The sequence below is a fragment of the Carica papaya genome, chromosome 2, assembly GCF_054855325.1.
Source record: "Carica papaya isolate Zhongbai chromosome 2, ASM5485532v1, whole genome shotgun sequence".
In the NCBI taxonomy this organism is placed as follows: domain Eukaryota; kingdom Viridiplantae; phylum Streptophyta; class Magnoliopsida; order Brassicales; family Caricaceae; genus Carica; species Carica papaya.
This window is the reverse complement of record NC_142310.1, coordinates 25,217,851-25,289,939: the sequence shown is the minus strand read 5'-3', so window position 1 is coordinate 25,289,939 and position 72,089 is coordinate 25,217,851. Positions and strand designations below refer to the sequence as shown.

The 72,089-nt window shown below is 31.4% G+C and overlaps 2 non-coding genes and 2 pseudogenes across 2 annotated transcripts; 3 read left to right on the top strand and 1 right to left on the bottom strand.

Annotated features, from left to right (window-relative positions):
- Window positions 1-24,436: 24,436 nt before the first annotated feature.
- Window positions 24,437-24,510, top strand: TRNAA-UGC (transfer RNA alanine (anticodon UGC)). Its single transcript has one exon. It is a non-coding gene; the product is annotated as a tRNA-Ala (tRNA).
- Window positions 24,511-24,703: 193 nt separating this feature from the next.
- On the top strand, window positions 24,704-24,777 carry TRNAW-CCA (transfer RNA tryptophan (anticodon CCA)). Its single transcript has one exon. It is a non-coding gene; the product is annotated as a tRNA-Trp (tRNA).
- Window positions 24,778-43,617: 18,840 nt separating this feature from the next.
- Window positions 43,618-44,357, top strand: LOC148268902 (agamous-like MADS-box protein AGL80 pseudogene; annotated as a pseudogene).
- Window positions 44,358-61,013: 16,656 nt separating this feature from the next.
- On the bottom strand, window positions 61,014-61,556 carry LOC148268901 (agamous-like MADS-box protein AGL80 pseudogene; annotated as a pseudogene).
- Between the last annotated feature and the right edge of the window lie 10,533 nt (window positions 61,557-72,089).

Sequence of the window (72,089 nt, the reverse complement as noted above, 5' to 3'; positions counted from 1 at the left end):
TGTAAAGGGACTCATCAAAGTGCGAGACAAGTCATGTACTTATAAAATTTTATAGATCCACAGGATCCTCAAAGACTTTGAGGGGTAGGTCAGTGATCGGTTCCTCATTATCTTCCTGTGACATCCCAAGTGCTAATTAAGGCAAATAAGTGTCAGATACAGATTTAGAATGACAAGTGCATGATAAAATTTATACAACTGAACAAAATTATTACTAATCCCTTACAAATACACATGAGTTCCAATACATACATATACTGAGGCCAGAAGTGGTTGTAAAATATAAAACAAAACATAAGAGCCACTTCTTTCACTAGGTTATTGTACTCACCAGAGTGAGGGAACAATCATGCACTCAGACTTGTGTTTGCGAATCCATGGGTATTTGAACCTGAGTATCTGGGAAAAAGCAAAATATTTGATGGAAGAATGGGAGATCCTTTGAACAACCTATTATAATAGGGAAGCCTTATATCATAAAATTAATTCATCAAGTTGATGATAAAATACATAGGCGTTCTAGTGGACATTATGCACTTGTTGCACAATAACCCCTTAGAGGCAGGTCCAAGCAGGGGGGTCAGCGAGTAGGAGAAATGGAGGTTTGGGCTTTATAGGGATTTGGTGTTGCTCATATTTTACAAGAGATGCTTATAAATTTGATCATATTAGAGCTCCCCAAGAAGTACTTGGTACTACGATCATTGCGGAAACAATACCTAAATCCACGTGATCCTCATAGACTTCCAAGGGTAGGTCAGCCTGCAGTTTCTCACTTTCTTCCTTGTCTAGGGGGGGCATGCAAAGAGTGAGTTCCATATGCTTAGTAAGAAAAACAGTATTAAATTAACATCGTAAGATTTCAAAAGTTAATTATTTTGACTTAAGAGCTTGTCATTTAACGTCCTTGTTTACTTATCTCACATTATGAAAAATCATTTGTTTGTTAAGAAGATGGTACGTTAATACAGACAATCAAACATACATCATGCTAGATAATAGAGAAAATTAAATAAATCATGAAATACTCAAATTTTCTTGTCATGCTTCACGAAGTCCTTACAACTTCTATTTTTGAGGGCAGATACAGATTTCCAACTATCCAAGTGGAATGACCAAATTAAATACAAATATGACAATTTGCTCAGGCCTATTTCAAGCTAGCCAAACCATGGTAAGATATATGACCACGGTTGTACCAGCCATAGTTGCCCTAACAGATATCTACAATAATGACATTACTTAGCCACAGGTGACCCCTATAGATAGTGAGATATAACTCTCACCAGAGGGTATGCCATCATCCACTAGGAGTGGTCCTCTTATGTCTTTCTAGACCAGATAGGGGAGAGGCAAATAGATACCCCAAAGGGCAAAGGGAACAGATACCCCTCAGAGATAAAAAGCCTAACAAGACATTTAATGCAATATGCATGTCAATATAGATACACTTCATATCATACAGGCTTCATGTCATTTTTCTCTTTTTCTTTCTTCTTTTTTATACTTTTTTACTTTTATCGATTATATATTATATTTATTACATGCAAATTCATCAAGTGTCTGCAATTCACATAACATGCTTGAAAACAAAAAAATTTGACTCATTTAAATACAGAGACATACAAAACAGGCAAAATAACAATCATATTAAATTAGTATATCTTAAAACACTTCTTAAGACATCAAAAAAATACTAGATTCCTTACTAAAACCTTGATGTTTTCTCCTTCACCATTCTCCTTTCTTTCTCTTTTTCTCTCACTAGACTACTATCTATTTCTCTCTCTCACTAAATCTTTGAAAAATGGAATAATGGAAGTGTACGGAGGAAGGGAAGGGGAAGGCAAGTTTATAGAGTTTTGGAATCATCGGATTTATGCCAAGTGGCAAAATTCAATGAAGAGAGAGGACAAAAATATGCTCGACATAATAAATGAGGGAGGAGGGCCTCCTCAACTGGCGGAGCGGTGCACCGCCTGAGGCAGTAGTGGCGCACTGCCCGAGGTGATAGTTCCCCGGTCGACACGCTGCAAGCTAGCCTACAAGCGCATAAGCCTCCTACCGTGCACAGGGCCTTGGTGCGCTGAACGCCGCGCGGGTGGGCCTACTATGCACAAGCCCTAGGGGCAGAGGGCCTATCCATGCAGGCCCGCTGTGCGGACGGCGCAAGCACAGTGTGCGACGCCTGTCGACACATGAGGTGACCCGCGAATGGCCCGCTTGCGCGCGACAAGACGCATATAGGTCCTAATCCCGCGCCGTGTGCTCTGTGCATATGTCCCGTGCGTGTGTGTGCGGATGGGACATGCGCGCTTTTCGTAGGTCCTGTAGCTACTGTGCACGGATGCGCACACACACAATGCCCAACACCCGTGTAGGCAACCTGTCTCCCCACAGGATTTTTCCTGCGAGATTTTTTTCCCGATTCACCATTTTTTCAATATTTCTAAATATTTTTATAATAAAATTGGGTTAAACTTAAAATTAAATAAAATAACTTAAAATTAAATAAAATTAAATTAAAGCTATATAAATAAAAATCAACAAAAATTGCAAAATATAATGATTATTAAGCAGCATAAATTAATTAAGTTTAACAAAGCCAAAGGCCTGAATAAATAGGATTTCTAAATCATTTTAGCATAGTGATGCGCAGGGTGTTACACTTCCTCATCTGGATGGGGTCATGGAAAGAGGTGAGTTCCATATACTGAGTAAGAAAAATAGTATTTAAATAACATTATAAGATTTTAAAGATAATTAAAGGTATCATCATTTCTTACCATCAAGAGTCATGTCAGGATTCTTTATTAAATTATGAAAATAATTTATTTTATTTAAAGAAAACATCATATCATGCTAAAAATAGAGAAAATTAAATAAATCATGATATGCACTATTTTTCGTGTCATTCTTTGTGAAGTCATTCCGACTTCCATCTATTGAGGGTGATACGATTTCCCGACTACCCATGTGGAATGACAAATTCATTTCATTTGTAATAGCAATTTGCCTCTTATTAAACTAACAACACATTTGCAGCTTGCTAAACCAACAACACATTTATGGCTTGCCAAACTATGACACAATCTACGACCACGGCCGTGCCAAGCACAGTGGTCCTATATGTTAACTATGGCTACGACCATACTTCACCCAAGATGACCCGTACAATCATATTGCGTCACCGCTCTAATTAGAGGGTACACTATCATCCACAAGGAGCGGTCCTCTCATGTCTTTTCAGACCAGATGGGTAAAAAAACATAAACTTCTTAGAGATAAAAAGCCTAATAAAACACTTTATGTAATTTGTATGCCAATATCAATACATGTTTCTCATGTCTACAAATCATTCCATGCTTAATCCTTTTTCTACCGTTTAATTGCATCACATATCAATATTTATTTCATCTAAATTACACATGCAAATTAAATAGTTTATACACGATTATAGAACATGTGTTAACATGTGAAGTTACTTAGTTTAGGCATAAAACTTAACCACGAAATCACTAATTTAAACTTTATTATTTTTACTTTAGAAAAGCTCCTTAGGATTTTTAAAAGTAAATATTGAATTCCTTATCGAAACCTCAATGTTTTCTACGCCTTTTCTTCTTCTTCTCCTCTCCTTCTCTCTTTAGATAACTCCCTCTCTCTCTAAAGATCTTGGAGGATGGAAGAATGGAAATGGAAGTGATGGAAAAATTGTGAAGGGAGGGTCACTACTTATAGAAAATGGGGACCGTCAGATTTGTGCAAAGTGGTAAAATTAGGTGAAGAGAGGAAAGTAAATGGGAAAGGTGTGATGTGATAATTGATAGATGTGACCAGCAAATGGACGATACGACGTGACGGCGGTGCAAAAATTAGAGGCATGCCATGCAAACAATGATGGTACATTGCCCAAATGAGGGCGGTACGCCGCCCAAGTTGGTGGTGCTAACTGTCAAAAGGTGGCGCACGACACTCAACGGGGTGGCACGCCCTTCTGGAGGCAGTGCGCACAGCCCAAGCCAGCCATGCACTATAGACCTAGCCTCCCACGCACAAGCCTAGCCTGTCTTGTGTGCAGGCTTTATAGCATGCCAGGCACTACATGTAGGCCTACCGTGCAGAAGGCGCACGCAGACCGCACCTCACACAATACGCAAATAGGACATGCGCACAGTACGCACATCCTGTGCTGGGCACGCGCGTGGTGTGAAGAGCCCGCGCAGGCAAGATCCTTCCCGTGGGATTTTTTGACTTTTTCTCCATTTTTCAATAAATTTATTTAAATAACAAATAAAATAAAAATTTTCAAACAATAAAATAAAATAATTAATTTTAAGAATTATTAAATCAAATAAATTATGAAACTTAAAATAACAAATACGATATTCATCCAAAAAATTAAAAATAAGAAATATTAAGGGTTTTTAAATGGCATTAAGTCCTGAATAAATAGGGGTTCTTATTATAAATTAGGCGCAAAAGTTTTCAGGGTGTTACATTCCCTCCACCTTAAAAAATTTTCTCCCCCAAATTTGTTATAAATAGATATGGAAACTTCTCTCTCATCTCATTCTCTGACTCCCATGTCATCTCTTCCACAGTGTGGTGTTGCCAATGCACCTTCACCATGGGGATCCTATTGTTGTGCAAAACTTTTTCAGTCCAATCATGGATTTTCGTAGGGAGCTCCTCATATGTCATATCAGCTTGAACCTGCATCTCTTGGTGAGAAATGATGTGAGAAGGGTCAGGGTGGTACCTTTTGAGCATGGAGACATGGAAAACATCGTGTAGACCCATAAACTCTCAGGGTAGACCAAGGCAGTACGCCATGGGTCCAACACATTCGACAATCTGAAAAGATCCCACATAAAAAGGGCTCAACTTTCCCTTCTTACCGAATCATATTTTTTCGTTGTAAGGGAAGATCTTAAGGAAGACTTGATCACCAACTGTAAATTCTAAAGATCCTCTACAGTTGTTAGCATAGCTTTTCTGGATACTCTGGGTAATGGCTAAGTTCCTTTGAATGATAGCAACTTTTTTTATATTCTCCTGGATGAAATCAAGTCCCAAATGATGCTGGTTCCCGACTTCGTTCAAACAAGTGGGATAACAACAGGGCCTACTGTATAGAGCTTCATACAGAGTCATGTCGATGCTAGAATGATAACTATTATTATAAGTAAATTCACACAAGAGAAGATATTCATACCAGTTATCACCAAAGTCAAGGATGTAAGCGTGCAACATGTCCTCAAATGTTTGGATAGTACATTTAGACTGACCATCAATCTTGGGATTACAAGCAGTGCTGAAGTATAATCCATAATCGAGTGCTTCTTAGATACTGTCCCAAAAATGAAAGGTAAACCAAGGATCACAGTCAAACACAATGGATGGAGGGATGCCGTGGAGTCGAATAATTTCATCGACGTACAGGCAGGCTAATCTGCTAGTGGAATCTGTGGTTCTGATGGGTAAGAAGTGAACAGTCTTGGTCAACTTGTCAAGAATGACCCATATGGCATTGCAACAAGAATAGGTTTTGGGTATATCGATGATAACTTCAATGGTTACATGCTCCCACTTCAATTCCAGAATAGGGAGGCCCTGCAACAAACAACCGGGCCTCTTATATTTTGCCTTAACCTATTTCCAAGTAAGGTATCAAGAGACATAGTCGACAATGTCTTCTTTCATTCTAGGCCACTAATATTGTTGCTTCAGGCCCTGATACATCTTGGTACTCCCATGGTAGATGGACAGTTTAAAGGCATGGTCAGCCTTGAGAACATCTATCCTAACAGTGACAAGGACTCAAATACAGTCCAAAAATTTGCACCATCCATCATCTGTGAGCCTGAAATTGAGAAACTCGTCAGAAGTATGCTTACTTAAATTTTTTATGATTTTTAGGTCTGTGGACTGAGCTTTCTAAATCTTAATGATCATAGAATTACAATTTGGGATAATAGCATTGAGGAATAATATTTTCCTCAAAGAAAATCTCAATATAATCCGAATATCTAAAACAATTAATATTTTGATTAATATGAAATTTAAATATAATTCTAAAAATTTTATTTTAGTCAAAACATGCAATATTTTAAACAACTCAAATATATTGGAGAATCCCTTACGATCATAAATAGAATTTTGTGATGCAGTTATTATGTTCAGAATATAGAAAATAACTGAAATAAATAATTTTTGAACACAACAATCTGTGAATAGCTAATTAATATTTTATGCAAGAAGAAATGTACAATATATACATATAAATATACATATTTAAATATATACAATCACATAGAATACTAAATACAGAAAAATATTTTTGACGGCTAACTTCAAACACTTTCAGCGATTAGTATTTTGAATTTCTTTTACACATATAAATACTCAAAAATCAATGATATAAAGTCTCTTGCTATTTAAAAAAATGTTACTCATATAAAACAAGACCATATTTAACTCCAATTACATAAATTACTACTTTAAATTTTTTTTAATATTATAGTATGTTACTGTAGTATCTGTAGTACGATGTTGCAATTGATTCTAAAGATAATGACCAGTATTTAACCTTTATTAGAGGGATCACTTATTCAAAACCAATTTATACTTTTGCGATAACAGTTTCAAAAATTCATAAGACACAATATAAGTACTTTTTAAAAATAAAGATAGATGTAATAATACAATGAAACCACTTATACACTACTGTCAAAGTGTATAACACCAACATCCACGTGAAAAGTCTAGTATTCAAATTTTAATTGTTCATCTGGTTATATTATAATTAATTTTAACATATGATAGAGTTTTTAAGATTTATTTTTATTAATTTTTACGTACAATAAATTATATATCTATTTTTGTGTTACATAAGAGTCGAATCTTCTATTCTTATTTTTGTAGAGGTAGAGAATTACCACTTGCAAGTATTATCATGCCTTAATTATATTTAACTTTTAGGAGGATTGATTTCTATTAAGGCAGTTGGTAATGAAGTAAAGATCCTAGAATTGGAACTATTGGGCCTTTGGCCCGATCATTACGGGATGGCATTAGTTCCCATTAATGAAGAACATGTCTACTCACAATTTTATATAAAAAATTAATAAATCAGCCGAATTATCACCTATATACCTTTTTATACAATCTGTTAACTTCTGATGTCAACCATTTTATATTAAAAATGTATTGAATGTATTTATTTATTTATTTTTTGAATATGTCAATTTAGTGATATATAAAAGTACTTAACTTCAGTTGCTTTGTTTAAAATTAAATTTGTAGCCGGTTTTATTTATGGATTGTGGAATTAATTATATTGATATTAATTGTAACATTTCATTTTCTCACATAATTGTTTAGGTAAGATGTGAATACATGCTGGGGATAATGCAAGAGAGAGTAGGTATATAAATGCATTACAGTGAATCAATAACTTGTTATGAAAAGGGATGGTCAGGATTGGATGATTTTAGATATGTGCAGCCTTTTAACATTTTACTAATTGGTTGTGCGTGAATTTTATATTGTATGTATAGAAGCTCCAAGGATCATGCCTATATGAGTTAATGGATACCTAATAGATTCTGAGAATTGGAACAAGCGTTCCTCTAGCTATATGTGCACTTAAAAGAAAAAAGAAACCACAAAAAGCACACATATCACCCCCACCAACCAAAGATCTCCAAGCTTTTACCAATATCCTCTTAAACCCATTCGTTCCTCTCTTCCACCCAGCTTTGTTGCTTCCTCTCACTCATTCACAGACACTTGAAAATAGTGCATATATGCTAGACCTTTACAACTTTATAAAGTCCTATTCACTTTTCCAATTACCACCTCACCCCACACCACAACGACTAGTCAGCTTGTTTTCCTGCTATCGCCAACATCACCATCTCAACACAACCTCCCATACATCTTTCGTATTACACCTCTTACAATTTGGTTAATGATACATGAAGCTATGTATTAGCTAAAAACTCATTAGTGATATATGAAGCTACTCATAATTTAATTATTTTTATGAAAATGCTTGAAATATTATTAACTACAACTAGCAAATATGATCCACTAATACAACAATTTATTGAGCATAATATACTATTGCCAACAATATAAATTCTTATCTCATCTATTATTCCAGAATTTTTAGTGCATTTATAGTGTAAATGTGTATTTAATTTTCATTTAATTGTTTCTTTGTAAAAATATATACATAATATGCCTATAAAAAATGGTATCCCAATAATAAAACACAATTTTCAATTCTCACAAGATAACATGGTATTAGAGCTGTTAATATATCTAGAAGAATTTAGATAGCTAATATATGAATAAATTGTGTTTTGCATACCAAAATAATGAATAGGGGTGAGTTTGATAGAAATAAATAATGATAGATGGTTACGAAGAACATTGTCGAGCAAGAGGAAATGGGAAACATGGTTGGATTGATTTGTGAAAAGGATGAGGGAGAAGTTGTATCAAAATATGGCTCTGATAGCTATAACTATATTAAAAATATAGATTGCACAATAAAATTCTCCTTTTATCCTCCTTTTTGAAAAAAAAAATGGTTGTTTTTCTTGCACGAGATTGTTATTTTTTAATCAATTAATTTAATACAAATATACTTTATCTTAGGGCAAAAAAAAAATTGTTATATATACAAGAAAATGAAAAAAGTGATATCAGAAGTCCTAGGGGCATACTTTTAAATGTTGGATTGCCTGTAGGGTTATTTTACATGTGAAGCTCCGTCATGCATACATATTGATCATTAATTTTTATTCATCTTATTATGTTACTCTATTAGTTTATTTTATATAAGACGCTGTTAATTAATTCCAAATAATTAGCTCTTTGTTCGCAAAGTAACCTACAATTTTCTTTGGGGATAAATCTTTTTAAGTGTTTGGTTGTAGGTTAAGTATGGTATATTTTTCATTAATTAAAAGATAATTTTATTAATGAAATGGCAGTCGCATGTCCTTTTTCTTTTTGAATAATAAAAAGTAATTTTGTTAATAAGGATAGTTCCATCTTTTTTAAAGAGAGAATTACAGGAAAACACAAAATCGCCACCCTTTGGAAAATGAAAAGCACAATTTAAGAATAAAATTATATGATAATATAGGCGATTTGAAATAGAAGCTAAACGTGAAAAGTGCATATTCTTAAAACATCTATTATATGATCCCCCTTCATAGCCTCAAACAGATACATCAACAGGTATCTTAGAATTAAAACTTGGGATAGCGGCATTAACAGGTAATGTTTTCCCCCCGTATAATCCCCCGGTATTATATATTTATTTTCGTATTACAAAAGAGTCGAATCTTCAATTCTTATTTTTGTAGAGGTAGAGAAGTACCACTTGATTTAAAATTCAAGTATTATCGTGCCATAATTATATTTAACTTGTAGGAGGATTGATTTCTATTAAGGTGGTTGGTCATGAAGTAAAGATCCTAGAATTGAAACTATTGGGCCTTTGGCCCGATCATTAAGGGATGAAATCAGTTCCCATTAATGAAGAGCATGTGAACTCGCAATTTTATATAAGAAGTTAACAAATTAGCAAAATTATCTTCTACATACCATTTTATATAATCTATTAACTTCTGATATCAATCATTTTCTATTAAAAATGTATTGAACGTATTTATTTTTTTTTGTCAATACGTCAATTTAGTGATATATAACAGTACTTAAGTTCAGTTACTTTGTTTAAAATTAAATCTGTAGCCCGTTTTGTGTATGGATTATAGAATTAATTATATGATATTTAATTGTAACATTTCATTTTCTCAAATAATTGTTTACATTAATATTTAATTTTAATTGTAGTTAATTAAATAGCTAGCATAATATTTAATTTAAAAAAAATTCAATTACACAATTAACACAAGTACAATATATTAATAAAGTGCCATCGTTATTAAATAAAGTGAAGTAAACATGATTAGTGTTATTCGATGAATCACTCTTTTATCATTCTAAGTATATATATATAATCTCTCTAAATAAGACACACACAACGAAGTTCTAATATTTAAGAATACAAAAAGAAATAAAAAAATAAAAAAATCATAATACATTATATCAAAAAATCATAACACAATACATCCTTTATAGATAAGCCAAATTCAAAGTTAATAAGTGAAATACAAAGTAAACCTTTATAAATCATATAGAAGTTCCCTTGTTTTAATGTGTTGAAAACTCATACCTAAGTTCACCTATATACCATTTTATATGAATGCTTGAACTTTTGAACATTTAATAGAAGATTTAAAATGTATGAGTTTTTATATGGTTTGTTAACTCTTTATATAAAAGCTAACATTAATGAAGAACATGTATATCTAAGAGATCATTAAGTAATATTTCGGCATTCCACTTGTTGTAGAATGCACCATATCTTACCTTAGATGGTATATTCTACTATATTATAATGCTCCATTTCCCATTCCTTACTAATAACTCTCCAACCCTTGTCTCATTCGATATATAGCCCCTCTCGCTCCTTGTCCAGACACGACAAAACATCATGACTAGAAACAAGGTTAGGCTTACCTATATCACTAGCGACTTTGCAAGAAAAACCACATTTAAGAAAAGGAAGAAGGGGCTGATGAAGAAAGTGAATCAACTTAGCACTCTCTGCAATGTCAAAACATGTGCAATCATTTAAAATCCATATGACTCGTAACCAGAGGTTTGGCATTCCCCTCTCGGAGCCCAATACCTGTTGGCCAACTTCAAGAGGATCTCTGAGATGGAACAGAACAAGAAGATGATGAATTAAAAGAGCTTCCTATGATAGATGATCACCAAGGCAACCGACCAACTGAAGAAGAAACATAAAGACAATCAGGAGAAGTAAATAATGCATATCATGTTTCAAAGCCTTGTTGGGAAGCCCCTCCACTAACTCAACCTCATTGATCTAAATGATCTAGGTTGGCTAATTGAATAAAACCTCAAAGAAATCCTAAAAAAATGATAAAAACACTCTGTAAATCACCTCAGCCTCAGGGGGCCACAAATGGAGGAGTGATGAAGGGTCTGTGGGAGACATCCTCTTAGATCAACAAGGATTCAATATCGCATAAGCTTCAGCAGTTGTAGTGATGGTTCATTGATGGTATTAACTCGCAAGCACAACAACAGCTCATTTAGTGTTTGGTAACGGGGACCAAGTGGAGATGATGGTGTTTTCTGATCAGCACAACTAGAATAATATACAGATGTGCTCTAGAGGTTTAATTATTCTTAAGAATGGAATGATAAGATGTTTGATTTTGAATTTTTTGGATTGCTGTCGGGATGTACTTAAATAACCAATTACAATCCACTACAAATATATATCTTCAATTTCTTAATAGTTGTAGTCGTCGTTGTCATAATACTAATCATCATAGTCATCACGTAATAGTCAACATAGACGTCACATCGCATGCATGCATGTAAAGGTATTTGTTTGCGTTATAATTTTATTCAAATTAATCTTCTCTTCAATATTTTATATCTCATGTACTAGTACTACTCTTCTTTTTTTTATTTTCTCTCTCGCCTCGGCTTGATGTCGCTTCATTGCTATTTGTTAAAATACATACATTCCCAATGTAGTTTTAAACTATTAGAATGTTTTTCTCTCTTCTTTTCCTTTTTTTAAATTTTCTTATACACAGTGGATTAAGTTTACTTAAGATGATGATTAAGTTTGCTAGCTCGTTAAATTTTGTTTAGATCTCAAAGGAGATTTTTGTATGGGATTTAATATATATGAATACATGTTCGGATCTTGGAATTAAAATTTAGGATAGAAAGATTAAGAAATAATATTTTCTTTCAAGAATACACGCATGCCTACTACGCAGACAACGAGCGCACAAGGCACATGGTGCTTGGCCCTGTCCGCGTGCGATGGGACACACGCGTGGACTAACCTGTCTGCTCGCGATGGGACGCACGCACAGACCAGGCCCGCACCCTGCGAGGATAGGATGTGCACACATTGTGCACGTCCTACGCTTGTCGCGCACGCATGCCTGCGCACAGTGTGCTACGCCCGCGCATGCGTGCGTCTCCCACAAGTGTTTTCCCGCTAGATTTCACCCCATTTTCCATTTTTCTCCTAAAAATTACTTTTAAATAAAAATGCAGCAAAAATAAAATAATAATAATAAAAATAAATAAAATAACAAAATCTGAATAGATTAAAATTATGAATTAAAATGATGAAATATGATATAAATTACGAGATAAATTTAAATGAGTTCAGGTGGCTTTAAGGCCCGAATAAATAGGAGTTTCAATATACACATTTAGCACAGTGATGAGAAAGGTGTTATAATATGGATGCTGGTTTTGATCCCTTAACAAAACGATGGTTTAGTTGTCCTTGTGACTCTGAATGATTTGATATTCATGCTCTAGGGCTCAAGGGCATGAATGATGGCACCTGAGAGACCTAAGAGACCTAAGAGATTTATATTTGTATTTAATATTTGTGAATGTATGTTTGTATCTATCTGTGTACCAAGAAATGACTAATCAATATCTCATTTGTCCTCTCTAGAACTAGGTGAAAGTGGCTGCGCGTATAGGTTTGCAATCAGTGTAATATAAATTATGATAATAAATTACTATAAAAAAGACTATGTCAGAAGAGGAGTTTCATCCTGTGTGCATGAATTGTGTAAACCCATTGAATACCGTATTGACCGTCTTCATGACGATTCATATGAATTCGACATTTGATTTGGATATGGATATTTGGCGATAACTTTTAATTTGTATTTGTTAATTAAACTAAAAATTAATGTTTTAGTAAACGTGCATTAATGAATATTTTTAAACGTATCTACGTTGCATTATTTCTCTTTATCTTATTGAATATTAGAACTCACCCATATCCAAACCCCGCATAGATGTAGATTTGGAAAAAAATTCTAAAAAACCGTGTTTAGATTCCTTTCCAGAGGAATAGTTTAGAGCAGACTTTGCATTTTGTTTTAAACTTTAAGGCTAGTTTTTATAATTATGCTATCTAATATTTTGTATTCTAAAAGGTAGATGTCCAGATTGTCTCAGGATACAGTCTTTTGTAAATTTTATATGGGATGTATAGTTCTGGTGCAGTATAAATATCTATTTTATGTCTGCACATTTGGACATTGTGCCCTATTTTGGCTTCAAGATGTCACATTTCTTTTCTTTTCTTTTCATTTATACACAATGGAGCAAAGATAGAAGCATTATTGATGTAATAAATGTAAAAATTCAACCTAGTTAGGATGAAGATGAAGCTAGCTAGCTCCTTAAATTGTTTTAGATTTAAAATGAGATTTTTGTATAAAATTTAATAGATATGGATACAATCTTTGTATCTTGGAATTAAAATTTGGGATAGTGGCATTAACAAGTGATGTTTTCCTCAAAGAAAGTCTTGGTATAATCATAACATCTAGAACAATTAATATTTTGATTAATATGTATATTATATATGTATCTGGCAAGATACATTAAATTAAGTTATAAATTGGCTTCTAACTAATTAATACATATGTAGAATAATCTATCTTTGTTCCCTATATTTTGAAGAACAAAAAAATTACACTCACACATATACTACCAATTTAGAGTGTTGATGAGAAGTACATGTGTACACTGGCTACTAGCTCCTTTAAGTAGTTTAGACAATATCTTGTATAATTTACTAAATATGTTATATTATTGCGATTGCTTGGGTGGCAAGTAAAATAAGTATTGTTTTATATGTATACATAGACGTATATTGATGTGTTCGATTTTTATTATATTTTTATACCTTTTTAAGTTACAAGTCATTTAATGAAAAAAATTCTTGATGTAGGTTTCGTGAAGAAAATAGAAAAAAAACTGAAAAGAGAAGAAGAAAAGAGAAAATTTGAAGTAGTTTTTAAGAGCAAAAAGGAAGCAACTCCGAAGAAGAAAAAGGGAGCAATTCTGAACAGGAAGAATAAACAGCTCTGAAGAGAAAAAATGAAGTTTCTTTGAAAAGGAAAAAGGAAGCATCTCTAAAGAGGAAAAATGAGTAGCTTTGAAAAGGAAAAAAGGAGGCATGCAATATTGAAATTAATTTGGTTGAGATTTGGCCAAGTCCTGGCTTAATTAGTTATTGATGGTTTTAGAGTATCGGGAGTGAAATTCTATTAATTAGACATATATTATTAATCGTTAATTGTGATTTGAATGAGAGTTATATGTTCGAGTTAACATGGAGAAATTGAATTTTCACAGATTTAGTAAAATAAAATTAGTAATTGTTATAAAAAGTTAGTAGTTGTTAATTGATAAACCTAGCAAATACTGGGAGAAAAACCAAAAGTACATTAGGTTTGTTTAATCATTGCATAGTAGATTAAATTAATTGTGAAATTAAAACTCAGATATACCTAAGATTCAAGTGAAATCAATTATTCTTATGGGTTTACATTGATAGTTTTCATTAATTTAATCATTTTGTTTTGATTAAATTATTATTAAATTTTGATTTCTAGATAATAATAGAATTTCTATAATTCTGGTACTTGATACGCAATCTTGTAGGACGATACTCTACTTATCACTTTATTATTTGAATGATTTTGTGCACTTGCGAATTTGCCTGTCATATATAAAATCTTTAACTAGTTTTAGTTTTTTATATGTATACATACCAGTATGCAATCTATAGAACATCATAATTATCTTAAAGGTTGGAATCAGTAATGGATGATGAATTATTTCATTCTAATTATTTTTTGGACATGGTTATGCCTTTTTCTTTTTCTTCTCAATCTATATTGTGGTTATCGGATGTATTGTTTAATGATACTTTTATTGTGTTTGTAATGGTTAATTGCTATTGTTAAATTTTATTTCATTTGGAAAAGAAAATAATTATCTTAAAGGCTAATATAGAGTATCAAGGAGAAGGTATATATATATATAAGTACTAGGCTAGTATCATTTTTTTATTAGAAGAGAGATAACACTTTTATATTTTTAATGCATTAAATTGGCAGGAAATATATGTTTGATTTCATTAAAAATTTTGCGGCTATTACAAAAGTATTCATATACATTAGTTTTATTATACTATTTTAAAATTGAATCATACTAATCTTTCCTTAACAATATGATTGGTATTTCTTCTCTTTATAAGAGATTTTAGATTCAAATTGTGCATTTTTATATATTATCTTTAAGAGTTTGTGTCATCTAATTAATGAAATATATGAATTGTTACTAAAAAATCTAAATCCTAAATTTCATTTCTATATTTTAAAAATAATATTTTTTTGAAAAGTAAGATACCTTTTGTGATATCCCAAATGTTATTTAACGCATAAGGGTGTCGATACAGAAATAGATTACGAGTGCGTAAGAGTTAAATATATGCAGCAGAGCAATTTATTACAAATCCCTTATAAAATATATGAGTTCCCAATTGCATGTATTACTAAGGCCAAAAGTGGTGCAAAAATACAAAATATCAAAATACGAAAAGGGCTACTTCTATCAGAGTGCGAGACAAGTCATGCACTTATAAAAGATTATGGATCCACGGGATCCTCAAAGACTTCAAGCGGTAGGTCAGCGATCGATTCTTCACTATCTTCCCCATCTAGAGGGGGGGCATGGAAAGGAGTGAGTTCTATATACTCAATAAGAAAAATAATATTTAAATAACATCACAAGATTTTAAAGGTAATTAAAGGTATCATCATTTCTTACCATCAAGAGTCTTGTCAGGGTTCTTTATTAAATTATGAAAGTAATTTATTTTATTAAAAGAAAATATCATATCATAGTCATATCATATTAATCAAGTATATCATGCTGAAAAGAGAGAAAATCAAACAAATCATGATATGCACTATTTTTGTGTCATTCTTTGCAAAGTCGTTCCGACTTCCATCTATTAAGGGCGATACAGATTCCCGGCTACCCATGTGGAATGAAAAATTCATTTAATTTGTAACAGCAATTTGTGTCTTGTTAAACTAACACATTTACGACTTGCTAAACTAATATCACATTTACGGCTTGCCAAACCATGACACGATCTATGACCACGGTCGTATAAATCACAGTGGTCCTACATGTTAACTATGGCCACGAACGTACTTCACCTAAGATGACCCCTACAATCATTTTGCGTCACCACTCTCGTCAGAGGGTATGGCGTCTCTCTCTAAAGCTCTTGGTGGATGGAAGAATGAAAATGGATGTGATAGAGAAATGGTGAAGGGGCAGTCACTATTTATAGAAAATGAGGACCATCGAATTTTCACCAAGTGGCAAAATATGGTGAGGAGAGAGAAAGTTAATGGGAAAGGTGTGATGTGATGACTGACGGATGTGACCAATGGATGGACGATGCAACATGATAGTGGCACAAAAATTAGAGGCATGCCACCCAAATAGAGATGACACGTCACCCAAGCGAGCAGAGCCTGCGCGAGATCCGTTCGAAGAACACGAGGACGAGTTAAAGTAATCAGCCTCCCAATATTGGGAGGCTGATTACTTCAATTGAGATAATGAAAAATCATTTTGTTTTTTTAGTTGGAACTTTAGGTGGTTCCCGAAAAAAGATAGCGAAAAAAATGATCCCTAAAGTCGATACTAAGTGGAATGTATAAAACAATGCTTCTATAAATTCGATTGTGGTTTACAATTATAGCTTCCATACCTGTTTTGTTTATTTGAGATGATCCCCCAGATAACGAAAGAACAAGAGTCAAAGAAAAGGTAGTGATTTAAATCAAGATTTCTCCAGTACCTATGTCAAATCGCAAACAGAAAATAGAAGCAAAAAATAACGAAGCAGTGTTGCATCAGACTACTTGTCTTCTTGTAATTGGATCTCCAAGTTTTCGGAATGCTCTAAATTCCACCTGAGCATCTAAATTTGGATCAATACCAGCAAAAACATCTCTGAATAGAGCACCATGCCAAATGTGTTCGAAGAGAAGAGCAGAGCAAATGAAGCATGCCCAAAAGTAAACCAACCTCTTAGACTGCTACGAAAAATACCGTCAGATTTCAAAATAGCACGATCTAATTCAAAAATTTCACCCAATTGAGCGCGTCTAGCATATTTTTTGATAGTCGCAGGATCGCTATAACTCACTCCATTAATTTCACTGTCATAGAACTCAACAGTTACGCCTACTTATTCAACACTATATTTTAATTCTGCCCTTCTAAAAGGAACATCGGCTCTAACAATTCCATCTCTGTCTACCAAAACAACAAGAAATGTTTCAAAAAAAGTAGGCATACGACGTACAAAAAGTTCAAGCCCTTCTTTATCTCTAAAGATAGGGTGTCCTAACCACCCAACAGCTATTCCATCCTCGTTGTCTATTGAACCCACTCTGAATAATCACCCTTTCGCCGGATTATTGCCAATGTAATCATAAAAAGCTAATTTTTTAGGAATTTTAGACCAAGCTTCTGATAAACTTTGATTTTCGGCTAGCCCAGCACTAACTCTTCGATATATTTCTTGCTAGAAGTATCCTTGATCCCATTGATAACGAATATGACTAATTAATTTGATGGGGTAGTTGCTGAACCATACCACATAGTTCCAGCAACAACAAAAGTTGCAAAAAAGATAGCAGCGATACTACTGGAAATGATGGTCTCAATATTTCCCATTCGTAATCCTTTGTATAGACGTTGGGGCGGATGGACACTAAGATGGAATAAGCTCGGTACTATGCCCAATGTCTCTGTTGCAATATGATGAGAGGCTATTCCTCCTGGAACAAAAGGATCAAAACCTTCTACGCCCCACGCTGGATTTATAGGTTGTACCTTTCTGGTTAGTCCATAAGGGTCGGACACCCATATTCCAGGACCATATAATCCTGTTACATGAAATATGCCAAACCCAAAATAAGGCACTCTTAAAAGAAATAAATGAATTCTAAAGATCTTGGGCAAATCCAAAAAAGGTTTTCCTGTACGTTCATCAAAAAATATTTCTAGATCCCAATACACCCAATGCCAAATAGCTGTCAAGAAGCACAAGCCAGAAAACACGATATGCACTCCGGCTACACCTTCATAACTCCAAAAACTCATATTCGTTATAGTCCCTCCTGTAATACTCCAACCGCCCCATGAATTAGTTATTCCTAAACGAGTCATGAAGGGTATAACAAACATACCTTGTCTCCACATTGGATCAAGAACGAGGTCAGAGGGATCAAAAACTGTTAATTCATATAGAGCCATAGAACTGGCCCAACTAGCAACTAAAGCTGTATGCATTATATGAACAGAAAGTAAACGGCCAGGATCATCAATATGACAGTATGAAGATGATACCAAGGTAAACCCATGAAAATACCCCTTTATCAACGAAAAATAGACATGATGTAACTTTATTGCATTGAAAAAAAACTATACTACCGCCCTCCTCCCTTTCAGTGTATTATTAGGGAGAAAGGATTAATATTTGCTCTATTCTTTTAGTAATAATGGAACAATTCTGTTGAACGGAAAAAAGAGAAGCAGATCTATTCTATATCCGATAAGTACCAAGACGCAATGGGGGTTAACCCTATTTTCTATGAACGAACCTATTCATATTTGTTCATCATTTAAAGGACCTATTCGTAAAAATTTTCCTTTATTTTATTCATTCTGTCTTTCTTTACCTTTATTTATTTTATTTTCTATTTTATAACCTTATTCAATCTATGTATAAAATAGAATAAATAATAAATAAAGTATGATAAAGGCCAATATTATTATATTAAGACAATAAACCCATTGTTACGCTTCCACATCAAAGTGAAATAGAGTAGTTAATTCTTTTTTCTTTCATTTGATGCCTATTAGTGTTCCAAAAGTGCCTTTTCGAAGTCCTGGAGAGGAAGATGCATCTTGAGTTGACATATAGTGCGACTTGTAAGATATATTGGGCCATATGGGATTTCTCCATTCTCTCTCCTGATCGAGATATCCTCTGTTTTTGCCCCAAAAAAATTGATTGAATTGTCAAGAATTTGTAGCGTGAAGTGCAATGAAGTGGAATTAGATCCATTTTTTGAGGGGGTATTCAGATTAATATTATCAATTAGAATGATTTATGGTTGAATTGGTTGGACCAATAAAATGAAGTATCCAGGCTCTGTTTAGCAAAAACCAAATTGGTAATATATCGATGATTACCACTTATATCATAAATGACTCTATTTAGAAATAAATTCTAAATAGGAGTGATCTCAACTGTTAATCAGTCGAATAAGAATAATACGATTAATACGTTGAATGTTTAATGGAAGACAAGAAAGAAATGAATTGAAAAAAAAAGGAAGTCATAGAAAAAGACGCAGTATTTGATTGATTTTTCCTATATGTGCAAATCTTAATCGGGTAGATCTTTACTCGGAGTAGAGCCTAAACCTAAAAATATTGAATAAAAAAAAGAATAAGCCTATTCAGGAACAAGAAAACGCATCGTGATTTGGATTTTATCTCGATGCAAAAAAACCTCAATGAGAAGTTAGTTCGATAAGCTTTTTTATATTATAGGATTATAGAAAAAGGCCCAAAAATCATATTTCTTTAAAAACGAAAGAAAAAAGGCTCTTTCTTAGAAGTTATAAAAAGTCTACTATGAAATATGAAAAAAGCAAGAGGGCTGGAATCTACGCATTGATTTTGTTCACAATTTTTGGCGAACCGTATGCATCAAAGGGGGCCTGTACGGCTCCTAAGGATATAGTTTGATTTTATCCTAACCAACTGACTTTATCGAGAAAAATTACTTTTTTTAGGCCAAGAGGTTGATAACGAAATCTCAAATCAACTTATTGGTCTTATGGTATATCTCAGTATAGAGAGTGATACCAAAGATCTTTATTTGTTTATAAACTCTCCTGGTGGATGGGTAATACCTGGAGTGGCTATTTATTATACTATGCAATTTGTGCAACCAAATGCACAGACAGTATGCATGGGATTGGCTGCTTCAATGGGATCTTTTATCCTAGTCGGACGAGAAATTACTAGATGTCTAGCATTCCCTCACGCCTGACACCAATGATTTTTTTTTATTTGCAAGAAAAAAAAAGAAGACTATGCCTTCGCCATATGAAATATGAATTAATAAGTAATAATAGCATGGCACTTTGAATTCGATATGAATTGTTTTTTCAAAATATTAGATTATGTATCGAAAGAGTAGTATGAGATAAAGGGTATTTCTAATTTTCTCTTAGCTAATTTTATCTTAGTTACTTATCGGGGGCCCATTTCAGCATCACAAACTTTTTTTTCACACCGGAAGGCTACGAATAATATTTATGTTATGAAAAAGTACAAAAAAAGAAACTTTGGGATTGCTGAATAACTGACGAAATAAATATATAAAGCAATAAAGCAACAGGGCCATCATAGTATTTTTTTAACTCCAAAAAAAGAAGGGTGGTAATTGGATCATTTATTGATCTGGGTCTAATAGACCCTATATTTTCTCTTTCTTCAATGAAAGGTAAAAACGTGAATTCCATTGTAGAGCCGTATGCAATGCACAAGAAATGCCGTACGGTTGTTCAATTCTCTCTCTTTTTTTTCATTATTTGTTATCTCGCCTCCTCGCTTCATCGGGTGAGATAGAAGAACCATTCTCTCATCAAGGTAATGATCCATCAACCCACTAGTTCTTTTTATAAGGCACAAGTGGGAGAATTTATCCTAGAAGTAGAAGAACTACTAAAACTTTGCAAAACCTTCACAAGGGTTTATATACAAAGAACGGACAAGCCCTTATGGGTTGTATCTTAAGACATGGAAAGGGATGTTTTTATGTTAACAACAGAAGCCCAAGCTTATGGAATTATTGATCTTATATAATTCAATAAAAAATAGCATTGATTTCACGTAAATCCACAATTTAAGATTTTAACATTTTAAGGGTTTAGTTAAATATTCGATTAAACGTTTAATAGAATATTTAATAGAAGTAATTCAGAATCATCCGATTAGGATCAATCTAAACCAGCCCATTATACATATGATTCAGCATGCCAACTATTAAACAACTTATTAGAAATACAAGACAACCAATCAGAAATGCCACGAAATCCCCTACTCTTGGGGGATGTCCTCAGCGCCGAGGAATGTGTACTAGGGTGTATGTGCGACTCGTTCAGGTTAGATCATGGCTGAGACAAAAGAAAGGAAACTCTTTTGTCAGTATCAATGATCAGTACCAGTGAATAAAATAGAATGGAGGAATTATATTCACTATCTAAAAACTAAAAAGGATCGATATATCATATCCTTCTATTGTGTATCAAACTTATGGTTTCCATTGGTGCAAATCCAATCACCTAAATTTTGGAGAAAAAATCCCCCATTGGTAACAAACAGTTATCCATTAAGTGGGGGAAATCCTATTTTTTTTAAATAAACAAAAAGATTATTCTTCTACTCTTGTAAGAACGGACTAACAGGGTCAGCTAATCTTCATAATTAAATACCGTTACTGTATAAAGATAAAGTAGATCTCGTTGTGAAAGACAAGATCTATTACTGGAAAATTCACGGGTAGAGCCAAAAAGTGTGAACTGTACAAGTTACCAATAGTATTGATTAATTGAAGAAAGAGCTCCGGTGTATAGAGTGGACCTCACCGTTTAAGAAGTAACCATAGAAATGATGGAACCCACTCTTTATTTATCATTTCGATTTACTACCTTTCTTAGTTATTAGACCTTTTATGATATCAAGTATCAATATAATTTCTAATTTCAAGGAAAAATGCTTAGAAATAGAAAAAAAAGAAGATAAAATCGTGGGGGGGAAGGTTAGAGGAGCAAAAGCCATTGGAATTTTTATTTTATACATTGGAAGAATCCATTTTGTTATTAATAGACTAGTAAGAGGGAAAAGGATAACTACAAGAAAGAATTAGTTATTCATCAAAGTTTCATTTATTCAATGACCAGAATTAAACGCGAATATATAGCTCGGAGACGTAGAACAAAAATTCGTTTATTTGCATCAAGCTTTCGAGGGGCTCATTCATGACTTACTCGAACTATTACTCAACAGAGAATAAGAACTTTGGTTTCAGCTCATCGAGATAGAGGTAGGAAAAAAATAGATTTTCGTCGTTTGTGGATCACTCGAATAAATGCAGTAATTCGTGGGGGTGGGGTATCCTATAGTTATAATAGATTCATATACAATCTGTACAAGAAGCAGTTGCTTCTTAATCCTAAAATACTTGCACAAATAGCTATATCAAATAGGAGTTGTCTTTATACCATTTTTAATGAAATTCGAAAATAAGGAGATTGGAAGGAATCCATGGAATGTTTTAAATGGAGTTCCGGGGAGAATGAGCTTGGGGAAGGTAGAGTAGAAATTAGTATGATAAAATAGAAAGTCGTTAAAGAAAAATGAGCAAATATGCTCAATAAAAAAAATTATTCTTCTTCGACGATTCTTTTATTTTATTTTTTCCTTACGACAGACACGACAATCAAACTTTGATTCTCTAATTTTTTGAACAAAACATTAATATTAATCCACCCCTGAGTTCGGATTGGAATTTTGATTCAATTCAAGAATAAGACTATTTATTTCTGGTTCTAAGATCAGTAGTTTTAATGGTCGACTCACTTCCTTCAAATTGTATCTTATTATTAAGAAAAAGTAACGAAGATAAAATACGAGCTTGTTTTATAGCAATAGTAATTAATCGTTGTTGTTTTAAGGTCAATCTATTCACCCAACTAGATAATATTTTTCCTTGTTCACTAATAAATCGACTAATTAAACTCATGTTTCTATAATCAATTCAATCCCCCGATTGAATCAGGGGCAAACACCTAGGAAAGGGTCGCTTGGATTTATCCATGATTTGTTTATTCCTTATTTCGAAAATCTTATTTTGATTTCGATCGGATTAAAAAAAAAATTATTTATATATTTATATTATATAGTTTATATATATAATTTATATAATTTGAAATTTATCATATAATTAATAAATATAAATAGGATTTTGTTTGTTTCTATTTATTTATTTGATTTATTTCTATTTAAATATATGTAATAATATATACCTGATGTTATCTTTTTCATGTTCCTTGGAAAATTGACATACAAGCACTTGATTCGATCTATTTCTTTATCTCCCCATGAATTGTATGTTTGTAAAAATAGGGATAGAATTTCCTCAATTCCAATCGACTGGGCGTATTGTGTCGATTTTTTTGAGTAATATATCTGGAAATGCCCGTTAATTCCTTATTAACACCGTTTTGAACACAACTGGTACATTCCAAAATAATCGTTACTCGGGCATCTTTACCCTTGGCCATAAACCTCCTTTGGATTTTTGATTCACCCCAATCTTCTATTTTCCGATCCAAAGTGAAGAAGAAAGGAACGAAAAAAAGAGAAGTTGCTAACTCAAAATCAAATTATGAAATATTTCATTGGAATTAATATTAATATAGAATATAGAAATTAAATAAAAATAATAAAATAATAAAGTAATAATAAGTAATACAATAATTTTAATTTTTTCTAACTATTTTTAGAATTGTTGCACAGTATTTTAGTATCTTGTAAAATATGCTACTGTTGTCCTAGCCACATTTCTGTTTTCACTTTATTAGAAATTTAGCTCTATTAGTAATTTAATTGGATCCTGAACCCTAGTTTTGCTTAGGTTGAATCCTTTTTTTCTTTCTCTTCCTCCCCTTCCTTATTCTACCTAATTCTAAAATAAAAAAGGGGGGGGGGGGGGATTGGTTACAGATATTTGATTGTATCTCTAAATTTCTTAACCCCTTACCATGTCAATAACTAGAATGAAAAAAAGGGGAATGTCAATGCATATGGAAATAAACGATTAATCTCGATCAATAAATCTACTAAAGAACCAAACCATAGAGTACTTAGTACCGGTGCTATGGAAAGATATGTTTTTAGATCACGCACTTAAAATCCTCCTTCTTTCTTCTTTATTGTATTACATTATGGTAATACATATATAATCAGATGTATATGTAGTTAAGGACCACTTGTATACTTGTATTTTTACGCGAAATCCCCAATCCCTAATTCAAAATTCAAATTGAAATGTACAACGATTTGATAGATAAGATTTTCCTTTTCTTAAAACAGAAAAATACGCCACTTTCCACCTGAAAATAGAATTGAGAGAATTCCCACGAAAAATATTCATTTATTATTTATTATATGTTTGTTATATAATATGAGACCAAAAAAAAGAAGAAATGAGCAAAGAAATTTTGTATATCAATAGAGAAAATAAGGATATGGAAAACAAGACAGGGATTCTCTACAATGACACTGTAGACCAATTGAAAGGGATGTAGCACAGCTTGGTAGCGTGTTTGTTTTGCGTACAAAATGTCACAGGTTCAAATCCTGTCATCCCTACCTATTACTTCTCCTCTGAGCAGTAATGAGGGATCAATTTTAGATCGATTAAATAAAATTCAAATCGGACATACATTATTTTTGAATTTTATGATATCTTATATAATAGTATAAGCGTACAAAATGTATTGGGGTTAAAAAAAAAAAGAATACTCATCTTTATATTTATAGTCTTATCTATTGTGATAAGAAGGCGCTCTTAGTTTAGTTCGGTAGAATGTGGGTCTCCAAAACCCAATGTCGTAGGTTCAAATCCGACAGAGCATGATTCTGCTCTCATTTGTTAGGTCGAAAGGAAGGTTGAACTCAAATAATTGAACAGCAATCTAAATCTGAATTTGACCTCCCATGAATTAAAGAAAGGAGGAGGGGAGGTCAGTCGAAACAAAAAAAAAGAGATTTTAATTAATCAAAGGTCCAATTGATCACCAGGTCTATATTGTAAATATGCAGTTACGAATAATCCAGCCAAAGTAATAGGATTTAGACCTACGATGATTCCAAAAATGAAAAACTTCAATCATTTCTAATATTTTTTTAAAAGAGGAAAAAGAGAGGTAATATCTATCCCTAAATAGAAATCTGTATTGCCCATGAATTTCAATGACCAATAATTGGTAATTAAGGTAATTACCACGTTAAAGTAAGGAACTATTCGAATATATGGAATAGCACAGAAAGATTTTTTTTTTTTTAATAAACTATTCATTCACTTAATTTCAAATAAGCCGTATCTTGCTTAGACCAATAAATAGAGCTGAGGTTATAGTTAAAGCTACTAGTAGAAAACCGAAATAACTAGCTATAGTAGGCATGAAGGGGCTAAATGACCTCCTTACACAACTTTCTCTTCAGTGTGGTGAATTGATAAGCTAAGTAAGAAATAAATTTAAAAAATATCAATAGTCTTGACATTAAAACTATTAAAGATGATTTCACTTATAGTTAAACTCAACTTCAAGCTTAGAGACTTCAATAACTTGGTGAATTAATAAACCTAAGTAAGTAAAGAATCTCGAAAGCATCCACACTTAATTGGATCCAGACCTTCAGAACACAAGTATTGGTGATTTTGGTGAGTAATAGAGCTTTTATGATAGCTTTACCTAGGATTTTGGCCTAGTGGTGAATCAGAAGATGATAGTTGCTAAGGAGTGAGGAGTATCAAATTGAATAGGAGGATTTTTGTTTAGTTTTGACTATTTCTTTAACCCTCTGGATGGGTTTACGATGCTGTAACATTGGTTCTAATTAGTTAATGAATGAGGCTATTTAGTGTGTATGTATAGGTACCATTAGAACTCATACAATGCTAGTTTACACTAATTCTACTATTTGTATTGAATCACTGTTAAGTTACACATGATGCTCAATTTGACACTTTTCAAGTTTTTACTTTTTCTTATAGGAGACAATTAAAGCTAATATAGAGGGTAAATTGACATATGGATATATGTAAATTTAATACATATATAAATGGATACGCTCTTCCAATCTTTAAATTAAAATTTAGGATAATGGCATTAAGGAATAATATTTTCCTCAAAGAAAACCTCTATATAATCGAAATATCTCAAATAATTAATATTTTTATTAATATGAATATTATGCGTGTATCAGGAAAAATACGCTAAAATTATAAATATGTTGTTTAATTATTTCATTCAATTTATTTCGGGTTATAATAATTTATAGATATATAGAATAATCTATCTTTGTTCCCTATATTTTAAAAGACAAAAAAATTATAGTCACATATATACTACCAATTCAGAGCATTGATGAGAAGTATATGTGTTCACTTGCAACTAGCTCCTTTAAGCAGTTTGGACAGTATCTTGTTTAATTTGCTAAATATGTCATATTATTGTGATGTAATAGCAATTTTGTCTAAATAGCAAATAGAATAAGTATTTCTTTATACGTATACACACAGATATATAATCTTTAACTGTTTTTCGTTATTTATATGCACACCAGTATGCAATCTATAGCATATTGTAATTATCTTAAAGGTTGGAATCAGTAATGGATGATGAGGTGTTTTCTTCTAATTATTTTTTGAACATGACTTTGCCTTCTTCTTGTTTTCTCAATCTCTCTTGCAGTTGTTGGATGTATTGTTGACGGTACTTCTCGTTTGTTTATAGTGGTTAATTACAATTGATAAATTTTATTTCAATTTTTTTTAAAAAAAGTTAATTATCTTATAGGCAAATATGGATTGTTGAGGTTCAGAAGGTATATATTTTAAAACCATACTAGTATCATTTTTTTTACTAAAGGGAGACAACACCTTTATATTATTACTGCATAAAATTGGCAGGAAATATATCTTTGATTTCTTTACGAGGTTTTCGGCTATTACATAAGTCAATACAAAAGTAATCATATATATTACTTTAATTATTATATTTTAAAATTAAATTACACTAATCGTTCCTTAACAGTATGTATAGTATTTCCTCTCTTTATAAAATATTTTGGATTCAAATTGTACATTCTCATATATTATCTTTAGGAGATCGTGCTAACTAATTAATTAAATGTATGAATTGTCACTATAGAGATTTAAATCCTAAATTTTATTTTCATTTTTTAGAATTAATATTTTTTTGAGAAGTAATATAGCTCTTAACAATAATGCGCAGATTTACAAAACCAGCCATAAGTTATGCCTATATGCAAAAACCAACCACCAGCATCATCTAAAATACATGAGACCTTAGAGTATGAAACAAGAGCATCATATAAAAAGTGACATAAGCAACCATAAAATAGTCTACTCTACATTACACATCTAAAACAACTTATAGATTGTGAGAATTAGAGCAAGTGTTTTGTTGTGATTGGATGTCTATAAGCCCTAACGTTTTCTACATTTGTTTTTAGCTACATGTGCACTAAAAAGAAAAAAAACCAACTAAAAGTGAACATATTGTTGTGACTAAAACAAAGACTTTTACGGTTGAAATGCAAACTATCTTAATTAGAGGACTATATTGGAAATTTACCAAAAGCAATATCAATTTTCTATATGACAAAAATGGGATGCTTAGTACAAAGGATGGGTGACCTATTTATATGCAATTATTACTGCCTTAAGACAGGTAATTTCAAGTTTTTTTTCTCTCCCTCTCTCTCTCTATTTAACTAACCTCAAATATACAGGGAAAATTAATCAAATATTCCAGCAATCTTCCCGTTCATTTCATTTTTTTTACACACCTACACATATAAGAGAGTGTAGATATATACGTGCATTATAGTGCAGCATTAACTTTTAATTAAAAACGATGGTTGGGATTGAATGGTTTTATAAAAGTGCAACCATGCAATAATTCACTAATTAAATTTAGTAAGTTACATTACCTTTAATCATAAGATCATTCCATATGTCCTATTAAAAACATAACATTTCTAGATATGATTTGGGCAGTCCATTTGTAGTTTTAATCTAACCTTACATGGTATATTCAAAGTTCCACTTCAAATCCATTGCAAATAAATCTTCAACCCTTGTCTCATTCTATATATATACCATCTTGCTCTTTGGCCAGACACGACCAAATACCATGACTATAAAGAAGGTTAAACTTGCCAATATCACTAACAACTATGTTAGAAAAGCCACTTTCGAGAAAAGGAAGAAGGGATTGATGAAGAAAGTGAATGAACATGTAAAACATATGTGCTTATTGAGAACAAAACACAAATGTCCTTACTTGAGTTTTGCCATCTATACATGCTTTTTCAATATAAAACCATTATAGGCTCCCTCATTCTTTTTTCCGTTGAAGATATACATGAAAAGGGCACTCACATACACCAATGTATGGAGAGAAAATAGATGTATGTGATCTCATGTCTTTATTTTATATAAAGTTTATGTTTAAAAAAAACGTGATGGGTAGAGTAGAATTATAATTAACAAATCAGCCGAATTATTTCGAAAAAGAAAGAAAGCAATCTTATCATTAGTGTAGTAGATTTATTAGTTGCATGTATTTGATTGAAAGCAAAGATAAATAATTTTCTTCTTATTTTCCTTCTTTCATATGATTTATTATGTATTTTAAATATTTTTAGCATATATGATCTTCAAATGAATCTTTTTTTCAAAATAACTACTGATTGTTTACTACAGCTTCATGAAAAAAATATAAGTTTTGATATGTATAAAGAATGAAAAAGATGGAAGCCCGATTGCATATAGTAACTAAGTGTCTACTAAATGTATATAATTTGTTGTGATATAGAGACATATTTTGACTTTAATAATTGTAATTAAAATATTCTTCCATAAAGAAAAAATCAAATAAACATGCACTCTAATAATCATATTCTACATACTGCATACAAAATCAAATAATGTAGGAGAGAGTAGATATACAGATTGACTATAGTGAAACATTAGCTCTTAATTAAAAGGGACAGTCATTATTAAAGGAATTTTGTATAAGTGGAGCCCTGCAACAACTCACTAATTAAATTTTGTGAAACATTTCCTTAAATCAAAATATTTTTCCATATTCCATATTAAAGACAGCATTCTGGAGATGATTTCGACACTCCACTTCCAGTTTTAGAATGCAGTACATCTAACCTCACATGGTATATTTAAAGTTTCACTCCCCATGCTTTACTAATATTCTTCAACCCTTGTTTCATTCTATATATACCCATTCCCTCTCTTAAGCCATATATAACAAAAGACCAAGAGTAGAAAGAAAGTTAAGTTTTCCTATATCACCTAATGACCCCACAAGAAAAACCACATTCAAGAAAAGGAAGAAGGGGCTGATGAAGAAAGTGAGCGAACATAGTAGTCTCTATGACATTAAAGCCTATGCATTCATTTACAGCCCCTATCACTCGCAACCAGAGGTTTGGCCTTCTCTTCTAAGAATCTAACGCGTGCTTCTTGACTTTCAAAGGATGCTCGAGACAGAGCAGAATAAGAAGATGATGAATCGAGATAGCTTTTTACACTAAAGGATCATCTAGAAAACTGACTAATTGAACAACTAGTGCAAGGATAATTGTGAGAAGGAGATCATGTAGGTCATGCTCCAAAGTCTTATTGGGATTTCCCTCCACCAACTCAACCTCATTGATCTCAACGATTTGGGTTGGCTCATCGAACAACACCTTAAAGAAATCCAGAATAGGATAAAAACACTTAGGAAGTCACTTCAGCCTTGGCGGACCACCAGATGGAGTCATAAAGGGTCCTTGGGAGATGTCAGCTTAAATCAAGGAGGATTCTCTGGCGTAGGAGCTGCAACATCCGCATGTGTGGTTCGTTGACAGCATGAACTCGTAAGTACAACAACAGTTTTATGTAGGGTTTGCTAGCGGGGAACAGGCGAAGATGATGGTGCCATTCACGAATAAGAACAACCAGAATAATGGACTGATATGGTCCAACAGGTTTAATTACCCTCAGGAATCGAGTATTAGGATGTTTAGTTTTTAATTTTTTTTAAGTTGTTGGAGATGTACTTTAAATAACCGATTATAATCCACCATATAGATAGGTTGTAAGACCTATAGTCATTGTCTTAATAGTTATATCATGATAATAGTTGTAGTTGTTGTCGTCATAGTCGTGCGGGCATGTTCATGGCACTACGATCCGTGCTGGTGTGCATTTGCACATTGGGTCTATGTGTGGGAGTGCCACTACACTCCAAGTAGCTGGCAGCAAGACTTGCGCGTCGTGTTGACCTAGTAGGCTTCTACGAATGCTGAGGTGTCTTCGCATATGTGTTCCCCATACTGCAGATGCGGGTAGGAGGGTAAATTCCCTCGAGCACAAGGTAAAATAAATAAATAAAATCTATAATTCGATAAGCTAAGTAAATTTTGGACAAATTGGTATTTTTAAAATATTGGTATAAATTGGAAATTTGGTATAGCAAAAAACAATGTGGTTAATTTAAAAGAATAAATTTAATAAAATTAATAAAATCTTAAAATTCTAAGAATAATTTTATAAATTAAAAACTCATAAGAAAAAAATTGTAAATCTATAAATAATTATAAAAGGATGAGAATTAACATTTAAAAAAACTTGAAATTAAAAGACTAAAGGAAAAATAAAACAAGAATAAAAAATCTAAAAAGTTAACAAATAAAATAAAGAGTCAAAATTTAACAAACACAAAATCTAGTTAAATCTGGTTTACCATATTTCTTTTGAGGGAAATTTGGTTTTGATTATTTGTTCCAAAACTGCTAGAATATGGGTGCCAGTTTTGGTCCCTTAACGAAACAGTAGTTCAGTTGTCCTTGAGACTCTGAATGATTTAATATTCATGCTCTAGGGCTCAAGGGCATGAATGATGGCAACCTGAGAGACCTGAGACAGTTATATTTGTATTTAATATTTGTGAATCCATGTTTGTATCTATTTAATAACAAGGCATGACTAATTGATATCCCGTTTGCCCTCTCTAGAAATAGGTGTAAGGGGCTACGCATGTAGGTTTGCAATCAGTGTAATATAAATTAGATAATAAATTAGTATTAAAAACATTGTGTCAAAAGATGAGTTTCATCCTGCGTGCGTGAGTTGTGTAAACCCATTGAATACAGTATTGAGCGTCTTCATGAGGATTTGTATGAATTCGACATTTAATTTGGATATGAATATTTGGCGATAACTTTTGATTTGAATTTGTTAATTGAAATTATAATTAATTTTTTATTAAATGTGCATTAATGAATATTTTAAAATGTATTTGTGTTTCATTATTTCTATTTATCTTACTGAGTATTAGAACTCACCCATATCAAATCCCCCCTTAGATGTAGGTTAGGAAAAAAATTATGGTTCACCCCTGTTTAGATTCCCTTCAAGAGGAATAGTTTGGAGCAGACTTTGTATTTTATTTTAAACTTTGAGGCTAGTTTTTGTAATTATGCTTTCTAACATTTTGTATTCTAAAAGGTAGATAGCATGATTGCCTCAGGATACAGTCTTTTGTAAGTTTTGTATGGAATCTATACTTCTGCTGCAATGTAAATATCTACTTTATGTTTGCTCATTTGGATGTTGATGCCCTATTTGGCATTAGGACGTCACATTTCTTTTCTTTTCTTTTCATTTATACACAATGGAGCAAGGATAGAAGCATTATTGATGTAGTATATGTAAAAATTCAGTCTAGTTAAGATGAAGATGAAGCTACCTAGCTCCGTCCATTTTTTTATATTTAAAATGAGATTTTTGGATAAAATTTAATAGATATGGATACGATTTTTGTATCTTGGAATTAAAATTTGGGATAGTGGCATTAACAGGTAGTGTTTTCCTCAAAGAAAGTCCCACTATAATCATAACATCTAAAACAATTAATATTTTGATTAATATGAATATTATACACGTATTTGGCAAAATACATTAAATTAAATCATAAATCAGCTTCTAACTAATTAATAGATATGTAGAATAATCTATTTTTTTCTCTATATTTTGTAGAACAAAAAAATTATACTCACACATATACTACCAATTTAGAGTGTTGATGAGAAGTACATGTGTACACTTGCTACTAGCTCCTTTAAGTAATTTAGAGAGTATCTTGTATAATTTACTAAATATGTGATATTATTGCGATTGCTTAGGTAGCAAGTAAAATAAGTATTGTTTTATATGTATACACAAAAGTATATTGATGTGTTCAATTTTTTTAAAAAATTTATACCCTTTTTACTTAAATTTATAATAACTTTTGAATTAATTTTGAGTTCAAAGTTATTTAATGGAAAAAATTCTTGGTGCAGGTTTCCTGAAGAAAATAGAAAAAAAGACTGAATAAAAAAGAAGAAAAGAGAAAAGATGTAGTTCTGAAGAGCAAAAAGAAAGCAACTCCGAAGAGGAAAAAGGAAGCAATTCTGAACCGGAAGAATGAACTAGCTCTGAAGAGGGAAAAGGAAGCATCTCTGAAGAAGAAAAATGAGCAGTTTTAACAAGGAAAAAAGGAGGCAGCTGAAAGTGAAAAAGGGAGGCATGCAAAATCCTATCTCCTCTTTTTCTACTGCCCACAAAAGGAACTAGATCTATAATGTTAAAAGGGGAGCATAGATGAACCCATATCTGGTTGGGAGCCGACGTGAACCAAAATCTGGTGAGAAAAAAGAAGTGGCCTTGGAGCTGAGCAGCGGATTGAGGAAAATTAAGCAAGTAATTTATTTTTTATTTTTATTTTTATGTTTTTGCTTTCAAATTGTAGATTTTTGGGATGAAAATTTTCGTGATTTTTTAACAAAGTCATGTTAAAATTAATAATTGTTATAAAAAGTTATTAGTTTTTAATTGATAAACCTAGTGAATACTGGGAGGAAAACCAAAAGTACATTAGGTTTGTTCAATCATTGCAAACTAGATTAAATTGATTGTGAAATTAAAACTTGGATATACCTAAGAGTCAGGTGAAATCAATTACTCTGATGGGTTTACACCGATAGTTTTCATTAATTTAATTATTTTGCTTTGATTAAATTATTATTAAATTTTGATTTCTAGACAATAATAGAATTTCTACAATTTTTGTACTTGGTACACAATCCTTGCAGGACGATACTTTATTTATCACTTTATTATTTTAACGACTTTGTGCACTTGCGAATTCGCCCGTCGTATATATAATCTTTAACTGGTTTTAGTTATTTATATGTATACCAGTATGCAATCTGTAGAATATCATAATTATGTTAAAGGTTGGAATCAGTAATGCATAATGAATTGTTTCCTTCTAATTGTTTTTTGGACATGGTTGCGCCTTTTTCTTTTTCTTCTCAATCTACATTGTGGTAATCGGATATATTGTTTAATGGTACTTTTATTTTGTTTAAAATGGTTAATTACTATTGTTAAATTATATTTCATTTTGAAAAAAAAAATTATCTAAAAGACTAATATAGAGTGTCAAGGAGAAGGCATATATATTAGTACCAGGCTAGTATCATTCTTTTATTGAAAGAGAGATAACACTTTTATATTTTTACTGCATTAAATTGGTAAGAAATATATGTTTGATTTCTTTAAGAATTTTGCAGCTATTACAAAAATCAATACAAAAGTTTTCATATATATTACTTTTATTATACCATTTTAAAATTTGATCAAACTAAACTTTCCTTAATAATATGATTGGTATTTCTTCTATTCATGAGAGATTTTAGATTCAAATTGTGCTTTTTTGTAAATTATCTTTAAGAGGTTGTGTCATCTAATTAATAAAATGTATGAATTGTGACTAAAAAATCTAAATCTTAACTTTCAATTCTATATTTTAGAAGTAATATTTTTCTGAAAAATAATATACCGTTTATCCATAAAAAGTATATTTATAAAAAGAACCATAACGAATGCTTATATAGCAAAATCAACCACTAGCATCATCTAAAATACATGAGATCTTGGAGCATAAAATAATCACAAAAAAAGGCATAAATAAAGACAACATAGTCTAAACACTACATTACACATCTAAAATAAATTCCTATATGTGTATGTGTGATGATGTTAACAACAATATGAAAGGGTTTTTCGAGAGACCTACCTGTCTAAACTAGTAGAAATAGAATTCATTAACTTTGGTCATGCGTGAATTTCATATTGTATGTATAGAAGCTCCAAGGATCATGCCTATATGAGTTAATGAATACCTAATAGATTCTGAGAATTGGAACAAGCGTTCCTCTGGCTATATGTGCACTAAAAAGAAAAAAGAAACAACAAAAAGAACACATATCACCCACACCAACCAAAGATCTCCAAGCTTTTACAAATATCCTCTTAAACCCATTCGTTCCTCTCTTCCACCCAGCTTTGTTACTCCCTCTCACTCATTCACAGACGCTTGAAGATAGTGCATATATGCTAGACCTTTACAACTTTGTAAATTCCTATTCACTTTTCCAATTAACACCTCACCCCACACCACAATGAATAGTCAGCTTGTTTTCCTGCTATCGCCAACATCACCATAATATACTATTTCCAACAATATAAATTCATATCTCATGTATTATTCAAAAAATTTTAGTGCATTTACGGTGTAAATGTGTATTTAATTTTTATTTAATCTTTTCTCTGTAAAACTATATACATAATATGCCTATAAATAGTGGTATCTCAATAATAAAACAAAATTTTCAATTCTCACAAGATAACATGGTATTAGAGCTGTTAATATATCTAGAAGAATTTAGATAGCTAATATATGAATAAATTGTGTTTTGCATACCAAAATAATGAATAGGGGTGAGTTTGATAGAAATAAATAATGATAGATGGTTACGAAGAACATTAGGGAGCAAGAGGAAATGGGAAACATGGTTGGATTGATTTGTGAAAAGGATGAGGGAGAAGTTGTATCAAAATATGGCTCTGATAGCTATAACTATATTAAAAATATAAATTACACAATAAAGTTCTCCTTTTATCCTCTTTTTTGAAAAAAAAATATTTGTTTTTCTTGCACGAGATTGTTATTTTTTAATCAATAAATTTAATACAAATGTACTTTATTTAGGGCAAAAAAAATTTGTTAGATACACAAGAAAATGAAAAAGGTGATATCAGAAGTCCTACGGGCATACTTTTAAATGTTGGATTGCTTATAGGGTTACTTTACATGTAAAGCTCCCTCATGCATACATATCGATCATTAATCTTTATTCATCTTATTATGTTACTCTATTAGTTTATTTTATACAGGATGCTGTTAATTAATTCCAAATAATTAGCTCTTTGTTGGCAAAGTGACTGATAATTTTCTTTGGGGATAAATCCTTTTAAGCGTTTGGCTATAGGTTAAGTGTGGCATATTTTTCCTTAATTAAAAGATAATTTTATTAACGAAATGGAACTCGCATGTCCTTTTTCTCTTTGAATAATAAAATATAATTTTGTCAATAAGGATAGTTCCATCTTTTTTAAATAGAGAATTACAAGAAAACACAAAATCGCCACCCTTTGAAAAATGAAAAGCACAATTTAAGAATAAAATTATACGATAATATAGGTGATTTGAAATAGAAGCTAAGCGTGAAAAGAGCATATTCTTAAAACATCTGTTATATGATCCCCCTTCATAGCCTCATACAGATACATCAAAAGGTAAGTTACATTTCAACAAAGAATTCTTTCATGAGTTAGATATAGTTGTTTATGTTTTTGCTATATATATATGCATATACGTACTTATACTAAAATTTTTATGTTTTTTACTTTCTTATTTTTAAAACAATTTATTTTTATTTATCTTGTAACCATTAACTATTTCGACATTTTAGAAATTGTAAGAGAAAGTGAATGGTAGAATATTGGAGCTTATATACGTTTGAGATAGTTAATTGATGAAGATTGCAAAAGCTTAAAACACTATCCAGTCTTCTAAATATCTAATAAAGCATGTAGTCACTTGTCGAAACTGAACTAATCATCCTCCCTATTTCATCATCAACTTGAGTAAAGAGATCTATTTGCTATATGAACAAATACCAACTCCTATTTCTCATATTTGTTCGATGACATCCTAAAAAGTTAAAATTTTCACGTAATACTATAAAATAAAAAACAAAGTTAGAAGAAAAAAACATGCCTCCTTACATAACTTTCTCTTCAGCGTGGTGAATTGATAAGCTAAGTAAGAAACAAATTTAAAAAATATCAACAGTCTTGACATTAAAACTACTGAAGATGATTTCCCTTATATTTAAACTCAACTTCAAGTTTAAAGACTTCAATAACTTGGTGAATTAATAAGCCTAAGTAGGCAAAGAATCTCGAAAGCATTTACACTTAATTTGATCCGGACCTTTAGAAGACAAGTATTGGTGATTTTAATGAGTAATATAGCTTTTATGATAGCTTTACCTAAGATTTTGGACTAGTGGTGAATCAGGAGATGATAGCTGCTAAGGAGTGATTTAAGATGAATTGTATTGATCTTGGAGTATCAAATTGAATAGGAGGATTTTTGATTAATTTTGACTATTTCTTTAGCCCTCTGGATGGGTTTACGATGCTGTAACATTGGTTCTAACTGGTCAATGAAAGAAGCTATTTAGTGGGCATGTATAGGTACCATTAGAACTCGTACAATGCTGGTTTACACTGATTCTTCTATTTTTTTGTTTAGCTATTGATTCACTGTTAAAAGTTACAAATGCATTTCTTACTTTTCTACTTATGTTATTGTATGATGCTCAATTTGACACTTTTCAAGTTTTTACTTTTTCTTATAGGAGATAATTGAAGCTAATAGAGGGTAAATTAATGAGAATGTTGAATATGGTCATTTTCTTTGATTTCTAACTTATACCAAAGAGAATGAGTAGATATTTAGAGTTGTCTATGGTTAGAATAGGTTCACTGAGTTGGTGAATTAACGTGGCATCAAGCTTGCTTCAGGGATCTAATACATGGAGTTTTTTCTTTGAAGAAAAGAAAATGAAGGGGATTGGTGGTAGTTAAGTTTATATGAGGATTATGAAAATTATCAGTGTATATATTTAACTTTTCTTGTCTACTTGTACAAGGTCTTAATATAGTGATTAATTACAAATTATATATATGATTTTAGTTGGCAATCGAAAAAATATATAAATTAAATATATAGATATAGAGAATGAAATGTAATATGTTCTTACATGTATATATGTGTATTGCTAATTTTAATTTGCGGGCCTTGTGAAGATCGAAGAAGATATTAGGCAGTTCTTTTGTTACTTTAAAACTTTGTTGTGACTTGGGAACTAATTATTAGTGTGTCCATATTAGAAGAGTATAAAAACAAATACAAGATTACGTATGAAATGTTTGCAAATCATTGTCATTAGCTAGAGAGCAAATCTTATATATATATATATATATGCATAAAGTGAGTCAAAAGAAAAGGTGCGCATATATATGTTTTACATGTTCACTCACTTTCTTCATCAACCCCTTCTTCCTTTTCTTTTTATTTATACACAATGAAGCAAGGATAGAAGCATTATTGATGTAGTATACGTAAAAATTCAATCTAGTTAGGATGAAGATGAAGCTAGCTAGGTCCTTAAATTTGTTTAGATTTAAAATGAGATTTTTGTATAAAATTTAATATATATGGATACGATCTTCAAATCTTTGAATTAAAATTTGGATAGTGGCATTAACAGGTAATGTTCTCCTCAAAGAAAGTCCTGGTATAATCATAACATCTAAAACAATTAATATTCTCGTTAATATTAATATTGTACATGTATATGGGAAAATACGTTAAATTAAGTTATAAGTTTGCTTTTAACTAATTAATATATACGTAGAATAATCTATCTTTGTTCTCTATATTTTGGAAAATAAAAAACTACACTCACACTTTGCTACTAATTTAGAGTGTTGATGAGAAGTACATGTGTACACTCGCTACTAGCTCGTTCAAGTAGTTTAGACAGTATCTTGTATAATTTATAAAATATGTGATATTATTGCAATTGTTTAGGTAGTAAGTAAAATAAGTAGTGTTTTATATGTATACACAAAAGTATATTGATCTGTTTGATTTTGAATATATTTTTATACCCTTTTCACTTAAATTTAGAATAACTTTCGAATTAAGTTTGAGTTAAAGGTCATTTAATAAAAAAAATTCTTGATGTAGGTTTCATGAAGAAAATAGAAAAAAAGATTGAAAAAAGATGAAGAAAAGGTAAAAAATGAAGTAGTTTCGAAGAGCAAAAAGGAAGCAATCCTGAACTGAAAAAAGGAAGCAACTCTGAAGAGGAAAAAGGAGGCAACTCTGAAGAGGAAAAAGGAAGCAACTTTGAAGAAATCCAAAACAGGACATAAACACTTATCAAGTCACTTCAACCTCAGGGGACCACTGGACAGAGGAGTCAGGAAGGGTCCTCAAGAGACGTCTGCTCCAATCAAGGAGGATTCTCTAGCGCAGGAGCTACAGCAGTCGCAAGCAAGGTTTGTTGACAGGATGAACTTATAAGTACAATAACAGTTTCATGTAGGGTTTACTAACAGGGAACAGGTAAAGATGATGGTGCCATTCATAAATAAAAACTACCAAAATAATGGACTGATATGGTCAAGCAGGTTTAATTACCCTTAGAAATCGAGTATTAAAATGTTTAGTTTTTAATCTTTTTGATGTTGTTAGAGATGTACGTTAAATAACCGATTCCAATCCACCATATAGATAGGTTGTCAGACTCATAGTCGTTGTCTTGATAGTTTTAATCATAATAATAGTTGTAGTTATGTCATCACAGTTGTTCGGTCATGTTCATGGCACTCTGACGCGTGCTGGTGCACTTTTACGCATAGGGTCTGTGTGTGGAGTGCCACTACACTTCAAGCAGCTGCGCATTGTAGCAAGCCTTGCGCATCGTGTTGACCTATCAAGCTTCTACGGATGTTGAGGGGTATAATTCAAAAGAATAAATCTAATAAAATTAAGAAAATCTTAAAATTCTAAGAATAATTTTATAAATTAAAAACTCATAAGAAATAAATTTAGAATCTATAAATAATTATAAAAGAAGTAGAATTAATATTTAAAAAACTTGAAATTAAAAGAGTAAAGGTAAAATAAAAACAAGAATAAAAGAATATAAAAATTTAACTAATTAAATAAAGGGTCAAAATTTAACAAACACAGAGTCTTGTTAAATCCACTTCATCATATTTCCTTTGAGGGGTATTTGGTTTTGATTATTTGTTCCAGAACCACTAGAATATGGGTGCTAGTTTTGGTCCCTTAATGAAATTGTAGTTCAGTTGTCCTTGGTCTGAATGATTTTATATTCATGCTCTACGGCTCAAGGGCATGAATGATGGCAACCTGAGAGACATCAGAGATTTATATGTGTACTTAATATTTGTGATTATATGTTTGTATCTATCTACATACCAAGACATAACTAATCGATATCCCATTTGCCCTTTCTAGAAATAGGTGTAAGTGGTTGCGCATGTTGGTTTATAATAAGTGAAATATAAATTAAGATAATAAATTAGGATAAAAAAACTATGTCAAAAGATGAGTTTTGTCCTACGCGCGAGTTGTATAAACCCATTGAATACAGTACTAAGCATCTTCATGACAATTTGTATGAATTCGACATTATTTGGATATGAGTATTTGGTGATAACTTTTCATTTGAATTTGTTAATTAAACTTAAAATTATTTTTTTATTAAACGTGCATTAATGAATATTTTAAAACGTATATGTGTATCATTATTTCTATTTATCTTACTGAGTATTGGAACTCACCCATATCCACCCACCCTTAGATGTAGATTTTGAAGAAAATTCTGGAGAACTCTTTTTAGTTTCTTTTCAGGAGGAATAGTTTCGAGCAGACTTTGTATTTTGTTTTAAACTTTGAGGCTAGTTTTTATAATTATGCTATCTAATATTTTGTATTCTAAAAGGTAGATGGCCTAATTGCCTTAGGATACAGTCTTTTATAAATTTTGTATTAGATGTATAGTTCTACTGTAATGTAAATATCTATTTTATGTCAACTCATTTTGACGTTGGTGCCCTGTTTGGCATCAGGATGTCACATTTCTTTTTTTTTCTTTTTATTTATACATAATGGAGCAAGGATCGAAGCATTATTGATGTAGTATATGTAAAATTTCAATCTACTTAGGATGAAGATGAAGCTAGCTAGCTCCTTAAATTTTTTTAGATTTAAAATGAGATTTTTGTATAAACTTTAATAGATATGGATACGATCTTCAAATCTTGGAATTAAAACTTGGGATAGCGCCATTAACAGGTAATGTTTTGCCCCGGTATAATCATAAGAGTTATTAAAATTTATTTTTATTAATGTTTACGTACAATAAATTATATATATATTTTTGTATTACATAAGAGTCGAATCTTCAATTCTTATTTTCGTAGAGGTAGAGAAGTACCACTTGATTTAAAATTCAAGTATTATCATGCCTTAATTATATTTAACTTTTAGGAGGATTGATTTCAATTAAGGTGGTTGGTCATGAAGTAAAGATCCTAGAATTAAAACTATTGGGCCTTTGGCCCGATCATTAAGGGATGGAATCAGTTCCCATTAATGAAGAACATGTGAACTCGCAATGTTATATAAAAAAAGTTAACAGATCAGCCAAATTATCACCTACATACCATTTTATATAATCTATTAACTTCTAATATCAATCATTTTCTATTAAAAATGTATAACGTATTTTTTGTGTGTGAATACATCAATTTAGTGATATATAATAATACTTAAGTTCAGTTACTTTATTTAAAATTAAATCTGCAGCTCGTTTTATGTATGGATTATAGAATTAATTATATTGATATTTAATTATAACATTTCATTTTCTCACATAATTGTTTACATTAATATTTAATTTTAATCGTAGTTAATTAAATAACTAGAATAATATTTAATTTAAAAAAATTCAATTACACAATTAACACAAGTACAATATATTAATAAAGTGCCATTGTTATTAAATAAAGGGAAGTAAACATGATTAGTGTTATTCGATGAATCACTCTTTTATCATTGTAAGTATATATATAATCTCTCTAAATAAGACACACACAACGAAGTTCTAATATTTAAGAATACAAAAAGAAATTAAAAGATAAAAGAATCATAATACATTACATCAAAAAATCGTAACACAATACATCCTTTATAGATAAGCCAAATTCAAAGTTAATAAGTGAAGTACGAAGTAAACCTTTATAAATCATATAGAAATTCCCTTGTTTTAATGTGTTAAAAACTCATGCCTAAGGCCACCTATATACCATTTTATATGAATGCTTGAACTTTTGAAAATTTAATAGAAGATTTAAAATGTATGAGTTTTTATATGATTTGTTAACTCTTTATATAAAAGCTAACATTAATGAGGAACATGTATATCTAACAAATCATTAAGTAATATTTTGGCATTCCACTTGTTGTGGAATGCACCATATCTTACCTTAGATGGTATATTCTACTATATTATAATGCTCCATTCCCCATTCCTTACTAATAACTCTCCAACCCTTGTCTCATTCTATATATAGCCCCTCTCGCTCCTTGGCCAAACACGACAAAACATCATGACTAGAAACAAAGTTAGGCTTACCTATATCACTAATGACTTTGCAAGAAAAACCACGTTTAAGAAAAGGAAGAAGGGGCTGATGAAGAAAGTGAGTACTTAGGACTCTCTGCAATGTCAAAACATGTGCAATCATTTACAACCCATATGACTCGTAACCAGAGGTTTGGCATTCCCCTCTCGGAGCCCAATAACTGTTGGCCGACTTCAAGAGGATCTCTGATATGGAGCAGAATAAGACGATGATGAATTAAAAGAGCTTCCTATGATAGATGATCATGAAGGCAACCGACCAACTGAAGAAGAAACATAAAGACAATAAGGAGAAGTAAATAATGCATATCATGTTTATAAGCCTTGTTGGGAAGCCCCTCCGCTAACTCAACCTCATTGATCTCAACGATCTAGGTTGGCTAATTAAATAAAACCTCAAAGAAATCCAAAAAAATGATAGAAACATTCTATAAATCACCTAAGCCTCATGGGGCCACAAATGGAGGAGTGATGAAGGGTCCGGGGGCGACATCCTCTTAAATCAACAAGGATATGTTACATAATTCATTATAATTGCAATATATTTGATTATATAATTCATAAAGAAAAAAATTAATTATATGATATGATACAACAAGACCATCAAAAGTTGTGTTTTTCTGGTTGATATTTTTCTTTCTATTGATATTTACCTATACATCATAAAAATTTAGATGCTCACCCTTCCATACACATATACAAACATCTCAATATATATTGACCTACCTCAACATGTATTCCTTCCATCACTACCTTATATATTACATGTATATATATATATGTATATATCAACTGGATCAGACAACAAACATCTGGCCCGTACTTGGTTTATAGTTAATTTGCTCGACATGCAAACTTTAATTTGTAAGATTTCAAAATTTTCCATGCAAAGCATAATTACTAATTACACTCCAACAGTATTCTAATACCATAAAAACTTAGTTATGATATATATACATAGATATATATTGTGATTAATATTTGTTCTCGTGTTGTGAAATATATAAGCCAATTTAGTTAAATAAAAATCATATAAACAGTATAATGATCAAACCAGTAAAAGTAGAGAAAAGACATGAGAGGGTAAAAACCAATATATTTTAGAAATTTAGCATTAAAACAAACTATTATTTTTATTTAGATTTGATAGAGTAATAACAAGGAGTCAAAGTAAAAAAAAAAAGATAATTCATTTAATCAAATACATTTCTCACATTTATCATAAATATAAACATTAACAAATTCAAAAAAACCATTTTAATGTCACAAAATCCCCTATTAATTTACAAGGTAATGGTATATTAATCTGTTGTATTTTTTTGAGTTCAACTATTAGTTCAACAACTTTCTAACTAATACCATTGACTTTTAAAAGTATAAATTTAAATTATTGTTAGTATGTAACGTGAACTCTGATATAGAAAAAAATGATATCTTCGGTTTTTGTATTTTTTTAAAAAAATAATTAAAAAATAAAATGGCAGTAACTGTAAGACATCAAGACATACAATTAAGTTGGATTACAAGGTGATGGCCATATTAGTTGACGGTTAAGAGATAATTTTTTGTGTGTGGTTGCCATGTATAATTGACTTCAAGTGTGAATGCATGTTGAGGATAATGCAGGAGAGAGTAGGTAGATACATGAATTACAGTGAAGCAATAGTTTTTAATTAAAAGGGATGGCCACAATTGAATAATTTTATATAAATACAGCCTTACAACAACTTACTAATTAAATTTTTTTTAATTACATTTCCCTAAATCAAAAGATTTTTCCATATCCCCTATTAAAGACATAACATTTTTGGAGATAATTTGGGCATTCCACTTGCAGTTTTAGAATGCACCACATCTTACCTTACATGGTATATTCTTCCATATTAAAACACTCCGCCCCATTCCTTACTAATGGCTACTCAACCGTTGTGTCGTTTTATATATACCCCCTCCAGCCCCTTGGGCACACATGACAAAATACCATGACTAGAAAAAAGATTAAGCTCTCTTATATCACTAACAACTCTGTAAGAAAAGCCACATTCAAGAAAAGGAAGAAGGGGCTGATGAAGAAAGTGAGTGAACTTAGCACTCTTTGCGATGTCAAAGCCTGTACAATCATTTACAGCCCTTATGACTCGCAACCAGATGTTTGGCCTTCCCCTCTCGGAGCCCAACATGTGCTTGCTGACTTTAAGAGGATGCCCGAGATGGAGTAGAACAAGAAGATGGTGAATCAGGAAAGCTTCCTACGCCAGAGGATCACTAAAGCAATTGACCAACTGAAGAAGCAGCGCAACGATAATCACGAAAAGGAGATAACGGATATCATGTTCCAAAGTCTTACTGGGAAGTCCCTCCACTAACTCAACCTTATTGATCTCAATGATTTGGGTTGGCTCATCGAACAACACCTCAAAAAAATCCAAAAGAGCATGGAAACACTCAGCAAGTCACCTCAGCCTCAGGAGGCGACAGACAAAGGAGTGATGAAGGGTCCTGGTGAGACTTTCACTCAAATCAAGGAGGATTCTACGGTGCAGAAGCTGCAGCAGTCACAAATACAGTTTGTTGATGGGATGAATCCTCAAGCACAGCAACAGCATTATGTCGGGTTGAATGAGGAACAGACAGAGATGATGGTGCCATTCACAGGTAAGAACTACTGGATTGGTATGGTCCAGTGTGTTTAATTACCCTTAAAAAATGAGAATTATGATATTTGATTTTGAATTTTTTGGGTGTTATTGGGGATGTACTTTAAATAACGAATTAAATTCCACCATAGAGATATGTTGTTAGTTTCTTAGTCATCATAGTCATCGTCTAAATAGTTGTAGTCATCATAATAGTTGTAGCTGTCATCTTCACAGACATAGTCGTCAGGTCACATACATTCATGTACTTAGATTACTTTATGTTATGATTTTCTTTAAATTAATCTCCACCTCAATATTTTAAATTTTCTGTGCTAGTTCTACTCTTCATTCTTTAATTTCTCCCTTTTCCCGGCTTGACGTGGCTGTATTACTATTTGTTGAAATATATGCGTGCTCAATATAAATTTATGCTATTAGAATGCCCTTTTCTCTTCTTTCTTTTCTTTTTTCTTATACTCAATTCAGAGAGTACAGAAACATTGTTGATGCACTATATGTAGAAATTCAGTTTAGTTAAGAGGAAGATTAAACTCGTTAGATACTCAAATTTGTTTAGATTTCAAATGAAACTTTTGTGTAGAATTTAATAAATATAATGCGCTCTTCAGATCATAGAATTTAAATTTGGGATAATGGCATTGAGGAATAATATTTTTGTCAAAGAAAATCCCGATATAATCTAAATATCTAAAACAATTAATATTTTGATTAATATGAAATTTAAATATAATTCTAAAAATTTTATTTTAGTCAAAACATGCAATATTTTAAATAACTCAAATATATTGGAGAATCCCTTACGATCATAAATAGAATTTCGTGATGCAATTATTATGTTCAGAATATAGAAAATAACTAAAATAAATAATTTTCGAACTCAACAATCTGTAAATAGCTAATTAATACTTTACGCAAGAAGAAATGTACAATATATACATATACATATACATATTTAAATATATAAAATCACATAGAATAATAAATATAGAAAAATATTTTTGATGGCTAATTTCAAACACTTTCAGTAATTAGTACTTTGAATTTCTTTTACACATATAAATACTCAAAAATCAATGATATAAAGTCTCTTGCTATTAAAAAAAATGTTACTGATATAAAATAAGGTCATATTTAACACCAGTGACATAAATTACTACTGCAAATTTTTTTTAATATGATAATATGTTACTGTAGTATTTGTAGTACGATGTTGCAATTGATTCTTAAAGATAATGACTAGTATTTAACCTTTATTAGTGGGTTACTTATTCAAAACAAATTTATACTTTTGCGATAACAGTTTCAAAAATTCATAAGACACAATATAAGTACTTTTTAAAAATGAAGATAGATGTAATAATACAATGAAACCACTTATACACTACTATCAAAGTGTATAACACCAACATCCACGTGAAAAGTCTAGTATTCAAATTTTAATTGTTCATCTAGTTATATTATAATTAATTTTAACATATGATAGAATCTTCAATTCTTATTTTTGTAGAGGTAGAGAATTACCACTTGCAAGTATTATCATGCCTTAATTATATTTAACTTTTAGGAGGGTTGATTTCTATTAAGGCGGTTAGTAATGAAGTAAAGATTCTAGAATTGGAACTATTGGGCCTTTGGCCCGATCATTAAGGGATGGCATTAGTTTCCATTAATGAAGAACATGTCTACTCACAATTTTATATAAAAAATTAACAAATCAACCGAATTATCACCTTTATACTTTTTTATACAATCTGTTAACTTTTGATATCAACCATTTTCTATTAAAAATGTATTGAATGTATTTATTTATTTTTTTGTGAATATGTCAATTTAGTGATATATAAAAGTACTTAAGTTCAGCAACTTTATTTAAAATTAAATTTGTAGTCGATTTTATGTATGGATTGTAGAATTAATTATATTGATATTAATTGTAACATTTTATTTTCTCACATAATTGTAAAATGGTCTTACACACACTCATAAATATTATCTCTTAACCATCAAGTAATATGGCCACCACCTAACAATCTAACTTAATTGTATTTCTTGATCTCTTACAATTACCGCAATTTTATTTTTTAATTTTTTTAAAAAAAATACAAAAACCATAGATATCTTTTTTTGTCTATATCAGACATCACATTACATAGTAACAATAATTTAAATTTATACTTTTAAAAGTCAATAGTATTAGTTAGAAAGTTGTTGAACTAATAGTTGAACTCAAAAAAATACAACAGATTAATATACCATTACCTTGTAAATTTAGGGGATTTTGTGACACTAAAATGTTCTTTTTGAATATGTTTGTGACATCCCAAGTGTTAATTAAGGCAAATGGGTTCAGATACAGATTAAAAATGACAAATGCACGATAAAATTTATGCACCAGAACAAAATTATTACAAATCCCTTACAAATACATATGAGTTCTAATACGTATATATACAACAGTCATGCACTCAGACTTGTGTTCCCGCACTCTGATCAGCACAATAGTCTAGTGAAAAAAGTGACTCTTATGTTTTGTTTTGTATTTTGCAACCACTTGTAGCCTCAGTATATGTATGTTTTGGAACTCATACGTATTCGTAAGGGATTTTTAATAATTTTGTTCCACTGCATAAATTTTATCATGTATTCGTTATTCTGAATCAGTATCTGACACCCATTTGCCTTAATTAGCACTTGGGATGTCACAGAAAGATAGTGAGGAACCGATCACAGACCTACCCCTTGAAGTCTTTGAGGATCCCATGGATCCATAAATTTTTATAAGTGCATGACTTGTCTCGCACTTTGATAAGTCCTTTTATATAATAATAGAAGTGGCCCTTTTTGGATTTTGATATTTTCTTTTTTCTCACCACTTCTTGCCTCAATTATATATGCAATTAGGAAATCGTATAATTTTTTTAAGGAATTTTTAATAAATTGTCTAAACTACTCAAAGAAGCTAGTAGCCAGTGTACACATGTATTTCTCATCAAAACTATAAATTTGTAATATAGGTGTGTGTAATTTTTTTGTTCTCCAAAATATAGGGAACAAAGATAGATTATTCTACATATCTATTAATTAGTTAGAAACCGATTTATAACTTAATTTAACGTATTTTGTAAGATAAATATATAATATTCATATTAATCAAAATATGAATTATTTTAGATGTTATGATTATACCGAGACTTTCTTTGAGGAAAATATTACCTGTTAATGCCACTATTCCAAATTTTAATTCCAAGATCTAAAGATCGTATCCATATCTATTAAAGTTTATACAAAAATCTCATTTTAAATCTAAAAAAATTTAAGGGGCTAGCTAGCTTCATCTTCATCCTAACTAGACTGAATTTTTACATATATTCTATCAATAATGCTTTTATCTTTGCTCCATTGTGTATAAATAAAAAAATACAAAAAGAAATGTGACATCCTGATGCCAAACAGGGCACCAATGTCCAAATAGGCAGACATAAAATAGATATTTATATTACAGCAGAACTAAACAACTCATACAAAATTTACAAAAGACTTATCCTGAGGCAATCAGGCCATCTACCTTTTAGAATACAAAATATTAGATAGCATAATTATAAAAGCAACCCTCAAAGTTTAAAACAAATTACAAAGTTTGGTCTAAACTATTCCTCTTGAAAGGAATCTAACAACGATTCTTCATAATTTTCTTCCAAACCTAGATCTAAGGGGGGTTGGATATGGGTGAGTTCCAATTCTTAATATGATAAATTGAAATAATGCAACATAGATACGTTTTAAAATATTCATTAATGCATGTTTAGTAAAACAATAATTTTAAGTTCAATTAACAAAGTCAAATCAAAGTTTTCGCCAAATATTCATATCCAAATCAAATGTCGAATTCATACGGATCATCATGAAGACGCTCAATACCGTATTAAATGGGTTTACATAACTCACGCACACAGGATGAAACTTCTCTTCTTACACAGTTTTTTTATACTAATTTATTATCTTAATTTATATTACACTGATTGCAAACCTATACGCGCAGCCGCTTACACCTAGTTCTAGAGAGGACAAAAGAGATATTGATTAGTCATGTCTTGGTACATAGATAGACACAAACATACATTCACAAATATTAAATACAAATATAAATATCTTAGGTCTCTCACGTTGTCATCATTCATGCCCTTGAGCCCTAGACCATGAATATCAAATCATTCAGAGTCACAAGGACAACTGAACTACTGTTTCTTTAAGGGATCAAAACTAGCACCCATATTGTAACATCCCACTAATCACCACACTAAATGTGTATCTAGAAACTCCTATTTATTAGGCCTTAAGGCCATTTGAACTAATTTAAATTTATCTTGTAGTTTATATCGTATTTCATAATTTTAATTTATTCAAATTTTGTTATTTTATTTATTATTATTGTTATTATTTTATTTTTTTGTACCATTTTTATTTTAAAATAATTTTCAGGAGAAAAATAGAAAATGAGGCAAAATCCTGCGGGAAAACGCCTGCAGAAGTGGCTCGCCCGCACCGGCACAGCACACTGTTTGCGTGCGTGCGTGCGCACATGACCACACAAGACATGTGCAAATTCCCATCGGCCCGAGACATAGGGCCAATTTGCACATGCATCGCATCGCGCGCATATTGGCGAGTCCGTGGCTGCGTCCCGTTGTACACAAATAAGATAGTCCTTGCAGACATGGCTAGACGCCATGCACCCTGTGCACGCGCCATCCACGCAGTAGGCCTGCGCGCTTGGGCCTGTGCGTTGTAGGCCTACGTGCTGCGCTATATGCGCTATAGGCCCTGCGCCGTTGATGAAGGATTCTTCCTCCATTTTCACACTGCCGTCGTGTCATGTAAAATCACTCATCTTCAACTCAACTTTCTCTTTTCCTCATTGGATTTCACCACTTGGCGCAAATCCAACGGTCCTAATTTTTTATAGATAGGGACCCTTTCCTTTCATCACTTCCATTTCATTTTCCATCTTCCAAGAGCTTAGAGAGAGAGGGAGTGATCTAGAGAGAGAAGGAGAAGAGAAGAAGAAGAAAGGTGTAGGAAAACTTCAAGATTTTGTTAAGAAATTTAAAATTTCCTTAAACATCTTAAGGAGCATTTCTAAAAAATCAAAATTAAGAAGTTTATGCTTTGTGTTTTGCATATTTTATGTTTAATAAAGTGATTTGTTCTTGATTTCAAGCATGCTATGTGATTTTATAGGCACTTAATAATTTGCATGTAAATTAAATAACATGAATTCGATGATAATTTTCTGAAATATATATAGAAAAAGAAAGAAAGAGAAGGAGAATGAGCTTGAATGGCCTGAAAAAAAAAATATATGTATTTGTATTGACATGCATAACACATCAAGCGTCTCATTAGACATTTTATCTTGGAGGGGTTTCTATTTCTCCTTCCCCCATCTGATCTAGAAATACGTTAAAGGACTACTTCCTGTGGATGATGGCGTACCCTCTAACGAGAGGGGTGACACAAATATCTATTAGGGGTCACATTTGGTTAAGTACTGTCGTGGTGGCTGTAAATGATTTCACAGGCTTTGACTTTGCAGAGCATACTGAGTTCACTCACTTTCTTCATAAACTCTTCTTCTTTTTCTTGAAAGTAGCTTTTCTAGCAAAGTTGTTAGTTATATAGGAAAGTTAAACCTTCTTTTTAGTCATGGTGTTTGGTCATGTCTGGCCAAAGAGCGAGATGGTACATATATAGAATGCGACAAGGGTTGAAGATTTATTAGTAATGGATGTGAAGTGGAACACTGAATATACCATGTAAGGTTAGATTAAAACTACAAATGGAGTGCCTAAATCATCTCTACAAATGTTATATTTTTAATCGCACATATGGAAAGATCTTATGATTAAAGGTAATGTAATTTAGAAAATTTAACTAGTGAATTGTTGCAAGGCTGCACTTTTATGAAACCATTCAAATACAACTATCTTTTTTGATTAAAAGTTAATGCTTCATTATAATGCATGTATATATCTACTCCATCTTATATGTGTAGGGGTGTAAAAAAAATGAATTGAACCAGAAGATTGCTAGAATACTTAATTTATTTTCCTTGTATATGGGGGCTTAGTTAAAAAGAGAGAGAGAGAAAAAAAAACTTGAAATTAGTTATCTTAAGGGAGTAAAACATGGCAACGAAATAAAAGATTGATATTGCTTATAATTACGCTGTTAGAATTGCATATAAATAGATCATCCATCCTTTGTAATAAGCATCCCATTTTTATCATATAGAATATTGATATTGCTTTTCGCAAATTTCCAATATAGTCCTCCAATTAAGATAGTTTGCATTTCAATCATAAAAGTCTTTGTTTTGGTCACAACAATTTGCGCACTTTTAGTTGCTTTTTTCTTTTTAGTGCACATATAGCCAAAAATATATATAGAATATGTTGGGGCTTATAGACATGCAATCACAACAAAACACTCACTCTAATTCTCACAATCTATAAGTTGTTTATTATCACATTTACACATGCAAGAAGTTGTTTTAGATGTGTAGTGTGGACTATTTTATGGTTGTTTATGCCACTTTTTATATGATGCTCTTGTTTTATACTCTAAGGTCTCATGTATTTTAGATGATGCTAGTGGTTGGTTTTGGCGTATAAGCATACCTTATGGCTGGTTTTGTAAATCTGTGTGTTATTGTTAAGAGCTACATTACTTTTCAAAAAAAATATTAATTCTAAAAAATGAAAATAAAATTTAGGATTTAAATCTCTATAGTGACAATTCATAGATTTCATTTATTAATTAGCACGATCTCCTAAAGATAATATATGAGAACGTACAATTTCAATAAAAAAAATTTATAAAGAGAGGAAATACTATACATATTATTAATGAATTATTATTGTAATTTAATTTTAAAATGTAATAATAAAAGTATATATATGATTACTTATTGACTTATGTAGTAGCCAAAAAACTCCAAAAGAAATCAACGATATATTTCTTGCAAATTTTATGCAGTAATAATATATAGGCGTTGTCTCCCTTCAGTAAAAAAAAATGATACTAGTATGGTATTAAAATATATACCTTCTGAACCTCGACAATCCATATTTGCCTTTAAGATAATTAACTTTTTTAAAAAAATTTGAAATAAAATTTATCAATAGTAATTAACCACTACAAACATAATGAGAAGTAACGTCGACAATACATCCGACAACCGCAATAGAGATTGAGAAAACAAGAAGAAATCAAAGTGATGTTCAAAAAAAAAATAGAAGGAAACAATCCGTCCTCCATTACTAATTCGAACCTTTAAGATAATTACGATGTGCTATAGATTGCATGCTCGTGTAATATAAATAACGAAAAACAGTTAAAGATTATATATATGTGTGTATACGTATGAAGTAATACTTATTATACTTGTTATTTAGACAACATTGCTATTATTTACAATAATATGTCATATTTAGCAAATTAAACAAGATATTGTCCAAACTACTTAAAGGAGCTAGTTGCAAGTGTACACATATACTTCCCATCAACACTCTGAATTAGTAGTATAAATGTGACTATAATTTTTTCACCTTTTAAAATATAGAAAAAAAAGATAGATTATTCTATATATCTCTAAGTTAGTAGAACCCGAAATAAATCCAACAAATAATTAAATAACATATTTATAATTTTAGTGTATTTTTCCAGATACATGCATAATATTCATATTAATAAAAATATTAATTATTTGAGATATTCCGATTAGATCTAGATTTTATGTGAGGAAAATATTATTCCTTAATGTCTTTATCCTAAATTTTAATTTCAAGATTGGAAGAGCATATCCATATGTATTAAATTCTATACAAAAATCTCATTTGAAATCTAGATAAATTTGAGTAGCTAGCTAGCTTAATCTTCCTCCTAACTAGACTGAATTTCTACATATACTACATCAATAATTCTTATGTCATCATTCCATTATGTAAAACAAAACAGAAAAGAAAAGAAGAGAAAAGTGCATTAAAATAGCTTAAAATTACATTGAGCATGCAGGTATTTAACAAGTAGTTGTAGCCATGTCAAGCAGGGGGAAGAGAGAAATTAAAGAATGAACAGTAGTACTAGTACAAGATATAAAATATTAAAGAGAAGATTAATTTAAGGAAAATCATAATTCAAAGTAATCCAAGTACATGTATGCATGCGACTCGACGACTACAACTATGATGGTGACAGCTACAACTACTATGATGACTACAACTATTAAGGCGACGACTACGATGACTAAGAAACCGACAACATATCTTTGTGGTGGAATGTAATTGGTTATTTAAAGTACATCTCCAACAACACTCCAAAAAATTTAAAATTAAATATCATAATACTCGATTCCTTAGGGCAATTAAACCCACTAGACAATTTCAGTCCATTATTTTGGTTGTTCTTATGGGTGAATGGCACCATCATCTTCGCCTATTCCCCGTCTACTCCAGATGGTTGCTGATGTTTTTGCGGTTTCATCCCATAAATAAACCACGTTTGTAGCTGCTGTAACATATGCACCGGATGATCCTCCTTGATCTTAGTGAATGTCTCCTTAGGACCCTTCATCACTCCTGCGTTTGTGGCCTCCTGAGGCTGAGGTGACTTCCAGAGTGTTCCAATACTCTTTTGGATTTTTTTGAGGTATTATTCGATAAGCCAACCCAAATTGTTGAGATCAATGAGGTTGAGCTGGTGGAGGGGCTTCCCAATAAGACTTTGGAACATGATATACGTGATCTCTTTCTCGCGATTATCCTTGCACTATTTCTTCAGTTGATCAGTTGCCTTGGCAATCTTTTGGCACAAGAAGCTCTCTTGATTCACCATCTTCTTACTTTGCTCCCTCTCGGGCAACCTCTTAAAATTAGAAAGTACGCATTGGGCTCCGAAAGAGGAAGGCCAAACCTCTTGTTTTGAGTCATAGGGGCTGTAAATGATTGCACAGGCTTTGACATCGCAGAAAGTGCTGAGTTCACTCACCTTTTTTATCAATCCCTTCTTTCTTTTTTCAAACATGGCTTTTCTTGCAGAGTCGTTAGTGATATAAGCGAGCTTAACCTTCTTTCTAGTCATGGTGTTTTGTCGTGTCTGTCCAAGGAGCAAGAGAGTGTATATATAAAATGAGACAAACATTGAATAGTTATTAGTAAGGAATGGGGAGTGGAGCATTTTAATATAGTAGAATATACCATGTAAGGTAAGATATGGTGCATTTTAAAATTGCAAGTGAAATGTTCAAATTATCTCCAAAAATGTGATGTCTTTAATAGGGGATGTGGGAAAATCTTGTCATTTAAGGAATGTATTTCACAAAATTTAATTAGTAAAATATTGAAAGGCTACACTTATCTAAAATCATCCAATCCTCCTTTTTAATTACAAGTTATTGATTCATTGTAATGCACTTATATACCTACTCTCTCTTGCATTATCCCAGCATGCATTCACACTTGAAATTAATCATACATGGCAACCATACACACCTCATTATCTTATACACACTCATAGATATTACTCTTAATCATCAACTAATCTGGCCACCTCCTTCCAAATCAAACTTAATTATGTGTCTTGATATCCTACGCCTACCACCATTTTATTTTTTAATTTTTGAAAAAAGAAACAAAAACCATAGATATATAGTTTTTTATTTGCTTTTATGCATTAATGTCAATATTCATTTTTTCCTAATTCGCAAAATAAATTTTATTTATAAGAAAAATATTTGATCATCCTTAAAATTAATGCTGGTTTTCTTCATCTTTTAATTTCTTCTGCAAACTTTACACTCCAAAACTTTATTGTCATCAAAGAAAATTTAATTACACATGCACAAGATTTCATAATAATTATACATATAATGTAGGCACATGGTGATTTTTTTTGAACTCCATAATAATTAATTATTTCATTTGGTATGCAGTACGTAGAATACGATTATTAGAGCAATTATATATTTGATTTTATCTTTATGGAATACTATTAATCACAATTATTAAAGTTATAATATCTCTCTATATCACAACAAATTATATACATTTAGTAGACAATTAACTACTATATGCAATCAAGCTTTATTTTTTATTTTCTTTGTACATAATAAAACTTACATTTTTTCGTGAAGCTATAACCAATAACCAATAATTATTTTGAAAAAGAAGACTTGCTTAAAGATCATATCTGCAAAAAAAATACTTAAAATACATAATAACGCATAGAAAAGAATGAAAAAAAGAAGAAAATTATGCATATTTGCTTTTAATCAATTACATGCAACTAAGAAATCCACTGCACTAATTTGTTTTAGATATGTAATGTAGTGTTTAGACCATTTTATGGTTGTTTCTGCCACTTTTTAGATGATGCACTTGTCTTATACTATAAGTTCTCATGTATTTAGATGATACTAATGGTTGGTTTTGGCATATAGGAATACCTAATGGTTAGTTTTATAAATATATTTGTTATTGATAAAAGCTCTCTTACTTTTCAAAAAGAATATTAATTCTGAAAAATGAAAATAAAATTTAGGATTTAATTTTTTTAATAAAAATTCATATATTTCATTAATTAGGTGATACAATCTCCTAAAAATAATGTACAAGAAACATAATTCGAATCCAAAATCTCTTATAAAGATAAAAAATCCCAATCATATTGTTAAGGAACGATTAGTATGATTCAAATTTAAAATATAACAACAAAAGTAATATAGATGAATACATATTAACTTTTGTGATATCCAACAAATTTTAAAGAAATCAAAGGTATAGTTCCTGCCAATTTAATGCAGTAATAATATAAATGTGTTGTCTCTCTTCTAGTAAAAAAAATGATACTAGCATGGTTCAATACTCCATATTGACTTTTATATTATTTTTTTAAATAAAATAAAATTTATCAATGATAATTAATCATTACAAACACAAGGAGAAGTGCCATTAAACAATATATCGGACAATCATAATACAAATTAAGAAGGAAGAGAAGGCACAACCATGTTCAGAAAACCACTAGAAGGAAACAATTCATTATCCATTATTGCTTCTAACCTTTAAGATAATTATGATAAGTTATAGATTGCATGATGCTATACATATAAAAGACTAAAACTAATTAAAGATTACATATGTGTGTGTGTGTGTGTGTGTGTGTATGCAAAACAATCCTTATTCTTAATATCGCATATTTAGTAAAATATACAAGATACTATCTGAATACTCGAAGGACCTAGTACACATAGACTTCTCATCAACACTCTAAATTGGTAATATATATGTGAGAGTAATTTTTTAGCTTTTTAAAATATAGGAAAAAAGATAAAACAATCTATCTATCTATTAGCTAGTTAAAAGTCGAAATAAGTCTATTCAAGTAATTGAATAACATATTTATAATTTAGTTTGACATATTTTTCCTGATATAAGTATAATTTCATATTAATAAAAATATTAATTGTTTAAGATGGTCATAATATATCAGGATTTTCTTTAATGAAAATATTATTTCTTAATCTCAATATCTTAAATTTCAATTCTAAAATCCGAACGTGTATTCTTATATATTAAATCCCATACAAAAATCTCATTTGAAATCTAAAAAACATTTGAGTGGCTAGCAAACTTAATCGTCATCCTAAATAGACTGAATTTCTATATATACTACATCAATAATGCTCTATCATCACTCCACTACATATAAGAAAATAAAAGAAAGGAAAAAAAGAGAGAAAAGCATTCCAATAGTTTAAAACTACATTGGGCATGCATGTATTTTAACAAATAGCAATGAAGCGACATCAACCTGGGGCAAGAGAGAAAATAAAAAATAGAAGAGTAGTCCTAGTACATGAGATATAAAATATTGAAGAGAAGATTAATTTGAAGAAAATTCTAACGCAAACCAATACCTTTAGATGTATGCATGCGATGCGACGACTATGTTGACTATTACGCGATGACTATGATGACTAGTACTATGACAACAACGATTACAACTATTAAGAATTTGAAGATATATATCTTTGGTGGATTGTAATTGGTTATTTAAGTACCTCTCAATAGCAATCCAAACAATTCAAAATCAAACATCTTATCATTCCATTCCTAAGAATAATTAAACCTCTAGAGCATATTAGTGTATTATTCTAATTGTGCTTATCAAATAGCACCATCATCTCCACTTAGTCCCCGTTACCAAACACTAAATGAGTTGTTGTTCTGCTTATGAGTTTATACAATCAATGAACCATCACTATGATTGCTGAAGCTTATGCGATAGAGAATCCTCGTTGATCAGAGACGATGTCTCCCACGGACCCTTCATCACTCCTCCATTTGTGGCCCCTTTAGGCTGAGGTGATTTATTCATTGTTTGTATATTTTTTTGGATTTCTTTGACGTTTTGTTTAATTAGCCAACCCTATTGAGATCAATGAGGTTGAGTTGGTCGAGGGGCTTCCTAACAAGGCTTTGAAACATGATATGCATGATTTACTTCTCCTTATTGTCTTTGTGTTTCTTCTTCACTTGGTCAGTTGCCTTGGTGATCATCTATCATAGGAAGCTCTTTTAATTCATAATCTTCTTGTTCTGCTCCATCTCGGAGATCTTCTTGAAGTCAGCCAACACGTGTTGGGCGTTGAGAGGGAAAGGCCAAACCTCTGGTTACGAGTCATAAGGGTTGTAAATGATTGCACATGCTTTGACATTGCGAAGTCATTAGTGATGTAGGTAAGCTTAACCTTGTTCTAGTCATGATGTTTTGTGTGTCTGGCCAAGGAACAAGAGGGGCTATATATAGAATGAGACAAGGATTGGAGAGTTATTAATAAAGAATGGGGAATGGAGCATTATAATATAGTAGAATATGCCATCTAAGGTAAGATATAGTGCATTCTAAAACATTAAGTGGAATGCCAAAATGTTACTTAATGATTTGTTAGATATACATGTTCCTCATTAATCTTAGCTCTTATATAAAGAGTTAACAAATCATATAAAAACTCATACATTTTAAATCTTCTATTAAATTTTCAAAAGTTCAAGCATTCATATAAGATGGTATATAGGTGGCCTTATGTAACACCCCAAATTATTATTATTTTTGGGATTTAATTGAAAATAATTTTGGAAAAAAGGGGTGAAAATTTGGGTTCTAAGGGTGTTTTTGAAAAGAAAATAAAAAATCGGGGGTCAAAACACAATTTAGAAAAATTACACCACGTTAGCAGCCCGGTCAGCAGCCCCGACCAACAAGGACACACCGCGTGGCAGAAACGTTGACGCAGGACGCCACGCGGAAGGGAGCTACATGGGCGATCCATGTGCGCACGATAGAACGGCTGAGATCCGTTCCCACGCGCACGGACGACCCAGATCAAAAGTGCATACGGACGGCCCAGATTGCACGCGTACGGACAACCCAGATTGAATTGCGCACGAACTGCTCAGATTGCATCGCGATGAACGGGTCAGATTCATTTCCTATTTATTCGTGATTGGACGGCCCAGATTAAATGGTGATGGACGACTCAGATTAAAAGCAGAAGGTTATAAATAATCTCATCCACACCCAAACCCTAACCCTAGCTGCCAGAGCCCTCGCCGGAGAAGATAACCCAGCCACCGGAGAACCGACTGCCGAGACCCACCGTCGCATCGGAGCATTTTTTGGCCGCCAAACGAGGTAAAAATTCTCACTTGGCTTGGATTTTGATTCTAAACCCACCTGTGGCCAAATCGGAGCCAAAACACCGTCGACGCCCAGCAATGCCGCCGCAGGTTTTTTTCATTTTTGCCTCCGATAAGACCCTTCCAGATTTCCGTTCGATGTAATTTTTACACCCTTGTGACCACCGTTCCTTCCTCTACAGGTTAACTGGAGCAAAATACCAAATCACAACTCGAGCTGGAGGAGCCGCTCGATTTTGTGAATCCGATGATATACTTGCTTTGCTGATGCTCGTTACTTGTTTAAGTATTCATGATTATGTGAGAAACAGAAAACTAAGGAAAATAGAAAAGGTATGTGAATTGATAAATGGATAAGTTGACAGCCTCACTAGATATCCTGGGAGATGGTGGACGGACTGAGTCTATAGAGAACCCCACCGGGAACATTGTCTCATACCGGACGGGGTATGGAGACTTTAAATATTTTAGCGATCATGCCGGACGGGGTATGGGGACTGCCCGCTTCACCCTCATACCGGACGGGGTATTGAGGTTTATTATTTTGGTGCCCATACCGAACGGGGTATGGGGACGGCCCTGGAATTAAGTTATTAAAATTAATGGTTCACGTGTAGCGGGGACCCCTATGGATCCCCATGGATACTGGTAGGCTGATAAAAGAAGAAAATTATTATTTGATGATTTAAAATATAAAAGTATGACATGTACTATGTTAGAGAGTATGTATGAATTCATGATATCTTTGATGTTATTGTTTCTATGGGTCGTTTTCATAAATCTCACAGAGGTAAGTGGATAGCAAAGGATTTTATTATTGATTAATGAATTTGTTAAAAATTGTGCTCCATTGGTCGTTTTTGTTTTTCTACCAACCTTTACTTTTGTGTTAGTGATATAGTGTGACGTCTTTACTGGGTTAGTGTAGCTCATTCCTTACTTAACCATTTCATATTAGGAGGACTTGGTTCCCGAGCCCATTCCGCAGGAAGACGGCGAGTAGATGCCTAAATATTTTATAGTTTTCCTTATAGTATTTCATTTCTAGTATTTCTTTTAGTTAAATTATTCTTTCATATTGTTAGTACGTTTCAGTTATTGTGTAAGGGATATTAATCAGAACTTTTTATTTCGCTTCCGCATTCAAAATTTTTACATACATTTCCTTTTTTTAAATTTCCAGGGTCGTTACACCTTAGGTATGAGTTTTTAACACATTAAAACAAGGAAACTTCCATATGATTTATAAAGGTATACTTTCTATTTCACTTATTAATTTTGAATTTGGCTTATCTATAAAGGATGTATTGTGTTATGATTTTTTGATGTAATGTGTTATGATTTTTTTATCTTTTTATTTCTTTTTGTATTCTTAAATATTATAACTTTGTTGTGTGTGTCTTATTTAAAGAGATTATATATATATATATATATATATACACTTACAATGATAAAAGAGTGATTTATCGAATATAACTAACCATGTTTACTTCCCTTTATTTAGTAAAGATGGCACTTTATTAATATGTTGTACTTGTGTTAATTGTGTAATTGAATTTTTTTTAAATTAAAACTTATGCTAACTATTTAATTAAAAATTTCAATACAATTAAAATTAAATATTAATGTAAACAATTATGTAAGAAAATGAAATGTTACAATTAAATATCAATATAATTAGTTCTATAATCCATACATAAAACGGACTGCAAATTTAATTTTAAACAAAGTAATTGAACTTAAGTTCTTTTATATATCACTAAATTGACATATTCACAAAAACAAATAAATAAATACATTCAATACATTTTTATTAGAAAATTGTTGATGTTAGAAGTTAACAGATTATATAAAAAGGTATGTAGGTGATAATTTGGCTAACTTGTTAACTTTTTATATAAAATTGTGAGTAGACGTGTTCTTCATTAATGGGAACTAATGCCATCCCTTAATGATCGAGCCAAAGGCCCAATAGTTCCAATTCTAGGATCTTTACTTCATTACTAACTACCTTAATAGAAACCAATCCTTCTAAAAGTTAAATATAATTAAGGCATGATAATACTTGACTTTTAAATGAAGTGGTATTTCTCTACCTCTATAAAAATAAGAATTGAAGATTCGACTCTTATGTAACACAAAAATAAATATATAATGCTATCATATGTTAAAATTAATTATAATTTATTGTATTATTACATTTATCTTCATTTTAAAAAAGTATTTAGTGTCTTATGAAATTTTGAAACTGTTATCGCAAAAGTATAAATTGGTTTCGAATAAGTGATCCCACTAAGAAAGGTTAAATACTTGTCATTGTCTTTAAGAATCAATTGCAACATCGTACTAGTTACTAGAGCCATACTATAATATTGAAAAAAATTTAATGTTGTTGTTTGTGTCACTGGAGTTAAATATGGTCTTGTTTTATATCAGTAACATTTTTTTTAGTAGTAAGAAACTATATATCATAGATTTTTGAGTATTTATATATGTAAAAGAAATTCAAAATATTAATTGCTTAAAGTGTTTAAAATTAGCCGTCAAAATTTTTTTCTATATTTATTATTCTATGTGAATGTATATTTTTAAATATTTATATGTATATATTGTACATTTCTTCTTGCATAAAGTATTAGTTAACAATTCACAGATTGTTGAGTTTGAAAATTATTTATTTCAGGTTTTTTCCATATTCTGAACAAAATAATTGTATCGTGAAATTTATTTATGATCGTTAGAGATTCTCCAATATATTTTAATTATTTAAAATATTGCATGTTTTGACTAAAATAAAATTATTAGAATTATATTTAAATTTCAGATTAATCAAAATATTAATTATTTTAGATATTTGGATTATATCGGGATTTTCTTTGAGGAAAATATTATTCCTTAATACTGAGGTGACTTGCTGAGTGTTTCCATCCTCTTACATTACCACTGCCTCTACCTTTGCTGGGTCAACAGATACCCCATCTTTCGACACAATATTGGCCAAGAATGCTATTTGATCCAACCAGAACTCACATCTACTGAACTTTGCATACAACTTGGCTCTTCGAAGTATCCCTAGCACTATTGCCAAATGTTTCGCATATTCTACCAGATCCCTCGAGTATATCATGATATCTGTTATCTCTTTCTCGCAATTATCATTGCACTGCTTCTTTAGCTGGTCCGTTGCCTTAGTGATCTTTTAATGCAAGAAACTCTCTTGATTCACCATCTTTTTTCTCTGCTCCATCTCGGGAATCCTCTTAAAGGCAACAAACACGTGTTGGGCTCCGAGAGCGGAAAACCAAAGATCTGGTTGCGAGTCATAAAGGCTGTAAATAATTGCACAGGCTTTGACATTGCAAAGAGTGCTAAGTTCGCTCACTTTCTTCATCAGCTCCTTCTTTCTTTTCTTGAATGTGGCTTTTCTTGCAGAGTTGTTAGTGATATAAGCAAGCTTAACCTTCTTTCTAGTCATGGTATTTTATCATGTGTTCCCAAGGGGCGGGAGGGGGTATATATAAAATGATACAACGGTTGAATAGCTATTAATAAGAAATGGGGGTGGATCATTTTAATATAGTAGAATATACAATGTAAGGTAAGATGTGGTGCATTCTAAAACTGCAAGTGGAATACCCAAACTATCTCCATAAATGTTATGTTTTTAGTAGGGGATATGGGAAAATCTTTTGATTTAAGGTAATGTAATTATAAAAAATTAATTAGTAAATTGTTGCAAGGCTGTACTTATATAAAATTATTCAATCGTGACCATCCATTTTAATTAAAAACTATTGCTTCACTATAATGCATGTATCTACCTACTCTCTTCTGTATTATCCCCAACATACATTCACACTTGAAGTCAATTATACTTGGTAACCACACTCACAAATATTATCTCTTAACCCTCAACTAATATGGCCACCACCTAACAATCCAACTTAATTGTATGTCTTGATCTCTTACAATTACTACCATTTTACTTTTTAATTTTTTTAAAAAAGAAAATACAAAAACCATAGATATCTTTTTTTTTCTATATCAAAGTTCACGTTACATATTAACAATAATTTAAATTTATAATTTTAAAAGTCAATGGCATTAGTTAGAAAGTTGTTGAACTAATAGTTGAACTCAAAATGATACAATAGATTAACATACCATTACCTTGTAAATTAATAGGAGATTTTGTGACATTAAAATGTTTTTTTTGAATTTGCTAATGTTTGTATTTATCATAAATGAGAGAAATGTACTTGATTAAATTAAAATTATCTCTTGTTTTATACTTTGAGTCCTTGTTATTACTATATCAAATTTAAATAATAATAATAGTTATTTTTATCCTAAATTTCTAAAATATATTGTTTTTTACCCTCTCATGTCTTTTCTCTACTTTTACTAGTTTGATCATTATATTGTTTATATGATTTTTTTTTGACTAAATTGACTTATATATTTCACAGCACAAGAACAAATATTAATCACAATATATATCCATGTATATATCATATACATATATATATCATAACTAATTTTTTATGGTATTAGAATACTCTTGGAGTGTATTAGTAAGTATGTTTTGCACGGAAAATTTTGAACTCTTACAAATTAAAGTTTGCATGTCCAGCAAACTAACTATAAACCAATTGCATGCTGGATATTAGTTGTCTCGTCCAGTTGATATATACATATATGTATATACACATGTAATATATAAGGTAGCGATAGAAGGAATACATGTTAAGGTAGGTAAATATATATTGAGATGTTTGTATATGTGAATGGAAAGGTGAGCATCTAAATTTTAATGATGTTTTGGTAAATATCAATAGAAAGAAAAATATCAACGAGAAAAACACAACTTTTGATGGTCTTGTCGCATCATGTCATATAATTAATGTTTTTCTTTATGAATTATATAATCATATATATTGTAATTATAATGAATTATATAGCATATATTAAATTAATTTACATATTGATCAATTCAAAGAAAAATTATCATAATTAAACTAATTAACTCCCTAATTATTTAACAAATCCTTTGGTATATTAAACTAGTTTGCTTCAATATAGATATGGGAATAAATTATTTCAAATTGTATACTATACATATGGTTTGAGGCACTAAAATATTATGTGTGTATATATTTTTTCTATATACAATTAAAGATTTAAATAAAAGATTCTGCATCTAGCATTTAACATTCAAAAAAGTGTAATACATATATATATACTTGCATATATAATTGCTCTCCTTTTTTACCGTCTGCCTAACTCAACTTATAGGAAGATTCATTTTTGAATTGAAAATGTGCATTTGGAACTCAAGCCCATAATGTGATGAGCAGGTTACATAAATCTTTATTTTTATATATACAATAAATTAGCCACACACGAGGAACCGGATTCATAGACACTTCCTTAATTACCATCATCGTACCACAATTATATACGCGCACCTTTTCTTTTGACTCACTTTATACATATATATATATATATATAAGACTTGCTCTTTAGCTAATTATAATGATTTGCAAACATTTCATATGTAATATTGTATTTGTTTTTTATACTCTTCTAATCTAGACATACTAATAATCCGTTCCCAAGTCACAACAAAGTTTCAAAGTAACCAAAGAACTGCCCAGTATCTTCTTTGATCTTCAGAAGGCCTGCAAATTAAAATTAATAATACACATATATACATGCAAAAACATATTACATTTCCTTCATTAAATCTATATATTTAATTTATATATCGATTTCAAACTAAAATCATATATATAATTTTCAATTAATAACTATATTAAGATCTTATACAAGTAGACAAGAAAAGTTAAATATATACTCTGATAAGTTTTATAATCCTCCTATAGCCTTAACTACCACCAATCCCCTTCATTTTCTTTTCTTCAAAGAAAAAACTCCATGTATTAGATCCTTATTGCAAGCTTGATGCCACGTTAATTTACCAGCTCAGTTAACTTGTTCTAACCATAGAAAACTCTGATTATCTGCTCACTCTCTTAGGTGTAAGTGTAGAAATCAAAGAAAATGACCATATTCAACATACTCATTAATTTACCCTCTATATTAGCTTCAATTATCTCCTATAAGAAAAAGTAAAAACTTAAAAATGTCAAATTGAGCATCATACAATAACATAAGTAGAAAGTAAGAACTCTGTAACTTTTAAAGGTGAAAAAATAGCTAAATAAACAAAATAAAAGAATCAATGTAAACGATCATTGTACGAGTTCTAATGGTACGTATACATACCCACTAAATAGTCTCTTTCATTGGCCAGTTAGAACCAATGTTAGAGCCTCATAAACCCATCTAAAGGGCTAGAGAAATAATCAAAGCTAATGAAAAATCCTCCTATTCAATATGATACTCTAAGACCATTACAATTCATCTTAAATCACTCCTTAGCAGCCATCATCTCCTAATTCACCACTAGTCCAAAATCCTAGGTAAAGCTATTACAAAAGCTATATTACTCACTAAAATCACCAATATTTGGCTTCAATAGGTCCTGATCCAATTATCAAATTGAATAGGAGGATTTTTTATTAGTTTTGACTATTTCTTTAGCCCTCTAGATGGGTTTACGACGCTGTTACATTGGTTCTAACTAGTCAATGAAAGAGGCTATTTAGTGGGTATGTATAGGTACCATTAGAACTCATACAATGCTGGTTTACACTGATTCTTCTATTTGTTTGTTTAACTATTGAATCACTGTCAAAGTTACACATGCACTTCTTACTTTTCTACTTATGTTATTGTATGATGCTTAATTTGACACTTTTCAAGTTTTTACTTTTTCTTATAGGAGATAATTGAAGCTAATATAGAGAGTAAATTAATTAGCATGTTGAATATGGTCATTTTCTTTGATTTCTAACTTATACCTAAGAGAATGAGTAGACATTTAGAGTTGTCTATGGTTATAACAGGTTCACTGAGTTGGTGAATTAATGTGGCATCAAGCTTGCATCAAGGATCTAGTACATGGAGTTTTTTCTTTGAAGAAAAGAAAATGAAGGGGATTGTTGGTAGTTAAGGCTATAGGAGGATTATGAAAATTATCAGTATATATATTTAATTTTTCTTGTCTACTTGTACAAGATCTTAATATAAATATAGAGAATGATGTAATATGTTCTTGCATGTATATATGTGTATTGTTAATTTTGATTTGTGGGTCTTTTGATGATCGAAGAAGATACTAGGCAGTTCTTTGCTTACTTTAAAACTTTGTTGTGACTTGGGAACTAATTATTATTGTGTCCATATTAGAAGAGTATAAAAACAGATACAAGATTACATATGAAATGTTTGCAAATCATTATAATTAGCTAGAGAACAAGTCTTATATATATATGCATAAAGTGAGTCAAAAGAAAGGTGTGCATATATAATTGTGGTACGATGATGGTAATCGAGGAAGTGTTTATGAATCCGGTTCCTTGCGTGCGGCTAATTTATTGTATATATAAAAATAAATATTTTTGTAACTTGTTCATCACATTATGGGCTTGAGTTCCAAATCCACATTGTCAATTCAAAAATGAATCTCCCTAAAAGTTGAGTTAGGCAGGCGGTAAAAAAGAAGAGCAATTATATATGTAGGTATATATATATGTATGTATTACACTTTTTTGAATATTGAATACTGGATGCAGAATCTTTTATTTAAATCTTTAATTGTATATAGAAGAAAATATATACACACACAAAATATTTTAGTGCATCAAACCATATGTATAGTATACAATTTGAAATAATTTATTCCCATCTCTATATTGAAGGAAACTAGGTTAATATACCAAAGGATTCATTAAATAATTAGGGAGCTTATTAGTTTAATTATAATAATTTTTATTTTAATTGATTTATATGTAAATTAATTTTATATATATGTTACATAATTCATTATAATTGCAATATATATGATTATATAATTCATAAAGAAAAAAATTAATTATATGACATGATACAACAAGACCATCAAAAGTTGTGTTTTTCTGGTTGATATTTTTCTTTCTATTGATATTTACCTATACATCATAAAAATTTAGATGCTCACCCTTCCATACACATATACAAACATCTCAATATATATTTACCTACCTCAACATGTATTCCTTCCATCGCTACCTTATATGTTACATGTATATATATATATGTATATATCAACTGGATCAGACAACAAACATCTGGCCCGTACTTGGTTTATAGTTAATTTGCTCGACATGCAAACTTTAATTTTTAAGATTTCGAAATTTTCCATCCAAAACATAATTACTAATTACACTCCAATAGTATTCTAATGCCATAAAAACTTAGTTAAGATATATATACATAGATATATATTACGATTAATATTTGTTCTTGTGTTGTGAAATATATAAGTCAATTTAGTTGAATAAAAATCATATTAACAATATAATGATCAAACCAGTAAAAGTAGAGAAAAGACATGAGAGGGTAAAAACCAATATATTTTAGAAATTTAGCATTATAAAAAGCTATTATTTTTATTTAGATTTGATAGAGTAATAACAAGAACTCAAAGTACAAAAAAAAAATTATTCATTTAATCAAATACATTTCTCACATTTATCATAAATACAAAAATTAACATATTGAAAAAAAATATTTTAATGTCACAAAATCCCCTATTAATTTACAAGGTAATGGTATATTAATCTGTTGTATTTTTTTGAGTTCAACTATTAGTTCAACAACTTTCTAACTAATACCATTGACTTTTAAAAGTATAAATTTAAATTATTGTTAGTATGTAATGTGAACTCTGATATAGAAAACAAAGATATCTATGTTTTTTGTATTTTTTTTAAAAAGAATTAAAAAATAAAATGGGGGTAACTGTAAGACATCAAGACATACAATTAAGTTGGATTAGAAGGTGATGGCCATATTAGTTGATGGTTAAGAGACAATATTTGTGTGTGTGGTTGCCATGTATAATTGACTTCAAGTGTGAATGTATGCTGGGGATAATGCAGGAGAGAGTAGGTAGATACATGCATTACAGTGAAGTAATAGCTTTTAATTAAAAGGGATGGCCACAATTGAATAACTTTATATAAGTACAGCCTTGCAAAAATTTATTAATTAAATTTTTTTAATTAAATTACCTTAAATCAAAAGATTTTTCCATATCCCCTATTAAAGACAACATTTTTGGAGATAATTTGGGCATTCCACTTGCAGTTTTAGAATGCACCACATCTTACCTTACATGGTATATTCTTCTATATTAAAACACTCCACCCCCATTCCTTACTAATGGCTACTCAACCCTTGTTTCGTTTTATATGTACCCCCTCCCGCCCTTTGGGCACACATGACAAAATATCATGACTAGAAAGAAGGTTAAGCTTGCTTATATCACTAACAACTCTACAAGAAAACCCACATTCAAGAAAAGGAAGAAGGGGCTGATGAAGAAAGTGAGTGAACTTAGCACTCTTTGCAATGTCAAAGCCGTACAGGCTTTATGACTCACAACCAGATATTCGGCCTTCCCCTCTCGGAGCCCAACATGTGCTGCTGACTTTAAGAGGATGCCCGAGATGGAGCACAGCAAGAAGATGGTGAATCAGGAGAGCTCCTTGTGCTAGAGGATTACTAAAGTAATCGACCAGCTGATAATCGCGAAAAGGAAGACCATCCGTAGAGCATACTGAATGACTTGAAGCCCCTGATCATCTGACCAGGGCTAAATTTGCAAAATTTTTTCGAGCCATCTAAGGATTAACTACAGCCATAGGATAGAACCAAGCCGACCCTTGTCCACCCCCTACCCCTGAATTCTTAAACACAGATAAGTCTATCTCCGACAATATAACAGACTTTAGGAAACTTAACCCCCACACTTTGAAGGTGGCCCTGATGCTTTAGTAGCTAAAGCCTAGATCCTAAATAGAGAAGCTCTTCTCTGTCCTAGACCTAACGGAAGAAAAAAAGTTACTCTTGCAGCTTTCATGTTAAACGGTGAAACCGAACACTAGTGGAAACTTAATAGAGAAGTCTTGCCTACCCCTACTATCTGGATAGTTTTCATGGATGCTTTCTTTGATAACTTCTTCCCTACCTATGTTTAGGAAAAGAAAGAGGAAGAATTCCAGGACCTCCACCAACGAAGCTTGTCTTTGCTTTATATGCAAGCTATTTTATTCAACTGTTTAGGTTTGTCCCTTTGATGGTCACCCTCAAAAGCCAAAAAGTTAGGAAGTTTCTCAAAGGCCTTCGTGTCGACATTTATGACCGGGTTGCTATGTTGAGACCCTCTATGTAGAGGTGTTTGAACATGCCCAGTTGACCGAGGATCTTATCTCGGTCAAGCACCAATGCTTTGCTAGAATCTGTGCCCAACCCTAATAGCTTAGAAAAAGATTGTCTGACCCAGTAAGTAACTTTTAGAAAAACAAACCAGAATTGCCCTTCCTCTTGCCTTGCCCCCACCTATAGCTCCACCTACCTGAGCTAACCAACCCTGTCAACATTGTGGTCACTCGCAAGGTGACCTGCTATGTCAGCGTATCAATAATGCCTGCTATCAGTGTGGAAGCACCTAACACCTTATAAAAGACTGCCCTCAGTGACAAAAGAATATAGACCGACCCATAGCACAAGGTCGAGTGTACCACTTAGATGAATCTGATGTCCTTCCTTCTCCTGTCCTGATCCAGGGTATGTTTTCTATTTATAATACTTCTATCAAGTCTTTGATCGATACTGGTGTAACTCACTCTTTTATTTCCTATGCATTCGCTTGTAACTTAGAATTTAGACCAGAAGGTTTAGGAAAAACACTAGTGGTAGAAACTCCCTCTAAAGGACTACTAGAAGCTCACTGTGTATATAAGAATTGTAGGATAAAAACTTTAGGGATAGGAGTATGTGTAAACCTGATACTATTAGATTTTGTAGAATTTGATGTACTATTAGGAATGGAATTGTTGGAAAAGTATAGAGCGGTAATAGATTGTGAAAGTAAAATTGTAACCTTATGATTACCGAAAAAGAAATAAAAATTATTGTTATCATTTTCCTAATAATTAAATGAACTGGAATATGTATGTTGATCCTATTGTGTGTTTTATACCAATTGTTTGCAATTTTCTGGATGTATTTACCATCGAACTTCCTAGTCTACCTCCCCCACGTGAGGTAGAGTTCTTGATTGAATTGTTGCCTGGAACCTAGCTGATCTCGAATGCGTATCGCATGAGTCACACTGAGCTAACAGAGTTGGAACATCAGCATTCTAATCTTATCACCCAGAAATTCATTCACCCTAGCCATTCTCCTTGGGGCGCTCCTGTGTTATTTGTAAAGAAAAAGGATGGTACCCTCCGACTCTACGTGAAGTACAGGGAACACAACCAAGTCACCGTTAAAAGCAAGTACCCTTACTCCAGATCAATGATCTCTTCGATCAACTGCAAAGAGCCACGGTCTTCTCTAAGACCGATCACAGAACCAGGTATCACTAGTTGAGAGTTAAAGAAGAAGATATTCCAAGGATACCTTCCGGTGTAGATACAATTTATACGAGTTCAGGGTGATGCCATTAAGATTGACCAATGTCCCAGCAGCCTTCATGGACCTAATGAACCGAGTATTCAGGCATGCACTAGATCGGTACATCATTACTTTTATTGATGACATTTTGGTGTATTCCAAAAGCTGTGAGGAATACATTGTGCATTTTTCTGAAGTGTTGGAGACCCTCTGCCAAAACCAACTATTTGCAAAACTAAGCAAGTGCTCCTTTTGGTTGGATTGAGTTTCTTTTCTCGGTCATGTAATCTCAAGTGAAGGAGTTTCTGTAGACCTGTCTAAGGTGGAATCGATGATCAGTTGCAATTCGCACACTAATGTGGTCGACGTACGCAGTTTTTTTGGCTTGACAAGTTACTATCGGTGATTTATCGATAGATTTTCTAAAATTACTGCTGAAATAGAAAGCAAATCTAGTGGGGAACTGACCTGAACCCAAATCTGGTAGAGAAGAAGCTGAAATAGAAAGTAGAAATGGGCTTGGAGCTAAGCAGCGGAGGAAAAGTTGAGAAAAATTAATCAAGTAATTTATTTTTATTTTTAGTTTTATTTTTTTGCTTTCAAATTGTAGATTTTTAGGTTGAAAATTTTCATCATTTTTTAACAAACTCGTGTTTAGAATTTTTCGGAATTTATTTTTTATTATTATATGATTATATTTTTTTAATTATAAGTTCTATTGATCAATCTACCATGTCTGGTTAAATCTCCTTCACTGGAATGATTGATGTATCATGAATCAAAAGTAGGCTTAAAGTTTAATTTTAGATTCCTTTTAGTGCAATTTAACAATATTGAAATTAATTTAATTGTGAGATTATGCCAACTCACGGCTTAATGAAATGTATGAATTGTTACTAAAAAATTTAAATCCTAAACTTCAATTCTATATTTTAAAAGTAATATTTTTTTGAAAAGTAATATACATTTTATCCATAACAAGTAGATTTATAAAACCAACCATAAGGAATACCTGTATAGCAAAATCAACCACTAGCATAATCTAAAATACATGAGACATTTGAGCATAAAACAATAACAAAAAAAAGGCATAAATAACAACAACATAGTCTAAACACTACATTACACATATAAAATAACTTCCTATATATGTATGTGTGATGATGTTTAGCAGCAATATGAAAGGGTTATTCATGACACCTAACTGTCTAAACTAGTTGACATAGAATTGATTAACTTTGGTTATGCGTGAATTTCATATTATATGTATAGAAGTTCCAAGGATCATGCCCGTATGAGTTAATGGATACCTTATAGATTCTGAGAATTGGAACAAGCATTCTTTTGGCTATATGTGCACTAAAAAGAAAAAAGAAACAACTAAAAACACGCATATCACCCACAGCCGCCAAAAATCTCCAAGCCTTTACCAATCTCCTCTCAAACCCATTCGTTCCTCTCTTCCACCCAACTTTGTTTCTTCCTTTCACTCATTCACAGACACTTGAAAATAGTGCATATCTGCTAGAGCTTTACAAATCTATAAAATCCTATTCACTTTTCCTATTAACACCTCATCCCACACCACAATGACTAGTCAGCTTGTTTTTCCACTATTGCCAACATCACCATCTCAACACAGCCTCCTATACATCTTTCCTATTATAAATCTTGGTATCACATAGAATTTGGTTATAATACATTAAGCTACCTATTAGCTAAAAACTCATTAATGGTATATGAATCTATCCATAATTTATCATTTTTATGAAAATACTTAAAATTTTATTAACTAGAACTAGCAAATATTATCCAATAATACAACAATTTATTGAGCATAATATAGTATTGCCAAAAATATAAATTCATATCTCATGTATTATTCCAGAATTTTTAGTGCATTTACGGTGTAAATGTGTCTTTAATTTTCATTTAATTTTTCTTTGTAAAAATATATACATAATATGCCTATAAATAGTGGTATCTCAATAATAAAACACAATTTTCTATTTTCACAAGATAACATGGTATTAGAGCTATTAATATATATATAAGAATTTAGATAGCTAATGTATGAATAAATTGTATTTTCCATACAAAAATCATGAATAGGGGTGAGTTTGATAGAAAATAAATAATGATAGATGGTTGCGAAGAACATTGTGGAGCAAAAGGAAATGGGAAACATGGTTGGATTGGTTCATGAAAAGGATGAGGGAGTAGTTGTATCAAAATATGGCTCTTATAGCCGTAATTATATTAAAAATATAAATTACACAATAAAGTTCTCCTTTTATCCTCTTTTTTGAAAAAAATATTTGTTCTTCTTGCACGAGATTGTTATTTTTCATTGATAAATTTAATACAAATATACTTTATCTTAGGCCAAAAGAAAATTTGTTATATACACAAGAAAACAAAAAAAGTGATATTAGAA